Raw genomic sequence first — 72,089 nt, 5'->3', positions numbered from 1 at the left:
TCTAATTGATTGAGATGCACCTGTACTTCTTGTGATTGTATGAAAGCAGGAGGAGCAGGAGGAGCAGGAGGAGGAGGAGCAGCAGCAGGGGCAGCAGAGTCCCACAGCTCCTCAGACTGTCTGGTGATCACCATCATGGAGCTCCCCGGGGACTCTCCCTCCTCAGACTCACTGAGCATGCTCAACATGGTGCGCCTGTACCGGCCACCCAGCCTGGACTCTCTGCCCTGCCACCTGCCAGCTCAGAAGTGTCACGCCTGGACCGCGCGCACCTTCCCTCGTTGCCTCCTGGGGGCGCTATGCTTGGTCAGTGTAATGTGTGTAAAAAGGGATAGTTCGGATGACATTAACACATTAATTGCCAAGAACGAGTATACTCGTTATTGCTCGCCATGCGAATATCGGATCGTTATTTCGTTTATTCGCTATATCTATTCATAATTCATGTCTGCAGCAGACCCTTCAGACCCTGTCTGAGCTGGTCAACACCGCCCTCTACTGCCTTGCGGAGCTATTGCATTCCATTGAAAATGGTCTGGTGTGTTTTCAGAGCCGATCTGAGCCGTGGGGACGGGGTTTAAATACTCAGGCGAGCCAGGCCTTTACAACGATGGCATGGGACACTAACCCCGCCCGCCCGTTCATGTGTAACGCTCGGTAATTTCGGGGACACGATTGCTGTGGATAACTGGAATGGCGATCAGATAATTGGATTCTTTTTTTTGCATTACATCAGAGATAAAACCTCATGTATGCACGCGGAGATATAATGATAATCTAGCGTCGATTTCAGGATGATTAGATAATCAGCCGAAAAATTACAACGTGATGACTGGATTACACTAAAATGCCTTTTTCTCGTCTTTTTCCTGGAATTACTCAGAAGCACCCAAACCACTCTATTCAAAACGGTATGAAACGCAAATGTACGGATGAAAAAACAATCCGTTTTGTACATGTTGACTGGAAGCAACTCACTGACAATCGACGGGTGTATTAGACCCATAGTGTCGCAGTCTAAAACTATATCCATTGAATAAAGACCTGGCACTGAAGGGGGATCAGCGCCCCCTTCTGCTGGCGGTCAATGTGTTAAGCATTAAGAAACACTTGCTGGTAGTATAGTTGAGGCAATGCCATTATATTAGTTATTATCTTATGACCTGATGGATAGCTGATGACACTTATTAATCCAAAAGGAGACTTGACTTGGACTTGTGCCTCAGACTTGGACTTGTGCCTATGGCTGGGCGATATGGCCAAAAACGTTATCACGATAACATTTCATATCGTTCGATATTTTTATTAGTATTAAATTATTTTTTTATTATTATTATTTAAACAACAAATGTTTATTTTTCAGCAATTCTTTGTCATTGCCGCCATCTTTAGTGTTACAGCCCCTCACACTCTAGTTCTCAGGCTGCAGCTGGTTTGAAAGCGAAAAGTACCAAAGAAAGTGACTGTGGCTCCAGGTGAGTTGAACAGTTCTGGCTCTGCTAGTTTCTTTTCTATCTTTTGGCGCTTTTTTGGTGGACAAACCACCGCACATGCAGTGTCTCGCGACTGGAGACTAGATCTGCTAGCACACATAGCCTACTGTGTACAGACGGTTTCAAACTGTATTTAAAAATGTTATTATCGATATTTTTATCATCAATTATTAAAATCGCGATAATTATTATTATCGTTTTATCGCCCAGCCCTACTTGTGCCCCACAGACTTGAGACTTGGACTTATTTGTTAAGGATTTGTAAAACGACCTCAATAGCACGACACAGACAGGTATTTAGCCAAAACAAGGGCATGATTTATTTATATACACAAAAAAGCTGCACTGACCATTTAAGGGTGAAATACACTAGAATCCATGAACACAAAGAAATGCAGCACTGTCCCTTTAAAGGGCGAACACAAAATACACAGGAGATTCTTCTTGAGTCCATGAATGAAAACGAAAGTTCGGAGTCTGGTTTCGTACAGACCTCACCAGAACGCTGCTGACGGGCAACACAGCAAACAGGGGGTCCAAGGGGAACAGAGTGAGAACACGGGCATCCTCCCGTGGAACAATAGAGAGCGATGACGAGGCCTCACCCCAGGAACGAGGTCCACGAAGAGGGGGTAGGGCAGTAGCTGGCACGACGTCTCACCCCAGAGACACGGCGGTAGATGGTAGCAACGGATGGCACAACGTCTCCCAGTGAGAACATAGGAAATCCTCCCGTGGGATTACAGAGAGCGAAGACGATGTCTCGCCAGGAGCGCGGCGGTTGGTGGTAGCAATGTAGAATGGCACGACATCTGGAGTGGGAACATTGGGATCCTCCCGTGGAAGTATATAGAGAGCGAAGACGATGTCCCACTCCAGGAAACGCCGATAGGTGGTAGCGTACAGAACGACCTGGCCATGAGTGGAAGGCAACCAGCAGTACTAGTAGTCTCCCTACGAGCTGATTGCCAACCACTCACAGGTGCGTGAGGTAGAATGTTCGGCACGCCCCCTCGTTGGGCAGCATGCAGTCCTTACCCAGCCCTCACATTATTGTTTCTCAGTAGTAATTCAGTCGTTTTTTCTGTATTTTTCTTGTTTCGTGGTAGTAATTCGGTTGTATTTTCTGTATTTTTCTTCTTTCCTGGTAGTAATTCAGTCAGTATGTTCTGTGTCCAGGTGTACTTCAGCTCGTTGCCGTTGGGGATCTACCTGCTGATGATCCAGCAGCTCTGGTTGGGGGTGGTGTTGGTGAGCCTGGTCCCCTCCACCCTGCTGCTCTGTGTCTTCTACGGCTTCTGTCAGTGCATCTGCCACGAGATCATGGAGGCTCTCGCTGCGCACGGCCACACACTGTCATCATAACCCTAGACTTAACCCACTGACCACAACCCTAACCATAACCACATCATTATCAACACCAACCACAACCCTAACCATAACCATTTACATTTACATTTACATTTAGTCATTTAGCTGACGCTTTTATCCAAAGCGACTTACAAGTTCTGTACGACAAGCCATCAGGAAGGGCACAACTCTATCAGCTGAGTAACAATGTTCATCAAAGTGTTGAGTGCTACAGTGTAGGTTAGTTTATTAGGACAAGTGCATGACAGTATGGTTAGTTAGGGTTAGATAATTTTTTTTTTTTTTTTTTTTTTTTCAGATAATGGTTGAAGAAGTGCGTCTTTAGTCGACGGCGAAAGATTGGACGTGTTTCGGCTGTCCTAACTGGGGTGGGTAGTTCATTCCACCATTGTGGGGCAAGGATTGAGAATAGGCGACTTCTCTTTGATGACCCTCCCGGAGCTTGGATAGGAGTAGGTCTGAGGCGGCCAGTAGATGCAGAGCGTAGGGGTCTTGAGGGTGTGTAGTTAGAGACCATTGACCGGAGGTAGGCGGGAGCGGTTCCCTTTGGAGCCAGTGCAGGTCCCTAAGAAGTGGGGTGACATGGGCCGACTTCGGTAGGTTTGAGATCAACACTAGCCATAACTCTCCTGTTGTTGTCCCTGTCAAGAAGTATTATAGATTCTCTCTGCCCTTTGACATTATCATGTCACAATATCATAGTCTTAACAACACCGTAACATAACATAACATTTCATAAATATAACCTCAATCTTAAATTTGCATAGCTATAACCTTAATTTTAAATTCGCATAGCTATAACCTTCATTTTGAATTCTCATAGCTATAACCTTAATTTTTTATTCTCATAGCTATAACCTTAATCTTAAATTCTCATAGCTATAACTGGGAGGCAGGATGGTCTAGAGGTCAAGAGGCTGATTTGTAAGGTTGCTGGTTCAATCCCTGGCACTGACAGAAGGGTGTATTCAAGTTGTGAGCTGGTGACTGAAGGGTGACTGGTATTAAATCTACTGTGCCCACCATCTCTGCCTAACTGACCTTGAGCAAGGCACTGCACCCCCAAACTGCTCCAGGGATGACGCACTGACCTCTGACCTCTGATGAAATACATGTGTAACTAGGAGAGATATGAGGACTGTGTGTAACTAGGAGAGATATGAGGACTGTGTGTAACTAGGAGATATATGAGGACTGTGTGTAACTAGGAGAGATATGAGGACTGTGTGTAACTAGGAGAGATATGAGGACTGTGTGTAACTAGGAGAGATAGGACAGTGAGGACAGTGTGTCATCTTAAAAATATCTCTTAACCTTAAATTATTATGGTCATACTTTATATATCTGTAACTCTAATCTCAAACCCAAACTGGTCTCTCAGTATCATCTGTTTAATCGTGAAGTATATTTATCTTGTCCTCCCCTTAAAATCTCATAGTGATTGCCAATCATGCCCTATCTTAACCGTAAACCTCAAGCCCTAATCTTATAGTTTCCTAACCTAACTGTAACCCTTATACCCGTATACTAACAGAAGATATGGGGATGTTACATAGTACACAGTCTAAACTCTCTGCCATGATCATGACCAATACGATATCCCAGCCTTAACCGAAACCTTCAATTCTCATGACCGTGCTTCATCATAGCCACAGTCTCTTCTCTCCCTCTCTCCCGTAACACTAACCTGAAACCGTGACCATGGATCAAAGAGACTATCTCAGACTTCCTCATCGCTGTAATATGTTGCATTCAATTCCTTATCGGTCGCTACCGTCGTCCTAACTCCCGTAACTAAGGAACAGGATCCCTCCCCGGCCTGGATGAGATGATCCAGCGACTTGTGACATGCTGTGTCTGAAGAAATACACCCCTCGATGCTGCCCCCTAGTGGCCGGCGGTAAACTCTTCAGTGTCCTTCTGGCTCCTATTGCTTTTCACTTTAATTGACGGCAGTGAACGGGTTAATGTCCACTATTGGAATGAAAAGAGCGGCCGTGTCTGAAACTGTGAAGAAAATAACAATATATGACATTTTACTTTCGTCATCAAACCCATCCTACTCCTCACCACCCCATCCTACCAACGCACACACACACACACACACACACACACACACACACACACACACACACACACAGTCATCAAACCTATCCTACTCCTCACCACCCCATCCTACCAACACACACACACACACACACACACACACACACAGTCATCAAACATATCCTACTCCTCACCACCCCATCCTACCAACACACACACACACACACACACACACACACACACACACACACACACACACACACACACACACACACTTTGAACAGTGTTCACAATGGACACAATGGTTCACAATGGACTTTAAGCGAGACCTGTAAATGATATAAAATCCTAGATGGATGGATATTATCTCTGCAACCCCCCACCCCACCCCCTCCCCCCCCCCCCCACCCCCCTCTCTCTCTCTCTCTCTCTCTCTCTCTCTCTCTCTCTCTCTCTCTCTCTCTCTCTCTGAGAATACCAGCATTACCCTGACCTAGCTCTGCTTAGAGTCCAGGACACCCAGCATTACAAGAGAAGGACTGGACAATGACATCGGCGCTGGGAGGAGAATTCTTTCTCAGAAACTGTTTCCACGTTTAGGAAACTGAAGAAAAGAAGGACATACAGGCGTTGTGATGTTCTAGTCTCTGTGACGGACAGAACTTTAACCTCCTCAGAACCTGACTGACCGGTGCTGTTCTCTGCCCTGTGAGTAGGACGTCACCCTGAGACCATATGAGACAATACGCTGAGAGAGGGTCTGAGACACGATAAGCTCAGTGACTCTCTGCCATGTGAGAGAGGAACCTCAGTGTCTGTGATTATTACTGTGAAGACGTGTCTGTCCAGCTGAGCACACTGTACATTATGACTGGACCGACCAGGGCTGCTCTCAGTTCACCCAACATTAGATAGATAAGATAACTGTATAAGACCCAGGTGGTAGATAAGATAACCTTATAATACCCAGGGGGTAGATAAGATAACTTTATAATACCCATGGGGTATAAGATAACCGTATAATACCCAGGGGTAGATAAGATAACCTTATAATACCCAGGGGTAGATAAGATAACCTTATAACACCCATGGGGTAGATAAGATAACCTTATAATACCAAGGTGGTAGATAGGATAATCTTATAATACCCAGGGGTAGATAAGATAACTTTATAATACTCAGGGGGTAGATAAGATAACTTTATAATACCCGGGTGGGTAGATAAGATAACTTTATAATACCCAGGGGTAGATAAGATAACTTTATAATACCCAGGGGTAGATAAGATAACCTTATAATACCCAGGGGGTAGATAAGATAACTTTATAATACCCAGCGGGTAGATAATATAACTTTATAATACCCAGGGGGTAGATAAGATAACTTTATAATACCCAGGGGTAGATAAGATAACTTTATAATACCCTGCGGGTAGATAAGATAACTTTATAATACCCAGGGGGTAGATAAGATAACCTTACAATACCCAGGGGTAGATAAGATAACTGTATAAGACCCAGGGGGTAGATAAGATAACCTTATAATACCCAGGGGGTAGATAAGATAACTTTATAATACCCAGCGGGTAGATAAGATAACTTTATAATACCCAGGGGGTAGATAAGATAACCTTACAATACCCAGGGGTAGATAAGATAACTGTATAAGACCCAGGGGGGTAGATAAGATAACCTTACAATACCCAGGGGTAGATAAGATAACTTTATAATACCCAGGGGGTAGATAAGATAACCTTATAATACCCAGGGGGTAGATAAGATAACTTTATAATACCCAGGGGGTAGATAAGATAACCTTACAATACCCAGGGGTAGATAAGATAACTTTATAATACCCAGGGGGTAGATAAGATAACCTTACAATACCCAGGGGTAGATAAGATAACTTTATAATACCCAGGGGGTAGATAAGATAACCTTATAATACCCAGGGGGTAGATAAGATAACTTTATAATACCCAGGGGGTAGATAAGATAACTGTATAAGACCCAGGGGGGTAGATAAGATAACTTTATAATACCCAGGGGGTAGATAAGATAACTTTATAATACCCAGGGGGGTAGATAAGATAACTTTATAATACCCAGGGGGTAGATAGTATCTCTATCTACATTACATCTCAAACATTTATGCCATTGAAATAACGGAAGACCCCAGTATCTCACAAGGTAATGCTGCCTGGTAACAAATACAATTTCAGTGGAGATTTGGGCCGATGTTGCTAATGAACTTATTGATCAACAGGATCACAGGAGGGTGGATAGATGGAGACTACTGTGGAATAATGAATGGTGTTTATTCATAGAACTAGGGTATATAGAAAGGGTCTTTCCTAGTTATGACTGTGTCATCCTTGTTTTACAATTTTAGGTCTCGTGGTCAATTTCTTCGGTACATCTGATATTGTTGTTGTGGAAATCAGCATTGTTTCATATGTGGACAGAAACTCTGACAGTTGGAATGTTCATTCACTTAAATGATGCTGTTGCCATTGTAACACATAAACATTTTGAATATCGTGCACCAAACCCAACAGTGATTTCCATGAAAACATTATCAAACATTCCATGACAGCCATCATAGGTGTACCAGACAGAATCCATGGCAGCCATCATAGGTGTACCAGACAGAATCCATGGCAGCCATCATAGGTGTACCAGACAGAATGCCTGAATACTTTAGACAACAAATGTTTGTTTCCGCGTCTCTGATTGGCCAGGTCATGTGACCCCCCAATCGTGGGACCGCAAGTTTCTACACTGGTTAAGCTTAGGCGCTCTTTCGAAGTTGGTTAAGGTTAGAGTTTGTCTTAGAGCATGGCGATAGAACGCCTGCCCTGATTCCAAACTCTAACCTTAACCAACTGCGAAAGAGTCGCCTAAGCTTAACCAGTGATAAACTAGGCGTTAGGTAGTTTGCAGGCTGTTAGACCCGGAAATAGGCGCCGAACTTGCCGTCCCACGATTGGCGCACATGTCACATGACCTGGCCAATCAGAGCACAAAACTCGAACGCGGAAACAAACATTTGTTGTCGAAAGTATTCACGCAGACAGAATCCATGGCAGCCATCATAGTTGTACCAGACAGAATCCATGGCAGCCATCATAGGTGTACCAGACAGAATCCATGGCAGCCATCATAGGTGTACCAGACAGAATCCATGGCAGCCATCATAGGTGTACCAGACAGAATCCATGGCAGCCATCATAGGTGTACCAGACAGAATCCATGGCAGCCATCATAGGTGTACCAGACAGAATCCATGGCAGCCATCATAGGTGTACCAGACAGAATGCCTGAATACTTTAGACAACAAATGTTTGTTTCCGCGTCTCTGATTGGCCAGGTCATGTGACCCCCCAATCGTGGGACCGCAAGTTTCTACACTGGTTAAGCTTAGGCGCTCTTTCGAAGTTGGTTAAGGTTAGAGTTTGTCTTAGAGCATGGCGATAGAACGCCTGCCCTGATTCCAAACTCTAACCTTAACCAACTGCGAAAGAGTCGCCTAAGCTTAACCAGTGATAAACTAGGCGTTAGGTAGTTTGCAGGCTGTTAGACCCGGAAATAGGCGCCGAACTTGCCGTCCCACGATTGGCGCACATGTCACATGACCTGGCCAATCAGAGCACAAAACTCGAACGCGGAAACAAACATTTGTTGTCGAAAGTATTCACGCAGACAGAATCCATGGCAGCCATCATAGTTGTACCAGACAGAATCCATGGCAGCCATCATAGGTGTACCAGACAGAATCCATGGCAGCCATCATAGGTGTACCAGACAGAATCCATGGCAGCCATCATAGGTGTACCAGACAGAATCCATGGCAGCCATCATAGGTGTACCAGACAGAATCCATGGCAGCCATCATAGGTGTACCAGACAGAATCCATGGCAGCCATCATAGGTGTACCAGACAGAATCCATGGCAGCCATCATAGGTGTACCAGACAGAATCCATGGCAGCCATCATAGGTGTACCAGACAGAATCCATGGCAGCCATCATAGGTGTACCAGACAGAATCCATGGCAGCCATCATAGGTGTACCAGACAGAATCCATGGCAGCCATCATAGGTGTACCAGACAGAATCCATGGCAGCCATCATAGGTGTACCAGACAGAATCCATGGCAGCCATCATAGGTGTACCAGACAGAATCCATGGCAGCCATCATAGGTGTACCAGACAGAATCCATGGCAGCCATCATAGGTGTAGAGACAAATGGCCATTACAGAATGGAAATGGAAAGGTTATTCTATCAAATCATACAGGACCAGAGTTTGTCCAGATTGTGCACCATGTTCTCTCTCTTCTCTAGAAACTAGAACCAACACATTATGTTGGCCTAGAAGAGGGGTTTCCAAGCAGGGGTCCATGGGCCCCCCAGGGGTCTTAGAGGTGCCTTCAGGGGGTCTCTATTCAATGACTAGAAGTTAGACCCCAATGAGAGCATGTAAGAATGACTATTCTGACCATCTCCCACAGCAGGCATATAGATGGTTATGTAATGAGGTTGAAACAGGTCCCTGCTGTAAAGTATTCCAGTCCCAGGTGCCTTGTCAGGCCTGACTGTCTGTTTCCCTGTAATTGTTGTATACTGACTGTGTCTGTGGCAATGCAATGGGAAAGGACAAACTGTTACCTACATACTTATCTTAATAAAGACTACATACATATCTTAATAAAGACTCTGCATACATCTTAATAAAGACTATATGTAGAAGGGTGGATTATCCCTACTTTATGAGAGTAGATGTGCACTGTCACCAGGTAGTGGGAACGCAGCAGATCTGGGTCCGGCTGAGTCCCCGACTGTAGTGTAGGGGTATTAGATTTGGGATTTGGCAGAGGGAGCGGATGGGGCCTAGGATTTACTAACCTAGGGGTGATGCGCTGGTCCTTCTTGCCCTCCAGGGCAACTTACAGTAATTCCCCAAACACCCACACTTCCCCTAATACTTCCCACACCCTCCCACACCCAGTGGCAGTAGTGATAGATGATATAATTTCTCCCCAAAGCAGTACTTTTCCTTGTTGACGAACGGAGACCTGTCCAGAACACCTGCCCCAATGATACATAGGACGTGGATTGAAAGGGGTTAAGCAGTAATGCACATTAATCGAAAGGAAGGGGTTAAACAATAATGCACATTAATTGACACAAACACAGTGATCCCATTTGTACGCCTCTCCTTTTATATATGTTGGGCATGCATTCAAAACAACAGCACAATGCATGGCACTTAGATCTTACTTTCTACGATAATGAAACAGGTCCCCGTAAGGGTTAATATACTTTTCAACTACCCGTAGGGAAAGAGAGAGGGTAATGGCGAGCTCCGCGAGCTATTCAATGGGAAAGGTTATTAATATACATACGTGCTGTCTGCACAACTTAACCACACAACACATGTAACCAGAAAATACAGTGGGCCCACAGTTGAAACAAAAAGCCTATCTAAGCCGGCATTACCTAAAACAACAAACGTCGGGGCGCCCCTAGTCACTGTATCTATTGTCTTCACTCTTAGAGGGCATGTTCTCGAAAAGGAGAATGTTCGCTGATAATGTTCCAGCGCTTGGAGCGCTAACAGTACCTGGTTTGAGTGTACCAACCGAGTGCTGGCCTGCTCCCGCAACGAATGTCTGTGACGCGAGATGGCCGTCGAACGGCCCTGTGGTTGTCACCTGTGATAGCAAGGGGCTGACTGGGCTGACGTTAGGCAGGCGAAAGCTGGGCTGGCCTTCGGCTAGGAGAATGCTGGAGGCGGGTGCGGTCCGGCGACGTCTGTTGCGGTGTCCGCTGCGGGGCTGGGAGACGGTGGGGCGACGCGTGAGCTAACTGTGCTACCAGGCCTATACTTGAAGCTAAGCTTTGGGTCAGTGCGACCCCCTAGCCTTTCGCCTATACTTTACTAAACGCAGCTCGTGGAATATCCACAGCACACTCTGGCAGTAGAACATCTTCTTCTTGGTTCAAACGTACCCTAAGCACTATACTGGGAAGCTAAACTGTTGCATACGACGTTACTGCACCGTGGCAGGAGTCGTATTTCACGTGTCTTTAGTATCGGGAGCTCCTGATCCACACGTCTGCTTGCTTCAATGGAAAACTACGAAGAGAAAGTCCCGTGTATCCAGCCCCTCCTTCCTACCAACCTCTTCTTCACCTGTCGTGACCAGCCCAACATCGCACCAGCTCCCCCTGGCGACAGTCCAGTGCCATGTCCCCCTACTGAATGTCAATATTAGGATATGGAGAATCAAGACGGATCAGCGAGTTACACAACGTTATCATGAACACAGTAGAGTACAAGGAATTAGAGTTAGACACATTGAATTATTGTTAGACATATTCAGGTGTCTACATATACATATCTTAATAAAGAATCGACATACATATCTTAATAAAGACTACATACATATCTTTAATACAGACTCTACTTAATAAAGACTACATTACATACATGGCTTAATAAAGACTACATACATGGCTTAATAAAGACTACATACATGGCTTAATAAAGACTACATACATATATGAATAAAGACTCTACATACATGGCTTAATAAAGACTACCATACATACATATATTAATAAAGACTACATACTTATCTTAATAAAGACTACATACATATCTTAATAAAGACTACATACTTATCTTAATAAAGACTACATACATATCTTAATAAAGACTCTAAATACATATCTTAATAAAGAGTACATACATAAATAAAGACTACATACTTATCTTAATAAAGACTTTACATACATATCTTAATAAAGACCAGATTTAATGAGTGTAAAGGAGTGACTGACAGCTAGAGAATGAATAGATGTAATAAGTGTAAAGCAAGGGGTGACTGGCAGCTAGAGAATGAATAGATTTAATAACTGTAAAGGGATGACTGACAGCTATAGAATTAATAGATTGAATGAGCGTAAAGAGGTTATTGTATTTGGTTAGAGGTTATGTAGTTTGGGTAGTGTTAGTCAGAGACGTGGAAGGTCTTTCTTTAAACGGGATTTCTGTTGTATTTTTGGTGCATATTGATGGCGTATTTCACCTGTTCAGTTACAAAAACGAGAGTAAACTAGGCTAACGATTTGACAAGTTTTAACATCAATATTTGTCAAAGAAAAATATTTTATTTACAACATTTAAATTGGCATACATTCAAGTGAACCGAACATTGTAGGAGTTACATAAATCCAGTAGAAGGCGGCAATGCAATAATTATGGATGCCAACCGCCGTTAAACTACAAAAAGAAGAAGGAGGAGGAAGTGGTAGAGCACTAACCCCGAGTAGGGTCCAGCTGCAGAGCCGGAGAATCCTCTCAAGGGGCAAGCCTGTGATTGATTGATTGATTGAAAAGTTTATTAACAGATTGCAGAATGGGTACAGTACAGCTCAATACATACAATTGTTAAGGGGATGCAGACCAGAGAAAGACTTTCGTCTTGTTTACATCAGGGTCCCCCATTTTCAATTCATCATATGACACACATTGTAACTGAGGGGTACAATTCCCTGACTGTATTACTAGATATGATACTTACTACCACTACCTTTGTACTTAATATTCGGCCACCCAGTACACGGCATAAATATATTATCATGAACACTCTCACGTAGATGAAACGGATCCAACACAAATGTACGAATTAGAAACAGGTCTTTATTTCTACACAGCGATGGTGTGTAGAGTAAGCACTTAATCACTTAATTACATTTATGAATTGAAATAGTATGCACTTTTATGGCAAGGAGTATTCGTCGGTATATCAATAGAGAATGTCCAATCTCTGATGGCGCAGGTGGTAAATATACGACCTGGAATAGTTTAGGAATAACAGCAATGATACTTTAATGATTATACTAGATACACTAGAGGGGGTTAATCCGGTCGCTTGTAAGCCGACAGGAGTAGGAGGGGGGGGAGGGTAGAATCCGGCTGCCTCGTCCGGCCAAGGGTATCCCAGGTGAACCCACTGTAGTGCCGTTCAATGCGCCGGCGATCCTTGGACCACAGATGAAAGCAGGTGGACTCTTTGTGGGCCGGCTCTCTCCGGTCCACGGGGGAGAGACGTGAAGCGACCTCGTCTTGCAGAGCGTCTCCTCACCTTGCGTCCTCTCCAGGGGGGGGGGTTCCAACACACGGCAGTGTCTGGGGTCTTTATCCATGGAATAATCAAAGTATCCAAAGCATAATCCGTGCCTGGGAAGGCGGGCTGTCGTCGGTAGAATAATCCGGTATACAGGTCCACTCGCTCGTCGGCTCTGGGGCTCCTCGGGTGCAGCTTCACATAGGGTCAACCACCCTGGGTAAGCAGCCAGTTCTCTGCCCGAAACGATGGGGTACTGACTACGGTAGTATTCTCACCGCACGAAGCACTATACATTAACAGACTATTATTAGCTTAATAGACTACGTCCAACTCGACGATATAGTGCCAAATATGACTATTCAAATATTAATATACACGATGTCTCAATACCGATGGTAGGCGAACTTGGCCTTACTCCCACACGTGGCGTCGCGGGGAGGCTTTACGTCTGTGACTCTATTGGAGGGTAAGAAACTGGACTGAAAAGAAAGTCCTACTTTAGTAGCGCAGTATATATACGCACTATGAACAAATAGTCCCATTAGTGGTGCGGTAGCCAAATTCCTACGCGGAACTAGGACTTGTTCGTACATGTCGAGCGGTACGTTTGAACTGGGTCTGAGGGGTATGGCAGCCTGGCACCAAGGTCTCGACCAATAGTAGAATGGAGACTATTATGGGATGTTCAGTAGGCTAGAATGGATATTCAATGCATATTGTACAAGGAATATACAAGGGATATCAGGGAATATTAGAGAATATACAAATACAATTAAATATATATATATAAATAAATATATATATTCGGTTTAATCTGGCCCTTCACAACAGCCACCCCCTGAATAGGTCCCAGACCTAATCAGTTAAACAGAGACAGATTAATCGCGTTGTCTATTTACACATAAGGGTTTGCTGTAGGGGTCAGTCAACTTCACAAAGTCATAGGGTTGTAGGGTCATGGTCATCATCGATTGTGTCTGGGAGTCGAGGCAGTTCTATGAGCCTTGCCACGGGACGGGTGTAAGTGCGACCCTGGACGAGCACTTCAGCTGCTTGGACCTTGCCGTCGGCACCGGTGATCACTTTGCTTACGCGGCCGGCCGGCCACATAGCTCTGGGCAGTGATTGATCAATAATCATGACGACTGTTCCTTCTGTCAAATTGTCTCTCTCCTTTACCCACTTCTGGCGGGTCTGTAGAGACGGTAGGTAGTGCAGTAGGAAACTGTTCCAAAACTTGTCGGCTAATACTTGGCTGTACCTCCACATTCGTCGGCCGTTCGCTTCTTCAGGCCGGTACATTGTCTGTGGTAATGCAGGATCTAGCCGCCCCATCAGGAGGGTGTTGGGGGTAACTGGGTCGATATCCGCCACATCGCTGGAGACGTAGCCGAGGGGCTTAGAGTTCAATACTATCGGGTATTTAATGTCATCCGGTAGATTGGGGGCTCTGCGTAGGCGACCACCCACTCTGATGAGGGTATGAGCGTCGCTCTCGGGGGCTAGATGAATTAATCTGCTGTCGGATGGGACGGGCTTTCCTCCCTGTAGACAGGCCAATTCATCGGGGAACGAGTCTCTCTGGGCTAGCTGCAGTAGAAGCAATTCTGCTTCCTCGTAGTTAGCTGCTGACATATCAGCGGGGGACTTGCACTCCGGGTGGTACCGCAGGAATGTTCTTTGTTGTGCACTCTCTATGGACGTGCAATCGTCTATGTTAGGGTCGGTGGAGGCTACGGTGCTCAATCCACAGAACACAGACTTCTTAATTTCCACCTCCTCTGGACTTGCTTCCCTCGGGATAGGCATGGGCCACTGTCCTTCCGGGAGTCTTAGGAATGCGGGGCCGTCACTGTAGACATTGCGACGGGTGAGGTCATCCAGGGGCATCCCCCGGGTGATGACGTCAGCTGGGTTCCGTTTTGTATCAACGTAGCGCCACTCTGTTTCTCCGGTTAACTCTTCGGTTAAGTCTTGAATCTCGGTGACTCTGACTCCCACGAAGACTTTGTACTTGCATGAGTCCGATTTGATCCAGGCGAGTACCGTCGTGGAATCTGACCACAGGATTGTTCTAGACACCGGTATGGTGAGCTCACGTTGGATGAGCGTGGCTAGGTGCGCTCCGGCTAGGGCTGCGCAGAGCTCTAGACGTGGGATAGATTGTTGCTTGCGTGGGGCTATTCTCGAGCGGGCGAGGACAAATGCTGTGTAGATCTCTCCCCCCTGGTCTTGGGCCCGCAAGTAGGCTACTGATCCGTATGCGACCTCTGAGGCGTCACTGAAGACGTGTAAGTCCATTTTACATGTCTCTGGCCTCACCGTGGGTGGGAAGTAGCTTCGGCGCATATTAACGCCTGGGAGTGAGTGGAGCTCCATCTCCCACTCTCTCCAGGTGGATGCAAGTTGTGCGGGAATGGGGTCGTCCCAGCCCTGGTCCTTGTCCCACAATGCTCGTACAATCATTTTTGCCCTGGTGGTGTACGGTAGAATACATCCTAGCGGGTCATATTGTCGAGCGAGTGTTGTGTACACACTCCGTCTGGTGGTCGGCGCCGCCGCCGGCCTTCCCTGCTCCGTAGTCAGGGGCTTGTGTCTGTAGTGAAGCGAATCTGTTTTGAATCGCCACACCAATCCCAGGGTCATCTCCTGGGCTTCTCCCAGGATTGTAGCCATCCAGGTCTCGCTGCTGGCTGCCTTGTCCTCGGAGGAGAGGCTGCGCAGTACTTGCGGATCGCTGCTGGCCCACTGCCTGAGATCAAAGCCGCCTTTGATCAATGAGGCGCGGAGTTTAATCAGGAGAGCCTCGGCTTCTTCCTGGGTTGAAAGGCTTTGTAGACAGTTGTCTACGTAGAAGCTGTTCTTTACGCTGTGTCGGACCTCTTCGTCCGCTGCTGGGTCCTCTGCTACATGTTTCTGTAGTGCAAATGTCGCACAGCAGGGGCTGCACGTTGTTCCGAAGGGGAGGACTTCCCATTGGTAGATGGCTGGGTGCTCATCTCCTGGCTTCTCTCTCCATAGGAACCGTAACAGGGGCTTGTCCGCCTCTACTAATCTCACCTGCAGGAACATTCCTTTAATGTCCCCGCTGATGGCCACCTTTTCCTGGCGGAAGCGGAGTAGAACGCCGAGTAGGGAGGGGCCGAGTGTGGGACCGGGCAGTAACTCTTTATTCAGATTTTGGGATCCGATCTGGTAGCTGCAGTTAAATACTATGCGGTCTTTACCGTTGTGATGGACCTTGTGGTGGGGCACGTACCACGATTCAGTGGTCTGGTCAGCCTCTTTAATGTCCATCTTTGTGACGTGTCCCGCTGTGATGAGCTTCTCAATCTCAGCGCGGTATACACTCTCTTGGGCGGGGTTCTTGGCTAAGCGCCGCTCCGTGTTCAGCAGGTACCATTCTGTGGCGTCTGTCTTGGCGTGGAAAGTAGGCATTCCTTCTCGCCGCAGGAGTGGCGTGGCGTATCTCAACACGCCGTTGACCGGGACTCTCTTGGTCCCTGTCTCGAGGAGGTGAATTGCGTAAATGTCATCTTTAGAGCGAATGTCTTTCTTTCCGTTCTTAAAGGGCATTTGTTCCAAGGTCCATAGCCGCTCTACGTGTTGCAGGAGTGCGGTTTCTCCCTCTGTGACTCGGGAGTGGAGGCATCTAGTGGCTGTACTTCGGTTGAGAGATTTGGCGAGCGGGCCTTGGAGAGTCCATCCCAAACGGGTCTCGACTGCTGCAGGGCAGCCTCGGGGTCCGGTATGAACCCGGTCTATCGGGACAATGAGGTCTGCATGGTCGGAGCCTATCAACAGAGCGGCATAGCATTGTCTATGAGCGGGATCGGTAACTTGCGCAGATGTGCATATTTCTCCATCAGCTTGGCGACGGGGTATGTGTACCGCGACAGTCCTATTTCTTGGCTGGTGAAAGCGTCTGCAATCTGGTACCGTCGCTCAGGCTGGCCGCTTGCTGCGATAGAGAATGAGACATTCTCGCCCTTTATCGTCTTCAAATCTCGTCTTATTGTCCGAATTGTCATTTGGGTTTCGCTTCCCCGCAGCCCTAGCTGGGCCGCAGCGGAGGCGAGCAGCAGGGTCTTCTCTGACCCGTCATCGAGGACGGCGTAAGTGTCCAGGACTTTATTCTGGTAGCTTAGTGTCACACGCACTACTTTTAGGAGTACTCGGGCTCCACTGCTGCTGGCGGGATCGATGTACATGACGCTCGCTTTGCGGCTGGATGGTGCAGGGGAAGGGCGCCGTCTGTTACTGTCGTGAAGTATGTCCAGATGGGCTCCATCGCACTTGGTGCACCTTTTCTTTAAGCGGCATTCGGCTGCCATGTGTGAGCGCGCACAGCGAAAACAGCGCTTGTTGGACTTTATCCATTGACCTGCTTCCTCCGCGTTCAGCTTGGGGAAGGAGTCACATTGCGCTAGCCAGTGTTCTTTCTCACAGTAGGGGCACACTATCTTCCACTTCTCCGTTCTGGAGGGGGTACTGTGGCTCCTGCTGCTCGGTACTGACTCCGATTGGTGCATCACAGTCACCGATCTTCTTCCATCATTTAGTCGTCTGGTTCCTTCTCTGGAGCCAGGGGTGCTCCGTCCGAATGTATCTAGCCGTAGGCTGCTGACTTCTCTCGCCAGGAAGTCTGCTAGATCGAGGAGGTTCGGTTCGGGGCCATTCGGGTCTCTGTGGTCCCTCTGCCGCCTAAAGCGCTCCTGACGAGCGGGCGGCAGCTTCTCCAGGATCCTTTCCACATTTGAGTTGGCGTAAAGTTCATGCCTCCCCTTCTCTCTTTGCGCTCCCAACATCCCTACCAGGGACTGCACTCTGATGGACAGGTCGTCCAGTGCTCGATTGTCTATTGCTGGGGGTAAGCGGTCGATGTGTCGGATCTCCTGGATCACGTAATCCCATATGCGCCCATACCTCTGGTCCAATGCTACCAGCGCTGCTGTGTATGGGGTGGTGGAAGTCGCGTAGGCGAGCGCTATATTATGTGCGCGGGGTACCTTTAAGTGCTTCAGTAGGATGGCGTATTTGTGGCGTTCATCCAATACATCCACCAACATGGTCTCCAGCCACATGCGGAGTTCTGTATACTGGGCCCGGTTCTCTTGGGTGAAGTCGGGTACCATAGGCGTGCCAATGTATGACGCTGACTGTGGATACATCGGCGAGCGTTGGGGGAGAGGCCTCCTAGGCGAGTCTCCTCCCGCTCCTTGGTATGGGCTGGTACCGGCAGTGTACCATGGCCCGCTTGTCCAGGTGCTGTTCCTCGGTGCGGGTCGTGCGTCGTGCTCACCCGTGTATAGAGTCGGGGGTCTGTAGCGCAGCTCCGCGGGAGTATAGCCTGGGCTGTACCGGACCTCCTGGTCCGGTAGAGTACTGTGCTGTCTTCGGGCGTGGTTCTCCTCCTCTTCCTCTTCGTCTTCAGTTAGGTCATCCAGTGCTTGTAGTCTCTGGTTTAGCCTCTCCGCAGGATATGCTGCTCCTTCCCGGTTGCTAGGTCTCGCTTGGACCGGTGGGGGGAGGTGGTCTGTGGGGGGTATAGACCTCGTCTGTTGGTCAAGTTCAGGGTTGTTTACTCGGCTAGGGGATGCCGCCCTGGAGGTGTGTCTAGACGAGTTCCTGGAGCCTCTGGCGGAGGGAGAGGGTGTTGTCCGTCTGATCAGCTGTTCTATTAGTTGCGACTGCTGTCTGTCGCGCGCTGCGTCCCGTTGAGCACCGGCTCGTTCTCGGGCCACATTCTCTTCCATCTGAATGCGTCTTATTTCTAGACGTATCTGCTCGTGTTCGCTTCGCTGCTGGATCTGCAGTCGGTCGCGTTCAGCAGCGGCGTTCAGGCTGATGAGGAAGGCCTGCTGTAGGGTCCTCTCTGCCTCTGGAGAAGGCGGTTGTATAGGGGAGCCTTCCCTCGGGGTACTCCTTGCGGAGCCTTGGAGCTCTATCTCCACGGTGCTCTCCCCGTCTTCTTCCGTGCCGAGTTCTCTCTCGGTAGCGTTGTATTCCTCCCGGGACTCATCGGGGACTACTTCTTCAGTACTGGCGGGGTGTGAAGTCATGTCTGGTTCCCACTGGTCCCCACCGTGAACTTGGTCAGTTACATTAGAGCCCGTAGGGGCCTCTATGGTCGGGGTAGTCTGGGCGTTGGGGTTAGACATACTTTTACTTTCTAGTTTTACCGCGTTTACTGTTAGTAGAAGACTAGGTTGTTGACTGACAGCGTAAGCCTCTAAGTACTGAGGGAGCCGTCGTTCGCGCTGCGGGCGTTGGTTAGGAGGATCGTTTCGTGGAGTGTTCATCATAGGCCATTTCAATATTAATAACACTATATTAATATTACACTAATTACCCTCCGGCTCGAAGGACCAATTGTAACTGAGGGGTACAATTCCCTGACTGTATTACTAGATATGATACTTACTACCACTACCTTTGTACTTAATATTCGGCCACCCAGTACACGGCATAAATATATTATCATGAACACTCTCACGTAGATGAAACGGATCCAACACAAATGTACGAATTAGAAACAGGTCTTTATTTCTACACAGCGATGGTGTGTAGAGTAAGCACTTAATCACTTAATTACATTTATGAATTGAAATAGTATGCACTTTTATGGCAAGGAGTATTCGTCGGTATATCAATAGAGAATGTCCAATCTCTGATGGCGCAGGTGGTAAATATACGACCTGGAATAGTTTAGGAATAACAGCAATGATACTTTAATGATTATACTAGATACACTAGAGGGGGTTAATCCGGTCGCTTGTAAGCCGACAGGAGTAGGAGGGGGGGGAGGGTAGAATCCGGCTGCCTCGTCCGGCCAAGGGTATCCCAGGTGAACCCACTGTAGTGCCGTTCAATGCGCCGGTGATCCTTGGACCACAGATGAAAGCAGGTGGACTCTTTGTGGGCCGGCTCTCTCCGGTCCACGGGGGAGAGACGTGAAGCGACCTCGTCTTGCAGAGCGTCTCCTCACCTTGCGTCCTCTCCAGGGGGGGGGGTTCCAACACACGGCAGTGTCGGGGGTCTTTATCCATGGAATAATCAAAGTATCCAAAGCATAATCCGTGCCTGGGAAGGCGGGCTGTCGTCGGTAGAATAATCCGGTATACAGGTCCACTCGCTCGTCGGCTCTGGGGCTCCTCGGGTGCAGCTTCACATAGGGTCAACCACCCTGGGTAAGCAGCCAGTTCTCTGCCCGAAACGATGGGGTACTGACTACGGTAGTATTCTCACCGCACGAAGCACTATACATTAACAGACTATTATTAGCTTAATAGACTACGTCCAACTCGACGATATAGTGCCAAATATGACTATTCAAATATTAATATACACGATGTCTCAATACCGATGGTAGGCGAACTTGGCCTTACTCCCACACGTGGCGTCGCGGGAGGCTTTACGTCTGTGACTCTATTGGAGGGTAAGAAACTGGACTGAAAAGAAAGTCCTACTTTAGTAGCGCAGTATATATACGCACTATGAACAAATAGTCCCATTAGTGGTGCGGTAGCCAAATTCCTACGCGGAACTAGGACTTGTTCGTACATGTCGAGCGGTACGTTTGAACTGGGTCTGAGGGGTATGGCAGCCTGGCACCAAGGTCTCGACCAATAGTAGAATGGAGACTATTATGGGATGTTCAGTAGGCTAGAATGGATATTCAATGCATATTGTACAAGGAATATACAAGGGATATCAGGGAATATTAGAGAATATACAAATACAATTAAATATATATATATATAAATAAATATATATATTCGGTTTAATCTGGCCCTTCACAACACACATGCTTAGAGTTTATCTTTAGAGCAGGGCGATAGACCACCAGCCCTGATTCCAAACTCTAAGCATAACCGACTTCGAAAGAGGGCGGCTTCGAAAGAGGCCCTAAGCACGACCAAGGTACCCAATGTCAAAATACTTCCCAAAGGTCAGTGAATACCACGATCACAACACCAGAGGGAGCTCCACAAATCATGTTAAACCCAGATTCGGCTCAAACAAGGGACTAAACACGTTTCGCAATTATGCCACATCAATGTGGAACGCCCTACCCAAAGCTGTAAAGGAATGTGAATCACTACCCACTTTCAAAAACACTCTCAAAAAACACCTACGGGAGACTGCAATTCAAAACTGGCCCCTGTAAATGTCCTAACGCAACCCCCCCCCAATGTACAGTAAATGACCAAGTATGTTCTTGTCAATATTCCAATGTACAGTTTTGCTTGTTCAGTTGTACAGTGTCCCCCACCCACTCCTCCTACCCAACCCCCCCCCCCCCCCCCCCAACCTCCTCCAATGTACAGTTTCTATGTCAAATGTATATACTCTCTTTTCTGGACTCTTTTCGTATCACAAACAGTACTGTATTTGCAAATCTGGTATGTCATAAATGTATAGATGTAGCAGTACTGTCTATCTGTATGTCATGTATGTCATATATGTTACGATGAATTGAAAATGGGGGACCCTGATGTAAACAAGACGAAAGTATTTCTCTGGTCTGCATCCCCTTAACAATTGTATGTATTGAGCTGTACTGTACTGTACCCATTCTGTAATCTGTTAATAAAGTTTTCAATCAATCAATCAATCAATAACCAGTTCGAAACAAGGCGGACATTAATAAAATGTTCAATCAATCAATCAATCCAATAACACACGCACCTCACAGCTGCTTCTATAGAAAGTAGGTTCGTACTTTATGCCAGACGTACATCAGCGCGCGCCCTCTGTGGCTGCCACAGGCTTGCCCAGTGAGAGGATCATCCGGCGCTGCAGCTGGACCCTATTGGGAACCCCAATATATCTATGACCCCAGTAGCAGCGGACGATTTAGCACGTTGCTCACCCGCCACTGTCACTTCCGGTATATCTCGCTGAAAAGGCCGACCAGGCAAAGCCCAATCGGGATCTTCGCGGGTCAATTTTTTGAGTTTGTTGGCGAAATCCGATCTATATCGGAGCCATCAGAACCGCAACCATGGTAAGATTTTAATAACCTGTGTTTTAACTCATGTTTGTTGAATTCAGTACATCATTTTGTATCACGGCGATTGAAATTTTCTTAAAATCTGCCCACCCGGTGGAACAACGTAAGAGCGACGTACCGCTAACGTTCCTTGTCTGTGGGCCCGTTGTTGAACTCATTCATTCACACGTTTGAACAGCCTGGCTTTACTTTATTTTTTTTATTGTATTTGTATAGCTACTAGTTACTGCAGGCTCGATACATCTACACACAGTTGGTCACGTTGCGCTTTACTTCCTGGTGAGTTAACGTCACAGTGCCCAAGTGCGTCCACCGTTTTATAGGATTCTATCACATTTGCATAACAATAGCGAATATTACGTACCTTGCGCCGTTTTCATTGGAGTTTTTTACAAAACAACGCTGTTTTATTTGTCCTATATATGCGGATATCATTTAAAAACTTAAATTTTACCATTTTAGTTCCCTTTAGACAACAAACATAATGCTAATGATGCACTTTAATTATGATAATTAGGTGGCCATTCACGGTCACTGTACTGAGGTGACGTGAGGGCGCATTCATAGTTTAACGCTCCTGTGTTCAGATCGCATTTTCATCAACTTTTACCGACCTGCTGACCTGTGAACTGTGAAAAAAGGTCTTGGAAAATGGAGTTCTTTTGTTTGAACCTGTTTTCATCCTTTAAAATCAATGCTGCCATCTACTGTCAGCTGGAAGGTAGTGTCGTTTGTCTACCATCTCATCTCAGGAGCAAACAACATCCCCATTTTATTTGTCTAACAAACAAAATATTAATCACAATCACTTGTCACATTAACATTTGTGAGTACATGTGTTTTCAACAAAAATATGACAAATTTAACACAACAGCCAGCACTTCATAAAATTTTATAAACATTATATAAAAAATACAATAAACATAACTTAGAACAATAACTATTTACAGCACACCATACATATTTATAAATTTTTTCATTCGCTCACTCATTCATACACTCATTCATCCAAACACCAGTAACACCAGAAACTAGCATCTTCGTCCTCCTCCTCCTCCCACTGGACACACATGGTGTGGAACCATTTGTGACAGTTGTCACACTGGACCCACGACACCAAACCCTCAGAGTCCACAGGGGGGTTCGCCTTTTTACACCGGCCACACCGCCAGATCCCCAGCTTCTGCCTCTTGGTGGTGTGACCTGCAGTTAAAAAGAAATTTATTATTATGACGCTGCTTGATTACAATATACCAAGGTCCAATAATAAGTAAGGGATAATGTATAGCTACGAGGTCATTGTCGCAAAATAATTGACCGACACGGAGTTTAAAATACCGAGGCGCAGCGCTGAGGTGTTTTAAACGTCAGTGAAGGTCAATTATTTTGCGACAATGATCGAGTAAAGCTATACATTATCCCGCTTATTACATGGCTAACTTACTAACAATATACCTAATTCATCGACAAGACTAGATCAAATGAAGACGCAGTTGTTCTGTGGCTCTGTCAGCCCAAATAAAGTGATTATTATTATCGGCAGCCGGCAGGTCTCTGGTCTGATTGCATGACTGAGTGCAGCTGTGCATATGCTGAGCAGCACTGATACAGTGTTGTAGTGGGCTTGATTGCGAACAGCTGCGCACAGCGGTCATTATTGTCCCACAGCGGTCATTATTGTGTGATAACGGACCTCTGACACGGGCTATTGACCAATCACAAGCAAGCATTTCGGCGAATGTGAAAACGCCATGTAATAAATATGAATAACTATCTATATAGTACTTTTCACACATGGACCACAGTTCAAAATGCCCCACAGCAATTTGTATAAAATCAGCAAATTTTTTACAAAATAAATAACAATTCATAAGTTTGCCCTGACAAACTCAAAAAACAGGCAGGCCAGGACCGTGATGTGTTCCCTGGTTCCCTGGGCCTGCCTGTAGGCGTGCTTCGTCCCACGGGGCACAACGACCTTCCTCCGGTTGGAGTCCATCTGAAACCCCGTCTCGTCACAGTTGTAAATATGACGGGGTTTCTCCCTCAGCCCGTGCTCCTCCATGGTGCTGGTGAGGAGCTTGAAGTATTCTTCTATGGCCCCCCTCTTAGCGCAGGCTGCCCTCCCACGGTCAATGGTGTCCGGGATCCGGATCGTGAGGCGATGGTGTTGCCTCTCCCTAAAATTGATCCACCACCCCTGGCCAAGGGATGTTTTTAGGTTCCCTGGGTGACGGAGGTTATAGATGGCCAGGGCGTGGGCCAGGACCTGCGACCTCGTCAGCGGAAACCCATAACTGGCAGAGTACAAGCAGTACTCCACCAGGGAACTCTCATCTTCAGGGGTCAGATAGGTGCCCCGGCCGATGTTGCAGGCCAGAGACACCTTTCCGCTGAGTCGGTCGATCAGGCTGGACTTAGGGACCTCGAACAACGTGGCTGCCCGCCTCGCACTCCACCTGCCTGCTCTGACCTCTGCAATGGCCTGATCCATGGCCTCCTGGGTCCACAGACGCACCTTCCTCTCCCTCTTCCGCATTTGCCGGATATTAGGCATGCTCTGCAAACACACAAAAATATTTTAAACAAGAAAGTAAAATAATATGAACTTTATTATTATTGTACGACTGACGAGTTTATTTTATTTGATTTATTTAGCACATTATTTAAAAAAAACAGTGCTAGGAGGGAACTTATGTGAGTGATTTATGATGAAATTAAATTAGATTTGAATTGTTTTTTTGAATATGGATAAGGAGGTTGTTGACCTCAATGATGAATTTAGTTTATTGCTATGGTTTGTTGGATATGAGTGAAATTCTGATGAAAAGATGCAGAACAATGGAAGGTATCAAGAACATCTTGCCTTTTGTTAATGAACTTGAATATGAATGAGCATGAAACCAAAATGATTATGCTGAAATATTACCAGACATGCAAACACACACACAACCTTACCTTCACCCAGTTCAGCATGGCAGCCTCACACACACACACACACACACCTCCATTCACCTGTAGAGAAACAAACAAGCACACACAAACCTACCGTGTCTGTTGTCTGACTTTGTCACTGCTTCAGATGTTTTTTTATACAGAGATTGAGAGAGAGAGAGAGAGAGAGAGAGAAAACCAGTTCATTATTTTCCCCGCGAAAATTATTGTTCTCCCTTCGATTATTTTCGCGCAACCTCAGTTCATCACTCGTTCAGACAAACTTAGATCTCTTATTAAGATTACAAATGTACAACACATTTCGTCGGACAAAACACTGGCTATATATGCTAGCAACATAACCAAACAATCTGACTTCATCTTGGGGCGAGTGGGAGTTCGTGTTTAAGGAACAGGAAGCTACTTTTACTTGGAAATCAGCGTCGCCCCGAACACATTCGAACAATTATAACGTTGCAGTGGTACAAACGTTCACATCTAGTAGTCTTTAGATGACTAAATATAGATGAATACTCATGAAATTTGATATATATACTCTAAAATAAGTATGATTTCATATCACCTACCTTTCGACGTGAAAATCTGGTGGGGCTGTGAGGAAAGATCCAGAATGCCGCGCAAGATGGGGCGTGACCGAAGTTGGGTTTGGGCGTTCCCAGATAAAGAGGGTGACCGGGATTGGTTTACGTTCCGTTAGGCTAGTAGCTAGCTAGCGTCCTGCTAACATGAGCGCCATTGTTTGGTGGGTAAACAGTCGTCGAAGGCGCATTGACGATGCTATTGATCAATACAAGTGGTCTGATGCACATTCAACGTGTCCATTTTACTCAAACAAATGCATTCGACGTTGGCACAATGCTAGCTAATAGAACTCCTGGTTAATCCTAGTATAATAGTGGTTGAGAGGCTACCGAGCACAACCTATACCCATTCATTCAAGTCTATGACAAAGATATTCATGTTACACACTTCATTCATTACAACTGATCCAAGTCTATGATAAGATTACACAGATATTCACGTTACACTTCATTCATTACAACTGTGTGATCACCACGGAGCTAGCCTTCCTCACTAGCTTGTTCACTTTGTTGGTGTCCCTCGAGTTGATGTAGCCCCCCCAGCATGCCGCAGCATAGAAGAGGACGTAGGCAGCCCCTTTCGTGACTGCGATGCAAGCCAGGGGCTCTAATACGAATTCCAGCCCCTGGCTTGCATCGCAGTCACGAAAGGGGCTAGAAGAGGACGCTGGCCGCTACAGACGGGTAGAATATGAAGCGATACAAATACCGCGAGCCAGCTAATCATGCCTCAGCTGTGTTAGCTGGTGTATCATCATATGTCCTTTAGACTAACTAGGCTACAGTAGCCGATTTGACCTCTACTTATTGAGTTTCATTGTTACTCTAAACATCAAATGTCTGGTTTTGTTGGTGAAGATAATGTGAACTCTGGTTTAAAACAAGCCAACAGAACCATAACAACCACTGTGATGGCAGAACGACTGAGTCTGTACCGAGCTGGATACTCATCTCCCTGACCTCTTCTGTCTGCCCCCACCTTCCCTCCCTGACCTCTTCTGTCTGTTCCCTCCCTGACCTCTTCTGTCTGTCCCCACCTTCCCTCCCTGACCTCTTCTGTCTGTTCCCTCCCTGACCTCTTCTGTCCCCACCTTCCCTCCCTGACCTCTTCTGTCTGTCCCCACCTTCCCTCCCTGACCTCTTCTGTCCCCACCTTCCCTCCCTGACCTCTTCTGTCCCCACCTTCCCTCCCTGACTTCTTCTGTCCCCACCTTCCCTCCCTGACCTCTTCTGTCCCCACCTTCCCTCCCTGACCTCTTCTGTCCCCACCTTCCCTCCCTGACCTCTTCTGTCCCCACCTTCCCTCCCTGACTTCTTCTGTCCCCACCTTCCCTCCCTGACCTCTTCTGTCCCCACCTTCCCTCCCTGACCTCTTCTGTCCCCACCTTCCCTCCCTGACCTCTTCTGTCCCCACCTTCCCTCCCTGACCTCTTCTGTCCCCACCTTCCCTCCCTGACCTCTTCTGTCCCCACCTTCCCTCCCTGACCTCTTCTGTCCCCACCTTCCCTCCCTGACCTCTTCTGTCCCCACCTTCCCTCCCTGACCTCTTCTGTCCCCACCTTCCCTCCCTGACCTCTTCTGTCCCCACCTTCCCTCCCTGACCTCTTCTGTCCCCACCTTCCCTCCCTGACCTCCTCTGTCCCCACCTTCCCTCCCTGACCTCCTCTGCCCCCCCCCCCCCCCCCCCCCTACAGACGGTGGGCAAGAGCAGCAAGATGCTGCAGCACATCGACTTCAGGATGAAGTGCATCCTGCAGGACGGGAGGATCTTCATCGGAACCTTCAAGGCCTTCGACAAACACATGAACCTCATCCTCTGTGACTGTGACGAGTTCAGGAAGATCAAGTAAGTTTGACCTCAAGTAGATGACCAGCCGTTATTTTCTATTTGTTACCGTGTTTACTTTGTCTCCAAGGTTAGTCAAGTTTTACGGTCTTCTGGGTTAGTGATGTTTTACTGTGTTTGTCTCCAGGCCTAAGAACTCCAAGCAGCCAGAGCGTGAGGAGAAGAGGGTCCTGGGACTGGTGCTGCTCCGAGGAGAGAACCTGGTCTCCATGACGGTGGAGGGACCTCCTCCTAAAGATGTAGGTCTAAAGTAAACTCGACACAGACGTGTCATAAAGACTTGGGTCTAAACTCAACACATAAAGACTTGGGTCTAAACTCAACACATAAAGACGTAGGTCTGACTTTGAAATATTCACTAGATTATTTGTGATCTCTGCACCGTTTGCAAATGGCTTTTCCTCAAACGGAGCTACGTAATGTCGCGTGACTGCATTTGCAGGTGACCGTTCATGCCAAAAGCGAACGGTCTGATGTGACATGTGACTGATTATGTATCTCTGAAGAAAAGCAACATCTTTAAAACGCTCGGGTGCAACTTTGTGCAGTAAACCTGCAGTGTAAGAAGCCTCTGAGGATGTTTGCGGCTCGTATTCCGTTTTATTGACTGTCTATAATTAAGAGACGAGATGACTTCCTCATTATTCAGGAGTGGGGCTCGAGTCACTGCTGATTAAGTAAAGTACCGTAACTGTTTCTCATGATTTACGTGGTGTTGGCAAGTTTTCTCTTGTAAGCAAACTACAACCCTCTGCTCCACAAGCGGAACTCTAAATACACAGAACTATAAGTTATCTTGGATGATGACCCCATGTAGATGAATGTTTTACCTTTTGGTAACCTGGAAGATGTCCTCTCTTGTCTCTCTCTCCAGACTGGTATTGCCAGGGTGCCGCTGGCGGGCGTGGCCGGTGGAGCTGGTGTGGGCCGGGCAGCAGGTAGAGGCGTTCCAGCAGGAGCTCCCATGCCTCAGGCCCCCGCAGGCCTCGCAGGGCCGGTCAGAGGGGTGGGCGGGCCTTCACAACAGGTAACTAGGCCGTCTGTTGAATGGATGCGTGTGTGGTTTGTGAATGGTTGTGTATGTGAATGGTGTGGTTTGTGATTGGCAACTTGTGTATGTAATGTTTGTATTTGTGTCGGGGGGGTTATCCTCCTACAAAGTCTTAACTGATCCTCAAATGTTCTGACCACCTGAAGTATGTGAAATATCCTAAACCAATTTGATGTAAAATATTACGCTTTCCCCAACAATTCTTCCAACTTACTTCCATCATGTATATGGATTCTGAGTTTAGTTACTTTTTATAATAAATGCACAGCCAATAGTCATGCATAAATTATAAAACCATAGACCACAACGAGGTAAAGTTTAAAAACCCATCATATTTGTATTCCTTTGTGCTCTGAGGTGTCTTCAACCTCCAGCATCAGAACTCACAACTCTGTCAATTACTTACTATCTAAACATAGTCCTGTATTATATCACTCTGTATCTACATTGTTACTGTGTATATCTACACCATTAGTGTGTATATCTACATCATTAATAATAAACTTTATTTGTATAGCACCTTTCATACAGAAACTGCAGCTCAAAGTGCTTCACAACAGAAAAATCAGCACATCAAGTGCAGACATATAAAATCATTTTACCACATTAGGATCTAACATCCCAACAGGCCACCTTGTTTATGGTTTGTTCAGTTTTAAATGGACAATAATAAAGAGTAAGATAAAATGGACAGAAAAAAAATTGTAAAATAGTGCAGTGCAATATAATAGTATTGTAGATCGTCAGTGCAATAAAATATTTCTCGATTACTGTTCAACAGTTAAAAGTCGTCTTTACCTTCTCTGTTTGGTATCCACAGTTTAAAACTTGACAGTCTTCCCTCCTGTTTGTTACCCACTTTGACCCTTTGAACCTCCCACTCAGGGCAAACCTCCCTCTCAGGGTGCAGTTCTAGGCCTGGGGCCTACACAGTTTTAAAGCCTTAGCATTAATGTGTATATCTACATGTGCGCTGTGTAATTAATGTGCTCGGTCTTGTGTCTAGGTGATGACCCCCCAGGGCAGAGGAACAGTGGCAGCAGCTGCAGCTGGGGCCAGCATAGCAGGGGCCCCCACCCAGTACCCTCCTGGCAGAGGAGGGCCGCCACCCATGGGCCGAGGAGCCCCGCCTCCTGGTAGGTCTCATCGTCATGACTACGTACCAGAACCGGTGTTATTGGGTGTAATCCTTTAGGTGTGCTACTTAACTATGGTACACCAAGGCTGTGAAGAATGTTTAGGTGGTCTACACTACACGTGTTAAATGATCTCTACATTCTGACAGCCATCACTGATGTGGCGTGTTTGGTCTGTAACATGGTTCTCCCAGTCCGACCCTCTGCAGTAAGCACTTTTTCTGGTATCCCGTTCCCTTTGTATCCAATCGGGAGCGAATACTCCACACAATGGTCTGATAAAAAGTTTTAAGCAAATATGAGCTTGAAACGAGTCAAATAATCTGCCAGAGCAGTACGAAAATCTGGTTTGGCAAGATCTCTTGAAATAAATAAAATCTAGGGCTCTCTCTCCTGATTGGATAAAGTTGAAACGGGATACCAGAACATGCATTTCCTGTTTACTGCAGAGCGGGGGGACTGGGATACCCGCGTGTATACCAAACCAAGCCACATTTCTCTGAGACTCTCTCTGATTGGCACTGACTGACGCTCTCTGATTGGCCACTGACGCGTTTGGCCAATCCGTGACGAGCTCTGTCTTTGCCCATTTCCACGTCAAACAGCCTGCAAACTACCTGGTGTTCTATCGCCATGCTTAAGACAAATTCTAACCATAACCAACTTCGAAGAGTGCCTAAGCTTAACCAGTATAGAAACAGACGTCGGCCAATCGGAGAGCGTCTCCGAGAAATGCGGCTTGGTATTCACGCTGGAGACCCATGTTAAAGACTTCATGTCACTTCTGTTGGAATGTAGAGCTATTTAACTTATTTGAACAAAATACCACTTTCAGCAATTTTTTTTAAATGTAATTCTCAGCAAAGTGTGATGGTAAGCCAGCTGCCATAGCTCTTAGTTTATACACTTAGTTGCCAACATGTGGTTTCGGTGGAGCACACGGGGCAGGGCTTCAGTTGAACACTGATTTGTAAACCGTTTAGATTTTTGGCTGTTACTATTTTTTTTAAATACTATGTAATCTTTTTTTCAGGTATGATGGGCCCGCCCCCTGGCATGCGACCGCCAATGGGCCCTCCAATGGGAATGCCCCCTGGCCGTGGAGCACCAATGGGAATGCCACCTCCTGGCATGAGACCGCCGCCCCCTGGCATGAGAGGTGAGTCTGTTGCTATAGAAACGAGTGTTGTGACCTGGTTTGCGTTGGGGATCGATACTACTACTCTTATCCATACTGCTTAATGGTTCGATACTTTATCGATACTCTTATCGGTTCTTTTTGATTATTTTGCAAGGGGAAAAAACAATTAATTAAGAACAGAATTGGCATTGCTTTATTATTTATAACTTTATAAATAAATATTATTTCTTCAGCAACAGTAACCCTGTGACACTCGTTCACCCTATCCTCTGTCGTCCTTCCTCTAGCAGCGCTGCTAGGGCAGGGGTCGGCAACCTGCGCATGCGGCTCTTTAGTCAGCTGCGGCTCCCTGGCAAAAAAATAATTTAACTTTTCTTTTTTTTTCTTTTTTTGGAGATCGATGTCATACTGTGCCACTGAAATGAAAAAATATTTAGTCAACAAAGGGCTTACCTGTGTGCCTGATATGTGGTGCGAAATTTGCGAACAACGAAAAACTTACTTTTTATTTTATAGATTTTTGCCAAATAAGGGAAGGACTCTAATAGAGCTGCATAGTTCAGGGTTTTATTTCAAAGTAGGTCTACAGATGCCAGTGTTTTTTCTCTTTCTGTGTTTTATTTCAAAGTAGGTCTACACATGGTAGTCTTTTTTCAAAGTAGACAACTTTTTATTTTATAAATGTTCCACAAATAAGGGAAGGACTCAAATATACCTGTATAGTTCAGGGTTTTATTTCAAAGTCGGTCTACAGACACCAGTGTTTTGTCTCCTCTGTTTTATTTAAAAATAGGTCTACACAGCCAGTATTTTTCCCCCATAAGAGTTTGAGGTTTTCCTTTGTTATAACAGGTAAAAACGGCAATAAAAAGTCAAAACAATTCTTTTTGTTGCTTTATAATCCCATTAATGCAACAAACTGCTATAAGTATAAAGTATAATAAATCGCAAATTACTTTGGGTATGCAATTGTCAGGCGTTTTATACTAAATGTGGGATATGCTTGGGGATATATAAAACGTTATACACTGTGTTCTCTTCATTTTAAGGGTAAATAGGTTGTGCGGCTCCCTGAGCATTTTATTTTGTGGGACGGGGGAAAAGTGGTTATTTTGATAGTAAAGGTTGCTGACCCCTGTGCTAGGGTGAAGGGACTTTGGGCTTGGCTGGGACCGGTAGAGGGAGGAGGGGTGGGCTGGGACATGGTGGCTGCAGCCTCAGCCTGACATCTATAAAAAGTTGTCATCTTTCAAATATATTTGTAGCTAAGCAATTATATTTGATTTATTAGCCTATTTGTATTTTAGCCTAGCTAACTCTGTATCTTGGCTTACCTGCAGTGGACGTGGATGCAGATGGAACACTGAGAGCAAAGCAGTCGAAAACGGCGCATTTCTGCAGACTAATGTTATGTTTTGCCAACAGATGTTTTGATACATTTCTCATATTGCCACCCTTACTGGCAAATGTTTTGTTGCACTTGTGGCAACGTGCGTTGTCGGCATCGACTCTCGTAAAGTATACCCATACTTTCTCGTGCAGACAGAGAAAGGAGAGATGGTTCGCAACGTTTAAATTCCTCTGGGAAAAAAAATAATACTAATTTCTTGAGTATCGATGGCAGTACCGATAATGTCGGAGCTTATCAATACTCCTGTTTTTTTCTAATTTAGTACCGGGTCCCGTTTAGAATCGGGGTCCGGGGGGCATCCCTAGCTGTAGAGCTCTCTTGGACCCGCGGCACCCGGTTTCCTTGGCGATTCCCTGAGGAATCCTCCTGTCTGTCTCTGGTTGCTGATGACTTTTCACAATAATGGACGTGTTGTGGGAAATGGGTTTGTTTTTGATAGTTTGACTGATGTTCTTCATGGTGGTGGATCTACAGGATGTCCTTGTGGAAGAGTTACTCTTCTGATGCACTTTGTGTTCATATGATGTAGTTACTCAGCACAGTGCTGCCTGACTGGCTACTAGTGTGTGTGTGTGTGTGTGTGTGTGTGTGTGTGTGTGTGTGTACACACACACTTACTGACACGGGATGTGTATTGGATTACATTAGGGGACACTAGAAACGGACTGAAATGCAACGGCTAACTCCAGTTTTGAACACATTACAGTTTAAACTAAACGTTTAAAATCGGCTTTCAATTATGGTTAGATTTTTGAAACAAGTGACATAGTGGCTGATCTGAACTGGTTCTGTTATGTTTTTCAGGACCACCCCCACCCGGCATGAGGCCTCCCAGACCCTGAAGGAGCTGCTCCTCTCGCTCCTCTCCTCCCCCTCCGCCCTTCACACCTCCCTCTCTGGGGTGCTGTATAGTTTGGATTTTGTATTTTGTTTTTTGTTTTTTTTTAATAAAAGTGTCTGCTGGACAAATTGTTTTAAGGTTGATTGACTGTCTGCGTTCCATAGTAACCTGTTTGTATTAAGTAAGTTTGCTTTTCAGTCAAAATTATCTTTGTACATTCAGTTGAATAAATCCTCTGAAGTTTCTGTTGTTGTACTGTGTTTTACTGATTCTGGTCTGCGTGTGTGTATCTAGATTGTTGTCATGCAAATGTATAACTAGATGCAAAATACTCTACTGTGCCTATATTACTACCTACTGCAAGAGTGTAAAGTTGGACACCGTAGGTAGAACAATACCACTTGCTCATAGCTTCTTGAGTTGTACCCTGCTAACTTGGTTGTATAGAACTTGTAAGTCTCTTTGCATAAAAGCATCAGCTAAATGTAAATACTACATTCATCCATGGTTTGAACTAAATTATTAAGGTGAGTCTTTGATTTGGATATTAAAAAATTATAATTTCAGTGAATACATTGAGCTGTTTTACTATGGGAAAGGTTTTGAACATTTTGGGAAATGCACTTTGCCATCTTTCTAAGTCGGTTTTGGTGTTGGAACTTGTATTTCTTCACTTTTGTCGGAGCTAGCTGCTACCTACTGCTTCCAGTCCTTGTGCTAAGCTAGGCTAGCTTGTTAAAGGGTTCTATGACTATGCTTGCACCTCATGGTATAAGGCCCTAAAAACAAGGCTACAAACAAAACAAACTGGTCATACTACTGCTTGGCCTTACTCCTAAAACCCACCTTACCCCTGCCCACTTTGACAAATCTCTAGGATGGCTTAGAGTAGACGACCGAGTATGCAACTTGCAATGGGCCTGGTCTACAAGATACACTACACCACAAAGATACCCATGTACCTGTCGAAATACTTCCTAATGGTCTGAAGTCCACGACCACAACACCAGAGCGAGTTCCACAAATCACGTTCAAAACGGATTCGGCTCAAACAAGGGACTAAACATAATGTGGAATGCCCTACCCACAGTCGTAAAGGAATGTGAATCCCTGCCCTCCTTCAAAACCGCTCAAACGGCACCTATGGGTGGCTGTGATTAGAAACTGGGCCCATGTAAATGTAAAGGGAAAAAATACTCCAATCTACAGTTTCTTCCCCTTTGGATCTATATATTTCTTTATGATCTCTTTTTCTTACGCAGTACTGTATATTTGTATGTCTTGATGTTTTTCTGGTCTTCATCCTCTTAGCAGTCGTTAGTATTGAGCTATAATAATAATAATACATTTAATTTATAACGCACCCTACATTCCTGAGAGTCTCGGAGTGCTACAGAGTTACGACGAGATGACTTGTCGTACAGAACTTGTAAGTCGCTTTGGATAAAAGCGTCAGCTAAATGACTAAATGTAAATGTTAAAAATAATAGAATACAAATGGATATATAAGAAAGAAGAACACATAGCAGAACAACATGAATAAGACATAAAAACTAATAAAAGGCCTTTCTAAAAAGGTAGGTCTTGAGTCCACGTTTAAAAGTATTAACAGTTTGTGGTGCTCTCAGGTGGTTGGGCAGAGCAGAAGGCTTGATCGCCCATGGTGTGCAGCTTAGTCCTGGGGGCTTTGAGGAGGTAGGCTGTGCCGGAGCGGAGGGAGAGTGAGGAGGACTGGGGGGTGAGGAGTTCCTTGAGGTAGGCAGGGGCACCACCGTGTACACACTGGTGAGTGAGGAGGGAGACCTTGTACTCGATCCTGTGTTCCACTGGGAGCCAGTGAAGTGATCTGAGGGTGTGGGTGATGTGGTCATATTTGCGCACCCTCATCACCCATCCTAGCAGCGCTATTCTGGATGGTCTGCAGTTTTTGAATGCTTTTACTAGGGATCCCGATGAGTGCATTGCAATAGTCCAGCCTGGAGGAGACGAAGGCATGGACAAGTTTCTCAGAATCTGCCGGAGTGAGTGAGGAGCGGAGTTTTGAGATGTTCCTGAGGTGAAAGAAAGAGGTCTTGCAGATGTATTTGATGTGAGTCTCGAATGAGAGGTGGGGGTCCATTTTCACGCCCAAGTTAGTGACATGGGTGGAGAGAGGAATGTCCTGGCTGGAGAAGGAGATGGTGGATGACCGGACCTGGAGTGGGGTACCAACCAGCATGGCTTCCGTTTTGGAGCTGTTGACCTGTAATAATAATAATAATAATGGATTGGATTTATATAGCGCTCTTCTCTGACTGACTGTTGCTCTGACTCAGAGCGCTTCACAGAGTCCATTATTCGTTCATACACAGTCATACCAGTGGTGGTAAGCTACAATTGCAGCCAGAGCTGCCCTGAGGCAGACTCACGGAAGCGTGGCGAATAATCAACGCTTACGGCCCCTCCGACCACCACCAACATTCATTCACATGCATACACATTCATACGAGGCAAGTAGGTTAAGTGTCTTGCCCAAGGACACAACGGCAATGGGATGGACATGGGCTTGAGCGGGATTCGAACCACCAACCCTTCGATCATTGGACGCCCCGCTCTACCCCTGAGCCACGCCGAAACCTGTGGTTCATCCACGCCTTTTAGTCTCCTCCAGGCAAGCAGTCAGTGTGGGGGGTGGAGCTGTACTGTATTGTACCCATTCTGCAATCTGTTAATAACGTTTTCAATCAATCAATCAGGTAGAGACTGGTGAATGAAGTTGGGTTCAGGTAGAGACTGGTGTCGAATGAAGGTGGGTTCAGGTAGAGGGAGACTGGTGCGTCACATGAATGCCTGCATATATATATATATATATATATATATATATATATATATATATATATATATATATACATGAAGCTCAACAGGACTGTTTTATTCATCCATATTTGCTCCCTCCTTCATGCTTCTCAAAAATGATTATATACTGAATAAACAACAGCATAGTGAATGAAAGCCAATATCAATTTCACCAGCATAATTCTATTTAATTAATTCTCCATATAGGGCAAATGACAACCAATGTGCATGATTAGATTAAAGATGATTAGAGAACTAAAGTATATGACCAGCTCATTAATCTGTAACAAACATGTATGTCCAGCTTATTAATATCTGTAACAGACGCACGTTTGGATGACAGCTCGTTTTGGTCAATGCACACAATGTTACCTTGCAATGCAATGCAAACTAAACAAAATAAAAACATTTGAGTCATTTAGCTGTGCCACATTCTCATATCGCCTATGACGTTTCACCGCCGGGCCGCTAGAGGGCGGTCACACACATCCGCCAGATGTACCCACTTCCGTCAACACACACGTGTGTTCTTCTCTGTGGAGAGACACGAGCAGCCAGTCAGTCAGGAAGGGAAGGTTCGACCTGTTGTTGTAACATCATCTGTTTAATAGTTCTCTCAGCATCATGCTGACCGATCTGGACCTGGTCGGAACCATCCAGGACCATGACGCCGAGGTCCCAGAGGAGGTCGAGTCCGAATCTGATGATGGAGATGTAAGTCTGTGCATGTGAACTAACGTTGTGATGATGGTGATGATGGTGTAAGTGTGTTCGTGTGAACTTGCTCCACAGTTCTGCTCACTTTGAATACCGGTAGACTCAAAATACTGGAGGTTGTGTCAAGTTCCATTATCTGTGGCGCCCACAATAACTGCTGATGTACCCTTGAGCAAGGCACTTGATTGATTGATTGATTGATTGATTGATTGATTGATTGAAAAGTTTATTAACAGATTGCAGAATGGGTACAGTACAGCTCAATACATACAATTGTTAAGGGGATGCAGACCAGAGAAAGACTTTCGTCTTGTTTACATCAGGGTCCCCCATTTTCAATTCATCATAACATATATGACATACATGACATACAGATAGACAGTACTGCTACATCTATACATTTATGACATATCAGATTTGCAAATACAGTACTGTTTGTGATACAAAAAGTGTCCAGAAAAAGAGTGTATATACATTTGACATAGAAACTGTACATTGGAGGAGTGGGTGGGTGGGGTGGGGTGGGGTGGGTGGGTGAGGGCTGTACATTGGAGGGGGGACACACACTGTACTCTGTACATTGGAATACTGACAAAGCCATACTTGGTAATTTACTGTACAACTGGGTTAAGACATTTGTAGGGGCCAGTTTCGAATTGCAGTCTCCCGTAGGTGTTCTTTGAGAGTGTTTTTGAAAGTGGGTAGTGATTCACATTCCTTTACAGCTTTGGGTAGGGCGTTCCACATTGATGTGGCATAATTGCGAAACGTGTTTAGTCCCTTGTTTGAGCCGAATCTGGGTTTAACATGATTTGTGGAGCTCCCTCTGGTGTTGTGGTCGTGGTATTCACTGACCTTTGGGAAGTATTTTGACATGTACATGGGTACCTTGGTCGCGTAGTGTATCTTGTAGACCAGGCCCATTGCAAGTTGCTGTACTCTGTCGTTTACTCTAAGCCATCCTAGGTTGTCAAAGTGGCCGGGGTGAGGTGGGTTCTAGGAGTCAGGTCAAGTAGTAGTCTGACTAGCTTGTTTTGAGATGTTTGTAATTAGTTTTTTAGTGCCTTTGAGGTGCTTTGGTACCATGAGATGCAAGCATAGTCGTAGTACCCTTGAATGAGTGCTCCTGCCAGAGTCTTCAGGGTATTCTTGTTTACCAGAGAGGAGATCCGGTACAAGAATCGAGTTCATTGGTTGACTTTTTTTTTTATTACATTGGATGCCATTTTGTCACAGGAAAGATTTGCCTCTAAGATGGAACCTAGGTAGGTAATTTCATCTTTCCTTGTGACAATATTGTCACCCACTGTAACCGAGAAGCCGTCGGCCTTGCTGAGTTTGTTATTTGAACCGAAGAGTATGGACTCTGTTTTGCCCATGTGTAATGATAGTTTGTTGTCGGCGAGCCATATGTCTGAGATTCCAATCGCTCAAGGGGCATTCGATAGGACTGTATTTGTCCCTATAGGAGGGCAATGTGTCTTGGAAATAAAGGCTGCCACATAAAACATACTTACAATTCTACTAGTGCAGTAACAGACATAAAGTGTATTCTGATCAACACAGTCCCTCCTTATGTCCTACCAAGTTATTATATATTAGCCAGAGAGGGTATCTGTTGTGTATTCCTTTTTGTTGTTGTTGCTTGTTTGTGTATTTTGTACTAATTGTATCAATCAACTGCTTGAAAAGCCTTGTTGTAGGGTCATCATCATAACCTTTAACCCTGTGGGGTGTCCCGGTCTCTCATACATACTGTAGTCTACTCTCTACACACTCTTTAACGAGTACAGTCTTGCTATATATATATATACTGTACGTTCCTATTCTATGTGCAAATAAACTAAAAACACTAAACCCTTGCTCTGGCTTCAGGACCAACCCATCGTCCTCAACAAGAAGAAGAAGGCGTTGCAGCAGGGAAGAGGAGCGGGAGACTTCAGCACAGACTTTGAGTTTGGAGAGAGAGACGGCTTGTACAGCGCAGACTGGGCCATGGCCGACGTGATGCTGCAAGTCAAGAAGAGGGTGAGACGACTCCCACCGCTGACCGTGATACATTATTCTACTGCTCACAGTGATCCATTATTCTGACAGTGATCCATTATTCTACTGCTGATAGTGATCCATTATTCTACCGCTGACAGTGATCCATTATTCTACTGCTGACAGTGATCCATTATTCTACCGCTGACAGTGATCCATTATTCTACCGCTGATAGTGATCCATTATTCTACCGCTGACAGTGATCCATTATTCTACCGCTGACAGTGATCCATTATTCTACTGCTGATAGTGATCCATTATTCTACTGCTGATAGTGATCCATTATTCTACTGCTGATAGTGATCCATTATTCTACTGCTGATAGTGATCCATTATTCTACCGCTGACAGTGATCCATTATTCTACCGCTGACAGTGATCCATTATTCTACTGCTGACAGTGATCCATTATTCTACCGCTGACAGTGATCCATTATTCTACTGCTGATAGTGATCCATTATTCTACTGCTGACAGTGATCCATTATTCTACTGCTGACAGTGATCCATTATTCTACTGCTGACAGTGATCCATTATTCTACTGCTGACAGTGATCCATTATTCTACTGCTGATACTATAGTAATCCATTATTCTTTATTTTTGTATGTTTTTGTGTATCATCTTCTTCTTGTTTTGTCCACCAACAAGGACCATGATGTTGTAAACAAGTGTTTAAGTAGCTTTTACATGTTATCCTCCAGGATGTACTAATGTTTGTACTTTTACCCAATACAATCAATCAATCAATCAACCCAACCATAACTCTGTGTCCTGTTCTACAGAAAGCTCCCACCACTCTGGATGAGAAGATAGAGAAGATCAGGAAGAAACGCAAAACTGAGGTGAGAGACTTATCATTAACCCTCTAAAGCCAAGTGTCGTGCCCACGCAACACTAGACATGTTCTGCAAACATGACATATCTTTGTATCTGAATCAGGAGATTCTCTTCTCTCCATGCACTCCCTGCGTGTAACGGAGGATAGAGAGAGGCGCTTGTCCCTGGTTTAATAATAAAATGGCAAAAAGACAAAGCGGTATAATGTTCAACAAGCATTGTAACTTTGTTGAGGATGATCCAGATAATATAAATGAAAAGGACTCTGAGCCTGAATGCTGGGACAGTGATGATGACAATCATAGTGAAGGGTTTTATGCGTTTGATGCTATGGTTTGAAGTGGTCTGACAACTATACATTTATTGTGCAGCTTGAATGAAAATCACCTGTTGATTCATGTGTGTAACAAAGGCTATTTGGATAAGATGCAGAGAGGGACATTGATAGGAGTCCAACAGAATAGGTGGAGAGCTATATGATGGAGGGGCCTTTTTGTGTGTGTGGAGGGGGGAGGGTAAATTGCAGGGACATATTGGTCCAAATATGAAGGCAACACTAAAATTGATGTACATTTCACATTGTCTGCTAAAAAACACCCAGAACAATATCCAAATAAATGGCTGTCACTCACTGAGGAAAATGTGTATTTGCACCACATTTCACATGGAGGTGCAAAACACCTAAATAGAACTTTCCATGTTGAAAAAAACAAGAATCCCCTGGTAAACTATGGAGTTACGTTATTCAACAAAACACAAGGTTTCTTTCACTGGGCGTTTTTTTGTTGTTAAATATTGTATGCTCACACAAAGGTAATGTATGATGGTGACTTTACATGGCACCAGAAATAAAGGGTAGGTTCTCCTGAATCATAAAAGGTATGATTATAGAGTATTAATGTATTAATCAGTATTAATCTGCAGTTATGAACAGGGGTGGGCAATATGACGATCTGAGACCATCTACGATTACAATTATTTTAGTTGCAGGTTGCAGCTAAACGTCAAATCCTGGCAGGAATCCATTTCTCATTGGAATAGGCCTAAAAACTCACTGATCATTAGAACTTACAACTCACTGATCTTTAGAACTTAAAACTCACTGATCTTTAGAACTTAAAACTCCCTGATCTTTAGAACTTAAAACTCACTGATGATCTTTAGAACTTAAACTCATGAAACACTTGGTACATTTCTGGAAAATGATTACTGTACAGATTTGGGAGGAATGTTCCTTTAATGAGTTGTGTGTTGCTTGGTGGTTTCAGGAGAAGACCGGCGTGCCAGACAACACGTCGTCAGAGAAACAAACTGAAGAAGAGGAGGAAGATGAGGAAGAGGAGGATACTGGTGAAGATATGAAACCAGACATTGTAGAAGCTGACAGTGACGATGAGGCTGGTGGTGATGATGATGATGACGATGAAGATGAGTTCGACTCCGGAGATGAAGCGGTTCTCACCAAAGCAGGTTGGTTCACCAGAGGTTCTAGAGGTTCTCTCTAAAGCACTAGTGGACATCTTGAACAGTGTATTAATGTGATGACATCACTAGAGGACAGTGTATTAATGTAATGACATCACTAGAGGACAGTGTATTAATGTAATGACATCACTAGAGGACAGTGTATTAATGTAATGACATCACTAGAGGACAGTGTATTAATGTGATGACATCACTAGAGGACAGTGTATTAATGTAATGACATCACTAGAGGACAGTGTATTAATGTAATGACATCACTAGAGGACAGTGTATTAATGTAATGACATCACTAGAGGACAGTGTATCAATGTAATGACATCACTAGAGGACAGTGTATTAATGTAATGACATCACTAGAGGACAGTATGTATTAATGTAATGACATCACTAGAGGACAGTGTATTAATGTAATGACATCACTAGAGGACAGTGTATTAATGTAATGACATCACTAGAGGACAGTGTATTAATGTAATGACATCACTAGAGGACAGTGTATTAATGTAATGACATCACTAGAGGACAGTGTATTAATGTAATGACATCACTAGAGGACAGTGTATTAATGTAATGACATCACTAGAGGACAGTGTATTAATGTTATGACATCACTAGAGGACAGTGTATTAATGTAATGACATCACTAGAGGACAGTGTATTAATGTAATGACATCACTAGAGGACAGTGTATTAATGTAATGACATCACTAGAGGACAGTGTATTAATGTAATGACATCACTAGAGGACAGTGCATTAATGTAATGACATCACTAGAGGACAGTGTATTAATGTAATGACATCACTAGAGGACAGTGTATTAATGTAATGACATCACTAGAGAACAGTGTATTAATGTAATGACATCACTAGAGGACAGTGTATTAATGTAATGACATCACTAGAGGACAGTGTATTAATGTAATGACATCACTAGAGGACAGTGTATTAATGTAATGACATCACTAGAGGACAGTGTATTAATGTAATGACATCACTAGAGGACAGTGTATTAATGTAATGACATCACTAGAGGACAGTGTATTAATGTAATGACATCACTAGAGGACAGTGTATTAATGTAATGACATCACTAGAGGACAGTGTATTAATGTAATGACATCACTAGAGGACAGTGTATTAATGTAATGACATCACTAGAGGACAGTGTATTAATGTAATGACATCACTAGAGGACAGTGTATTAATGTAATGACATCACTAGAGGACAGTGTATTAATGTAATGACATCACTAGAGGACAGTGTATTAATGTAATGACATCACTAGAGGACAGTGTATTAATGTAATGACATTACTAGAGGACAGTGTATTAATGTAATGACATCACTAGAGGACAGTGTATTAATGTAATGACATCACTAGAGGACAGTGTATTAATGTAATGACATCACTAGAGGACAGTGTATTAATGTAATGACATCACTAGAGGACAGTGTATTAATGTAATGACATCACTAGAGGACAGTGTATTAATGTAATGACATTACTAGAGGACAGTGTATTAATGTAATGACATCACTAGAGGACATCTTGAACAGATGGGTGATAATGATGACATGTCTCCTGACAGACATTCTGAGAGACAAAGAGAAACGAGGGAAGAAGAAGAAGGAGGTGAGGAAGACTCTTCTATTGATTTATTATTGATATCATTGATATCATTTATATTATTGATATAATGATATTATTGATACAATTGAGTGATATAATTGATATTGATATAATTTATATTATTGATATTAGCAATATAATTTATATAATTCTTATTATTTCTATAAATTATATTATTGCTATAATTTATATTGTTGATATAATTTATATTATTGACCTCCCAAACAGCCACCATAAGCATGTGTTTCTGACGTCGGACTTGAGACCAATATTGTTTCAAGTTAGTTTAAGCTGCAGTATTGAGATTAAATTAGTTAGTTTAAGCTGCAGTATTGAGATTAAATTAGTTCGTTTAAGCTGCAGTATTGAGATTAAATGAGGATTTCAAATGCAGGTTAAGAATACAACTGCATTAGAAATGTGTAAACAGCATCTTCTAAGCTTCAGGTAAAGTCATAATTGACATCTGGGTTGAATGAAAGATTCCTCTCCAGTAGTAATGTGACATCAGCTGGGCTGTCCGTGTAAAACACACCCAGCTGTGCTTCATGAAATCTATTCATTTGAATTATGTTGAAAATAACGAGCAGAACTCTCCCTGCTCCTCCAGGCTCCAGACTCCTTCTTTGAAGACGCGTCAAACTACGATGACAAGCTGATGTTCCATGACATGAACCTCTCCAGACCCATTCTGAAGGTACTAGATCTAACCAGACCCATTCTAATGGTACTAGATCAAACTAGACCCATTCTGAAGGTACTAGATCTAACCAGACCCATTCTGAAGGTACTAGATCTAACCAGACCCATTCTGAAGGTACTAGATCTACTTCCTGATCTTCACTCGACTAGATCTAAATGTCTGTGGTGTCTTCCTAATGGAGACTGTTTCCATCACCAGGCCATCACAGTGATGGGGTTCAAAGAGCCGACTCCCATCCAGAAGGCCTGTATTCCTGTTGGGCTGCTGGGCAAAGACATCTGTGCCTGCGCTGCTACTGGCACTGGTAACACACACACACACACGCACACACGCGCGCGCACACACACACACACACATGCACACAAACACATATTACAACATCATGATGAATGTAGCAATGATTATTTTCATACTGATAAATACATCTCTTCTCTCCTCTTCTCGTTTTCTCTTCTCTCTTCTCCTCTCCTTCCTCATCTCGTCTCTTCTTCCTCTATTCTCCTCCACTCGTTCCTCCTCTCCGCACTCCTCCTCTCTCCTCTCCTCTCCTCTCCTCTCCTCTCCTCTCCTCTCCTCTCTCCCCTCCTCTCCTCTCCTCTCCTCTCTCCCCTCCTCTCCTCTCTCCTCTCCTCTCATCTCCCCTCCTCCTCTCCTCTCTCCTCTCTCCTCTCTCCTCTCCTCTCCTCTAGGTAAGACAGCAGCGTTTATGCTTCCAGTGTTGGAGCGGTTGATCTATAAGCCCAAGGAGACCCAGGTGACCCGGGTGTTGATCCTGGTTCCCACCAGAGAGCTGGGGATCCAGGTTCATGCTGTGGCCCGTCAGCTGGCCCAGTTCACCGATGTCTCCTGCTGCCTGGCCGTGGGTAAGAGACACCCCCCCCCCCCCCCCTCTCTGTCTCTCTCTCTCTCTCTCTCTCTCTCTCTCACTCTCACTCTCACTCACTCATTCACACACACATCTGGTCAGCTTTTCTAGAGGAATGTTTTTTCTATTGTTGAACTATGCTGATCTGGGACTGGTTGGATGAAAGAGCCTGTTAGAGACTGGCTGAGTGTGACTGGTTCTGTAGTGTACACCATCAGGTACAGTGGTTCTGGTTCTGTAGTGTACACCATCAGGTACAGTGGGACTGGTTCTGTAGTGTACACCATCAGGTACAGTGGGACTGGTTCTGTACACCATCAGGTACAGTGGGACTGGTTCTGTAGTGTACACCATCAGGTACAGTGGGACTGGTTCTGTAGTGTACACCATCAGGTACAGTGGGACTGGTTCTGTAGTGTACACACCATCGGGTACAGTGGGACTGGTTCTGTAGTCTACACACCATCGGGTACAGTGGGACTGGTTCTGTAGTGTACACCATCAGGTACAGTGGGACTGGTTCTGTAGTGTACACACCATCGGGTACAGTGGGACTGGTTCTGTAGTCTACACACCATCGGGTACAGTGGGACTGGTTCTGTAGTGTACACCATCAGGTACAGTGGGACTGGTTCTGTAGTGTACACCATCAGGTACAGTGGGACTGGTTCTGTAGTGTACACCATCAGGTACAGTGGGACTGGTTCTGTAGTGTACACACACCATCAGGTACAGTGGGACTGGTTCTGTAGTGTACACACCATCAGGTACAGTGGGACTGGTTCTGGTTCTGTAGTGTACACCATCCGGTACAGGATTAAAGAGCTGCAGTCCCTTAGGGTGCTTTCACATATAGTTTGTGGACTCGGTGCGGTTCTGGTGGTGAAGTTGCAACATTGTTGCATTCATCATTTGGTTCGTCTGCATTCACATAGCAATTTTTCAAGCGCACCAAACTATCTGAACAATGTCACGCGATCGAAAAGGACGCTCGTCTATTGGACACAATGGAGAGTGGAAATCCCTCCCCTTCAGGAAGTGAAATGCGCGTCAACACAAACTGCGTGAAGCGTGATAGTAGCATAGGCGTGGCATTGATCCATCGTTCGATTATAATTCCCATTACCGCCATCCTCTCACTAAACAACTTGTACACCTCGTTGTTTTTGTGAGTGCCCACAAGCAGCTGTTTTATTTGGTCTTCTGCCCATATGTCGATTAGGGTATAGATAGATAGATAGATAGATAGATAGATAGATAGATAGATAGATAGATAGATAGATAGATGGATAGATAGATGCAGTGTGCTTGTTTTGCAGTGAATGCCGCACCGCGGTAATAATAATAATATACCCAAGATGGTTTTATCAGGTGACTTCCTACGTTTGGTCCGCGTTTGGTCTGATGAAGCGAACCGAGACCTATGTTTTTGGTCGGACCAGAGTTCGACGCGCATTCACACAAACCCAAAAAAGCGGACTATCGAATTCTGGTCCGATAGTCCGGACCAAACAGCTCTAGTGTGAAAGCGACCTTAGATTCACCATTGGACTAATCAAGTCGAAGTCAAATGTATTTATTTGCACATTTCATACATTTCATACACTGAGGCAAATCCAAAGTGCTGTACACAAAAAAAGAATATATATAAAAAGGAATGATTCTCTGGAATTAAACAAATATATATAAAAGGAACACAGAAGGATACAGACGGTTTAAAAGCGGTACATTCTCACAAATAGATTTTCAGTGCATTAAAATAAACAAAATAAAATAAAAAAGTGCAGTAGAGTGCAAAAAAAGAGTGCAGTGGTTTAGCAGCAGCAGTTAAAAGAAGAAACAAACACAAGGGTTTTTTAGCCTATTCTTAGTTGGGGCAGATCTAAGATCTTCTGGCATTTTATTCCAGCCATGTGGCAAGTGGTGCAATGGTGATTTCATAAGGGGTGGCACTGTGTTTTAATGACGCCACGCGCGGGTGCTCGCGAATAAAGACGACGCCTAATTGCCTCTAGGAATGGAATGTAGCACTTCATTCACAGGTTTTGTGTTGAACGGTCCAACTGTAGTATTTGAACACACCTGACGACCTGAGCTATTGTTGTTATGCAAAGTAGCCAGGTGGGTATACTTGGCGCAGAGTCGAGTGGAACGCATTCTTGTGTGCGTGCGCGTGCTCCTGCTCAAAGAGGCGGAATGGCGTGCAACCCCGTCCTATGACCACTCCATCACTGCATGTGGCCTAGCACCAGGATGCAGCTTCACTATGTTTTGTTTTGGTCCTAGGAACAGTTAGCAGACCCTGATGATCTAATGTGTGTGTGTGTGTGTTTCTGTCTGTGTGTGTGTGTGTCTGTGTGTGTGTGTGTCTAGGGGGTCTGGACCTGAAGTCCCAGGAGGCGGCTCTGAGAGCTGGACCAGATGTTCTGATCGCCACGCCGGGACGCCTGATCGACCACCTGCACAACACGCCCTCCTTCGAGCTCAGTCAGATAGAGATCCTCATCCTGGACGAGGCTGACAGGTAGAGGCTTTAACCCCTGACCCCTGACCTCCTCCCAACACATTCATATAGAATCCTTATTCTAGAATGACCAGCTGGTTGGCTGGATGACTGAGTGACCGGCTGGCTTGATGATTACTGTAATATTATTGGTAGTTTCCTTCAGGATGAGTGCTGTAATGTTATTGATCGTTTCCATGGTGAGTGCTGTAATGTTATTGATAGTTTCCATGGTGAGTGCTGTAATGTTATTGATAGTTTCCATGGTGAGTGCTGTAATGTTATTGATAGTTTCCATGGTGAGTGCTGTAATGTTATTGATAGTTTCCATGGTGAGTGCTGTAATGTTATTGATAGTTTCCATGATGAATATTGTAATATTATTGATAGTTTCCTTCAGGATGAGTGCTGTAATGTTATTGATAGTTTCCATGATGAGTGCTGTAATGTTATTGATGGTTTCCATGATGAGTGCTGTAATATTATTGTAGTAGTTTATTATTGTAGTAGTTTCCATAATGAGTGCTGTAATATTATTGATAGTTTCCATGATGAGTGCTGTAATATTATTGGTAGTTTCCATGATGAGTGCTGTAATATTATTGGTAGTTTCCGTGATGAGTACTGTAATATTATTGGTAGTTTCCATAATGAGTGCTGTAATATTATTGGTAGTTTCCATGATGAGTGCTGTAATATTATTGATAGTTTCCATGATGAGTGCTGTAATATTATTGATAGTTTCCATGATGAGTACTGTAATATTATTGATAGTTTCCATGATGAGTACTGTAATATTATTGATAGTTTCCATGATGAGTACTGTAATATTATTGGTAGTTTCCATGATGAATACTGTAATATTATTGATAGTTTCCATGATGAGTGCTGTAATATTATTGATAGTTTCCATGATGAATATTGTAATATTATTGATAGTTTCCTTCAGGATGAGTGCTGTAATGTTATTGATAGTTTCCATGATGAGTGCTGTAATGTTATTGATGGTTTCCATGATGAGTGCTGTAATATTATTGTAGTAGTTTATTATTGTAGTAGTTTCCATAATGAGTGCTGTAATATTATTGATAGTTTCCATGATGAGTGCTGTAATATTATTGGTAGTTTCCATGATGAGTGCTGTAATATTATTGGTAGTTTCCGTGATGAGTACTGTAATATTATTGGTAGTTTCCATAATGAGTGCTGTAATATTATTGGTAGTTTCCATGATGAGTGCTGTAATATTATTGATAGTTTCCATGATGAGTGCTGTAATATTATTGATAGTTTCCATGATGAGTACTGTAATATTATTGATAGTTTCCATGATGAGTACTGTAATATTATTGATAGTTTCCATGATGAGTACTGTAATATTATTGGTAGTTTCCATGATGAATACTGTAATATTATTGATAGTTTCCATGATGAGTGCTGTAATATTATTGATAGTTTCCATGATGAATATTGTAATATTATTGATAGTTTCCTTCAGGATGAGTGCTGTAATGTTATTGATAGTTTCCATGATGAGTGCTGTAATGTTATTGATGGTTTCCATGATGAGTGCTGTAATATTATTGTAGTAGTTTATTATTGTAGTAGTTTCCATAATGAGTGCTGTAATATTATTGATAGTTTCCATGATGAGTGCTGTAATATTATTGGTAGTTTCCATGATGAGTGCTGTAATATTATTGGTAGTTTCCGTGATGAGTGCTGTAATATTATTGGTAGTTTCCATGATGAGTGCTGTAATATTATTGGTAGTTTCCATGATGAATACTGTAATATTATTGATAGTTTCCATGATGAGTGCTGTAATATTATTGATAGTTTCCATGATGAGTGCTGTAATATTATTGGTAGTTTCCAAGATGAGTACTGTAATATTATTGGTAGTTTCCATGGTGAGTGCTGTAATATTATTGATAGTTTGAGCATTGTGCTGTTATTGATTCATTCCAGGATGTTGGACGAGTACTTTGAGGAGCAGATGAAGGAGATCATCAGGATGTGTTCCTACCAGAGACAGACCATGCTGTTCTCTGCTACCATGAATGAAGAGGTAGCGCACACACACACACACACACACACACACACACACACACACACACACACACACACACACACACACACACACACACGAGCATGCATGCTCACACACACACATGCACAGATAAACACACACACGCACGCGCACACGCGCAACACACATACACAATATGTTTGTCTTCCACAATGGTCACCATGTCAGATTAGGTTATGGCGGGGGGCAGTGCCCGTTTATCCCCGACAGGTCACCGTGTGCCGTCTTGCCACGACGTTCTCCAGGGATCGGGGAGGAGGAGGGGTTTGGTTCTGGACGTCTCATTTTGAGAGAACACGTCGCAGGAATTGTGACACTAGACACTAGATTAACTGTATAAACCCTTGTATATCTTCCTGTATATTTACATTTGACATTCTATTGTAGATTTTACTGTATATCTTTGGACTGTATATTTTAGAATGTATACATATTTTAGAATGTATATATTTGACTGTATTCTTATTTTAGATTTTCGACTACCTAAATGTTTATTGCGAGCGATCTGTGGTGCTGAATTTCCCTCTGGATTAATTATAAAGTACTTCTATTCTATCTATTCTATATCTGTACTGTAAGACGGTTCTGTGTGTTGTGTTTCTAGGTGAAGGACCTGGCCACCGTGTCTCTGGAGAAGCCCGTCAGGATATTTGTCAACAGCAACACAGACGTGGCTCCGTACCTTCGGCAGGAGTTCATCAGGATACGACCCAACAGAGAAGGAGACCGAGAGGCTGTTGTAGCCGGTAACTAACTACTCCTCCTCCCTCTCCTGCCTGTCTCCCTCTCTCTTCTCCTGCCTGTCTCCCTCTCTCTTCTCCTGCCTGTCTCCCTCTCTCTTCTCCTGCCTGTCTCCCTCTCTCTTCTCCTGCCTGTCTCCCTCTCTCTCCTCCTGCCTGTCTCCCTCTCTCTTCTCCTGCCTGTCTCCCTCTCTCCTTTCCTGCCTGTCCCTCTCTCTTCTCCTCTCCTCTTTTCTCCTCTCCTCCCCTCTCCTCTCCTCTCCTCTCCTCTCCTCTCCTCTCCTCTCCTCTCCTCTTCTCTTCTCTTCTCTTCTCTTCTCTTCTCTTCTCTTCTCTCCACTCCTCTCCTGCCTGTCTCTCCTCTCCTCTCCTCTCCTCTCCTCTCCTCTCCTCTCCTCTCCTCTCCTCTCCTCTCCTCTCCTCTCCTCTCCTGCCTGTCCCTGTCTCCTCTCCTCTCCTGCCTGTCCCTCTCTCCTCTGCTCTCCTCTCCTGCCTGTCCCTCTCTCCTCTGCTCTCCTCTCCTCCCATCTCCTCTCCTCTTCTCTCCTCTCCTCTCCTCTCCTCTCCTCTCCTCTCCTCTTCTCTTCTCTTCTCTTCTCTTCTCTTCTCTTCTCTTCTCTTCTCTTCTCTTCTCTTCTCTTCTCTTCTCTTCTCTCCTCTCTTCTCTTCTCTTCTCTCCCCTCCTCTCTTCTCTTCTCTTCTCCTCTCTGCTCTCCTCTCCTCCCCTTCTCACGGTCTCTTCTCTTCTCTCCGGCTGTATTAACTGGTCCTTCCTCCTCTTCCTCTCTGCAGCTCTGTTGACCAGGACGTTTCAGGACCATGTGATGTTGTTCATCCAGACGAAGAAGCAGGCCCACCGCATGCACATCCTGCTGGGCCTCATGGGCCTGAAGGTCGGGGAGCTGCATGGAAACCTGAGCCAGACACAGCGCATTGAGAGTCTCAGGTACAGACTATATACCGGTATACTAGAGTCTCAGGTATAGACTATATACACTAGAACAGACACAACGCCTGGAGAGTCTCCGGTACAGACTACACATAACTAGAACAGACGCCTCTACAAAACAGCCGAGAGTCAAACAAGCTGCAAACAGTTGTGTCTCACTTAGTAAAACAACGTCACGCTACTTTCAACCTTTTCTCTCCTCCTCCTCCTCTCCCTCTAAATGTAAATGTCCTCCCTCTCCCTCCTCCTCCTCTTCCTCTCCCTCCTCCTCCCTCTCCCTCCTCCTCTTCCTCTCCCTCCTCCTCTCTCTCCTCCTCCGCTCCCTCCTCTCCCTCCTCCTCCTCCTCTCCCTCCTCTTCCTCTCCCTCCTCCTCCCCCTCCTCTCTCTCCTCCTCTCCCTCCTCCTCCTCCTCCTCCTCCTCTTCCTCTCCCTCCTCCCCCTCCTCTCCCTCCTCCTCCTCTCCCTCCTCCTCCTCTTCCTCTCCCTCCTCCCCCTCCTCTCTCCTCCTCTCTCCTCCTCTCCCTCCTCCTCCTCCTCTCCCTCCTCCTCCCCCTCCTCTCTCCTCCTCTCCCTCCTCCTCCTCCTCCTCTCCCTCCTCCTCCTCCTCCTCTTCCTCTCCCTCCTCTCTCCTCCTCTCTCCTCCTCTCCCTCCTCCTCCTCCTCTCCCTCCTCCTCCTCTCCCTCCTCCTCCTCTTCCTCTCCCTCCTCTCTCCTCCTCTCTCCTCCTCCTCCTCTCCCTCCTCTCCCTCCTCCTCTCCTCCTCTCTCCTCCTCTCCCTCCTCCTCCTCCTCTCCCTCCTCCTCCAGGCGCTTTAAGGACGAACAGATCGACATCTTGGTGGCGACAGACGTCGCAGCCAGAGGCCTGGACATTGACGGGGTCAAAACGGTGAGACAGCTCGGTGTTTAAAGGGTTAATTAAGGCGGTGCCTCCCGGCTGCTTCTCTGATTGACAGACACTCTGGTAGCCGATTTCTTTCCGACTTTCGCTTGCATTAGACTCCTCTATATCTATCCACTCGTTTATAGTTAAGGGTTACGTTAAATCAAACGTGACGTCCGCGGAGTAGGTCATCTTGACAGTTTGATGAATGGCAGTTGAAACTTTCTACAACATTCTAAAGCCAGCACAGTGGTATATTCATGGTGATTTAACCGTGAGTGTATCATGAACCTACCTGTCGGACCTACCTGTTGTATAAATATATATATATATAGGCCTCTACTATGACGAGGTCAGTACCAGTGATTGAACCAGCAACCCTCTCTCTCTCTCTCTCTCTAGGTCATTAACTTCACCATGCCCAACACGGTGAAGCATTACGTCCACAGGGTGGGTCGTACGGCTCGGGCGGGGAAGTCTGGTCGCTCCGTGTCTCTGGTGGGAGAGATGGAGAGGAAGATGCTGAAAGACATCGTCAAGCAAGCCAAGAACTCTGTGAAGGCCCGGGTCCTGCCACAAGGTAGACAGACAGACAGACAGACAGACAGACAGACAGACAGACAGACAGACAGACAGACAACATACTTGTGCTAAAAAAAAGAAGCTAAAAAGCAAAGTCACAAGATACACAAACATACAGACATTACAGGTTATACCTAACTCTCTCTCTCTCGCTCTCGCTGTCTCTGTCTCTCTCTCTGTCTCTCTCTCTCTGTCTCTCTCTCTCTGTCTCTCTCTTTGTCTCTGTCTCTCTCTCTCTCTCTCTCTCTCTCTCTGTCTTCTCTGTCTCTCTCTCTCTCTCTCTCTGTCTCTCTGTCTGTCTCTCTCCTCTCCCTCTCTCTCTCTCTCTCTCTCTCTCTCTCTCTCTCTCTCTCTCTCTCTCTCTCTCCCTGTCTCTCTCTCTCCCTCCCCCTCTCTCCCCCCCAGAGGTGGTTCTGAAGTTCAGGGATCACATAACTCGCCTAGAGAAGGATATCTACGCCGTGATGCGTTTAGAGAGAGAGGAGAGACAGATGGCGTACTCCGAGTCACAGGTAACCTTTACAAACACCTTTAGACAAACGGACACATTGGTCATTGGACAAATTGGTCAATTACATATATATTTGTAGCAACGGAGTTTCATTTTCAAATTTATAGACATTAGTATTGTTAGTCTTCAGAATTTTCTATATTTCAATAGAATTTTTTTTTACACACATTTCCACTGATTCAAGGAAGTTGTATTAATAGTTTAAAAGTTACATAATATGTCCTTTAAATAAACACACAGCACTCTGAAATAAACCCACTGTTTGGAAACTGGACTAATAGTACTTTTATTAGGCTGCGGTAGGTCACAGATATCATATAGAACACATCTGACCTGTTTCCTCTCTGTGTCTCTGTGTCTCTGTGTCTCTGTGTCTGTGTCTCCGTGTCTCTTGTGTCTCTGTGTCTCTGTGTCTCTGTGTCTCCGTGTCTCTTGTGTCTCTGTGTCTCTGTGTCTCTGTGTCTCCGTGTCTCTGTGTCTCTGTGTCTCTGTGTCTCTTGTGTCTCTGTGTCTCTGTGTCTCTTGTGTCTCTTGTGTCTCTGTGTCTCTGTGTCTCTTGTGTCTCTTGTGTCTCTGTGTCTCTGTGTCTCTTGTGTCTCTGTGTCTCTTGTGTCTCTGTGTCTCTGTGTCTCTTGTGTCTCTTGTGTCTCTGTGTCTCTGTGTCTCTTGTGTCTCTGTGTCTCTGTGTCTCTGTGTCTCTGTGTCTCCGTGTCTCTGTGTCTCTTGTGTCTCTTGTGTCTCTGTGTCTCTCCGTGTCCCTGTGTCTCTTGTGTCTCTGTGTCTCTTGTGTCTCCGTGTCTCTGTGTCTCTCCGTCTCTCTGTGTCTCTCTGTGTCTCTGTGTCTCTCTGTGTCTCTGTGTCTCTGTGTCTCTGTGTCTCTGTGTCTCTGTGTCTCTGTGTCTCTGTGTCTCTGTGTCTCTGTGTCTCTGTGTCTCTGTGTCTCCGTGTCTCCGTGTCTCTGTGTCTCTGTCCACCAGATCAGTGTAGCTCAGAAGCGTCTGACTGAGCCAGAGGAGACTGCTCCTCTCTCTAGAACCTGGTTCCAGACCAGCGATGAGAGGAAGAAGGACCGCAGTGAGTTTACTATACTATATATTATACTATACTATAGAACACTAGACTATATATTATACTATAGAACAATATACTATATTATATATTATACTATAGAACACTAGACTATATACTATACTATAGAACAATATACTATATTATATATTATACTATACTATAGAACAATATACTATACTATACTATAGAACAATATACTATATTATATATTATACTATACTATAGAACACTAGACTATATATTATACTATAGAACAATATACTATATTATATATTATACTATACTATAGAACACTAGACTATATATTATATTATAGAACAATATACTATATTATATATTATACTATACTATAGAACACTAGACTATATATTATACTATAGAACAATATACTATATTATATATTATACTATACTATAGAACAATATACTATATTATATATTATACTATACTATAGAACAATATACTATATTATATATTATACTATACTATAGAACAATATACTATACTATACTATACTATAGAACAATATATAGTATATTGTTCTATAGTATAATGTATAGTATATTGAATATACTATATATTACACTAATAGAACACTATACTATAGAACAATATACTATACTATATATTATACTATACAACAATATACTATACTGTTTTCGCGGTGCGTCATCAAACCGGAAGTCGGCCATTTGGGAGATACTGAACGTATCCAACACAACCGAACTAGCAACTGTTCCTGGTCATTGTTGCTCAAAATTGTCAATTATTGCAGTGTTTTTGGCTGTACTATATCGGTCGGACCGGGAAAGGCATTTGGAGTACTTCAGATTGCCAAAAGCTATTACAAATCAGGGAGAAGACCGCAAAAAAGGAGGCGAACACCCCCTCTCCTCTCCTCTGTCCCCTCCCATCTGAACGAACTACCAAAGTACCGAATCGATGAGCATTTCGATCCAAAAATGGGTACTAGTAGACTATTAGAAGAAAAAAAATTAAAATGTAAAGATCAGTTGATCTAGTAACGTTATTGAATCACCTACCTTGGCTTTCACTGTGTGTATACAAGACATGTCATCGATGAGCAGGTACTGTGCCTCGCTCACCCATCCACACACCATCTGGTTGTAGGCATCCAAACCTTTGTAAGATTTAATGTCATCTGTGTATGGGCTTGGTGAAGAAACGAGGTGGTTCACTATGTCAGGATGGGCAACAGAAGGCAGAATTGTCGGGTCGTAACTCCAAGATGAAGGAGCCACAGCTTGTATGGATCTTCACCACCTATTAGTCTGAGTTTATCAGAACATCGCGCCCTTTCCTGCCGACTAAGTCCTTCTCTGTAGGTTCTAGCAGCTTCCACGCGCTTTCCTGAACTTTTCTGTGGTTTAGACATCTTAAAATCCTAAAAAGGCAACTTAAATCAAACATTCAGCGTGCAATCCATTCTGATGTTTAAATCTCAGTATCTCCTCTATGGCTGCGCATCCGGGTTACTGACCAAACCGTGACGTCGGTGCAAACACTCTATACAACAATATACTATACTACGTGCTATACTATACAACAATGCCATATACTATATTCTAGGGTTGCCACGGTGATGTGAAATTTCCCATAACTAATAAACTCATGACAACACCTGACATTTTACAAAAATGACGCTCAATATCTGTAGAGCGCTTACTTTAAGTTACGCGGCTACATTGATACGCAGTGTCTGTCCGTCTACATCTGTCAGACAGAGTTGATCGCCGAAAATGAACTAAATGGGTTTTTATTAGGGATGCTCGATATTGGCTTTTTTACCGATACCGATATACCGATATTGTCCAACTCTTAATTTCCGATACCGATATCAACCGATATATGCAGGGTTCCCCCCCCCCCCCCAAAAATGGAATAATTTCAGGTAATTAACATTACATATCTCTTGTTGTGGAATTAACACAACATTATGCATACTTTTGACAATAAATAAAATCAGAATTTGTTCTTACTTGCTTGCCTGGGTAAATAAAGGTTATAGAAATGTAATTTTTTAAATTTTTAAATTTTTTTTGAAAACCGATACCGATATTTTCCGATATCACATTTTAATGCCGATATCGGCCGATAATATCGGACATCCCTAGTTTTTATTTCTCGGTGGAGCCTGAATACAGACACCGGTATCACAGACTACTGCGGCAAGCCTAATATAACTATACTATACAACAATAAACGATACTATACAACTATATACTCTATATTATATATATATATATACTGTACTGTACAACTGTATTCTATACTAAACAACTATACAACAATACTATATACTCCCCCCTCTCTCTCTCTCTCTCTCTCTCTCTCCCTCTCCCTCTCTCTCTCTCTCTCTCCCTCTCTCTCTCTCCCTCTCGCTCTCTCTCTCTCTCTCTCTCTTTCTCTCTCTCTCTCTCTCCCTCTCTCTTTCTCTCTCTCTCTTTCTCTCTCTCTCAATTAAATTCAATTCAATTCAAATGGGCTTTATTGACATGGGAAACATACGTTTACATTGCCAAAGCCAAACAAAACAAAACAATCAAACATAAAGCAAAATAAATCAGTACATTACAGACGGAATTTCTTGTACAGTCTTTATGGTGGTTGCATTCCGCTGGATGTCCTTTTCTTGTCACAGCAGCTCACAAATCTTGCTGCTGTGTTTGCACATTCTTGTATTTCTCCCAGTAGGTATGGGAGTTTTGAGTTATTGTCCATGTTTTCAAAGTCTCTTTGGGTGTTTGCAATTTGTGGGAAGTATATGTCTCTGATGTCTTGGTATAGGGGGCAGGTTGTTAAGAAGTGGAGCTCGGTTTCCACCTCTTCTTGTGTGCAGTGGGTGCATAGTCTGTCTTCTCTTGGGAGCCAGGTCTGCCTATGGCGGCCTTTCTCAATGGCTAGGCTGTGCTCGCTGAGTCTGTACCTAGTCAAGGATCTTCTTAGTTTTGGGTCAGTCACGGTGCTCAGGTATTCTGCCACTGTGTACGCTCTGTTTAGGGCCAAATAGCATTTCAATTTGCTCTGGTTTTGGGTTGTTTCTTTCCAATGTGTCAGATAGTTTTCTTTTTGTTTTCTTATAATTTGATTTAGTCCAGTGTGGTTACTGTCTGGTGGTTCTGCTTGTGTTTGTGAGCAGAGTCCCAGAACCATCTGGCTGAGTGGGCATCTATCGAGGGTCTCTCTGTGGGTGAGGGCTATGTTGTGGAGTGTGTCTGGGTCGCTTTCTTTTAGGTGGTTGTGGAATTTGAATGCTCTTTTTTGAATTTTTATGATTAGTGGGTATCTTCCTAGTTCTGCTCTGCATGCATTATTTGGCGTTTTCCGTTGGGTGCGGAGAATGGATTTGCAAAATTCTGCATGCAGAGTCTCAATTGGGTGTTTGTCCCATTTGGTGAAGTCTTGGTTTGCAAGTGGGCCCCAGACTTCACAACCATATAGGGAAATCGGTTCTATGACGGAGTCTAATATTTTGAGCCATATTTTGACTGGAATGTCTAATATGATGTTCCTTTTTATGGCATAAAAAGCCCTTCTTGCTTTGTCTCTCAGGTCGTTCACAGCTTGATTGAAGTTCCCTGTAGCACTGATGTTTAGGCCGAGATATGTGTAGTTTTTTGTGTGTTCTAGGGAAATTGTGTCTAGGAGGAATTTGTGTTTTTGTTGTTGTAGGCTGGGCCTTTTTTGGAATATCATAATTTTAGTTTTGTTTAGGTTTACTGTCAGTGCCCATGTCTGGGAGAATTTGTGCAGAAGGTCAAGGTGCTGTTGTAGCCCTTCTTTTGTTGGGGACAGCAGCACCAGGTCATCTGTAAACAGTAGGCATTTGACTTCTGTGTTTGCTAGGGGGATGCCAGGTGCTGCAGTTTGTTCCAATGTTTTTGCCAGTTCATTTATGTATATATTGAAAAGGGTTGGACTCAAACTGCACCCCTGTCTAACCCCACGGCATCTGTGTGTTTTCCCTCAATCCTCACAGCACATGTGTTGTTGGTGTACATTGACTTTATGAGGTCGTAGGTTTTCCCTCCAATGCCACTATCTAACAGTTTGTACAGCAGACCCTCGTGCCAAATTGAGTCAAATGCTTTTTGGAAGTCAACGAAACAGGAGTATACTTTGCTTTTATTTTTATTTATTTGGTTGTCGATTAGGGTGCTGAGGGTGAGAATGTGGTCTGTTGTACGGTGATTTGGTAGGAAGCCAATCTGTGATTTGCTCAAGGTATTGTTGTTTGTGAGGAAATGTGTGAGTCTGTGGTTAATGATCATACAGAGGATTTTTCCAAGGTTGCTGTTGACACAGATCCCACGGTAATTGTTTGGGTCATATTTGTCTCCCTTTTTGTGGAGCGGTGTTATGAGTCCTTGGTTCCAGATATTGGGGAAGATCCCGGAGCTAAGGACAATGTTAAGGAGTTTTAGTATAGCCAATTGGAATTTGGAGTCTGTGAATATGATCATTTCATTTAGGATACCATCCGCTCCGCAGGCCTTCTTGATTTTAAGTGATTTTATTTTGTCCTGTAGTTCTTGTAGTGTAATTGGGGAGTCTAGCGGGTTCTGGTAGTCTTTTATGGTTGACTCCAGGCTTTGTAGTTTGTCTTGTATGTGTTTTTGCTGTTCATTTTTTTGTATTGGGCTAAAGAGATTGGAGAAGTGGTTTACCCATACATCTCCATTTTGGATGGGTAGCTCCTCGTGGTGTTGTTTGTTTATTTTGTTCCAGTTTTCCCAGAAGTTGTTTGTTTTTATAGATTCCTCTATATCTTGTAGCTGGTTTCTAACATGTTGGTCTCTTTTTTTTCTGACTGTGTTTTTGTAATGTTTCAGTGTTTCACTGTATTGGAGACGTGTGTTCTGGTTGTCTGGGTCTCTGTGTTTTTGGTTTGATAGGTTCCTTAATATCTTCCTGAGATTTTTACAATCATTATCATACCATTTGTCATGCGTATTTTTATTTCTATTTTTCCTCGCTTTCCTATTTGAGGCCTTTAGGTTGGATAAGGAAGCTGTAAGGTCAAATATGTTATTGATGTTTTCTACCGCCCCGTTTACACTTTTGCTGTTGTGTTGGAAGTTTTTTTCTAGGAATTGGTCTAATTTGGATTGGACTTTTTGTAGCTTGATAGCGGATTGGAATGCTTCCATACTACTTTCTTTCCATTTGTAGTGTTTTTTAATAGTGTGTAGTTTGTTTGGTTTTGGTATTTCCTGGTTGTGTGTTGATCTATTCAGGTAGATAGTGGTTTTGCTGTGGTCTGACAGGGGTCTCTCTCTCTCTCTCTCTCTCTCCTCTCTCTCCCCCCCCCTCTCTCTCTCCCTCTCTCTCTCTCTCTCTCTCTCTCTCTCTCTCCCCCCCTCCCTCTCTCTCTCTCTCTCTCTCTCTAGTGACTAAGGCTCTGCAGGACTTTGATCTGGCCCTGAGAGGGAAGAAGAAGAGGGAGCAGTTTTTGAAGGAGAGAAAGAAGAAGGAGCTGACGGTCGGACATCTTCTCTTCCTCCGGTGTCGCTCAGATTCACATCATTTTCACCGTCTTTCTATGCGAAACAAGTGGTTTCCTCCGATTTTTTACCATCCTCTCTATCTCTCTCTCTGTCCCTCTCTGTCTATCTCTGTCTCTCTCTCTCTCGGTCTCTCTCTCTCTTTCCGTCTGTCTCACTCTCTCTCTCTCTCTGTCCCTATCTGTCTATCTCTGTCTATCTCTCGCTTTGTCCCTCTCTGTCTATATCTGTCTGTCTCGCTCGCTCTCTCTCTCTCTATCTCTCTCTCTGTCTATCTCTGTCTCTCTCACTCTGTCTCTATCTATCTATCTATCTCTCTCTATATCTCTCTCTCTCTCTCTCTCTGTGTATGTGTGTCTCTGTCTCTCTCCCTCTCTCTGTGTCCTGTGTGTGTGTCTCTCTCTCTCTCTATCTCTCTCTCTCTCTCTCTCTCTCTCTCTCTCCCTCTCTCTCAGGGTGAGGACAGAGCTCAGTTTGAGCAGCTCAAATCTCAGATGTACGCAGAGAGAGCAGCCAAGAGAGAGAGGCGACCCAAGAAAGCCAGAGCCATGCCTGAGGAGGAACCAGAGAAAGGTCCGATCAACCGTACTGGACATGAAGTATCATGAAATAGTATAGTTGATACAATACCATTCGCTTAACTCACTGTGTCCCGTGGCCAGAGTTCTGATTCGGTTCTGAGTGAACCAGGGAGACGGCCAGCCACCAAGGTCACAAGACAAGTTTAGTTTAGTTTTTATTTATTTGTTAGAGAGGGACAACGTACAACGTACATTTTTATAAAATAGAATGTAAATATACCCAATTGTAGCCAACAGGCTAGTTTACATTGGCAGTCCCCCTGCCAGAAAGAATGGGCTAGTACCTAGTACAAAACAGATTAAAACACAAGTACAAACACATTAGCAATAACATACATAATTCAACCCTTTCACAGTTCATCCCCACATAGTATACACGTCAGTGTTCACATCTCTTGATTATCTTATCAACCAATTCCTAAGATTATACTTTAAGGCGTTGAATGAAATGTACTCTCCAATGTTCCGCGGGATTTTATTCCACTCAGACGCTGAACACAGCAAAGTGTTCATCCACCAGAACCGGCAGGCAGACGTTTTAACTATTATTATTTAAATTGTTTTTATTTTTATTTTATTTTAAGGTTCAACAACATTATATACATACATACATATACATGACTACATATAACCACACAATACCTAAAATAAATGAAAAGGAAAGTACTAAAAGTAGACAAAAAGAGAAAAAGAAAAGTAATAATAAAAGAAAATTGCATCGTTCTTATGCAGGTTGTCACTTGCCATACAGAAATTGCCTATCTAATAAATCACCGTCTTATGCCTAAGCATCCTCAGCCGGGCATTTTAGATTAAAATAATCAAAAAATGGCTGCCAAACTTGGGAAGAAATTCTGAGTAGAGCCCCTGGTGGAGTATTTAAGTCTCTCAAGTTTTAGGCGTGCCATCACATCTTCGACCCAGCGTCGATGTGATGGAGGAATGGCTAACTTCCAGTTAAGCAAAATAAGGCGTCTAGCCAAAGAGGAGAAGGCCACGGCATCTGATTGAGCGACAGATACCCTAATCTCGCCAGGGAGCACTCCAAAGACTGCAACCACGTTTTAACTATGTATTGCAGGAACTAGTGTGATGTAAGCACTGCGTTCCAACATGAATCAAGCATAGGAAATGCCCTCAGAGCCATACCTGAGGTCAAGCCTTGATAACCATTAAACCAGATCACATCTCCAGATTTTACATCTCGATGACATCATACGTTTGCATATTAGTTCTTTGGTTTTTTGACCTGAAGTGAAAGTTGTTCATGTTGATGAATATTAATGTACACTGCCATCAGAATGACTCTGTCTTTAATGATGTTCCCCTTTCTGTCTGTCTGTCTGCAGCCAAGGCTGCTAAAGTGGGGAAGAAGTCTGTGTTTGACAAGGAACTGACCAACACCAGCAAGAAGGCGCTGAAGCAGTACAGAGCAGGGTGAGAAGACATCTTACCACTCGATCCATCCACCATTCAATATAAACCACTCGATTCATCCACCATTCAATATAAACCACTCGATCCATCCACCATTCAATATAAACCACTCTATTCCATCCACCATTCAATATAAACCACGCTATTCCATCCACCGTTCAATATAAACCACGCTATTCCATCCACCGTTCAATATAAACCACGCTATTCCATCCACCAATTTGTGTCCTTCAGTTATTGGTGTAAAGTTGTGGAATTCTCTCCATAGCGAGCTTAAGGGATGTAACAGTGTTTATCAATTCAAAAAAATTTATAAAAAAGAAATATTTAGTCAGTATGAAAATCAAAATGTGATCTGAATAGTGAGATCTTTTCTTTTTTTTCTCTTCTCTTTCTTTTCTTCTTTATTCTTTATCATTATTATTATTATTTAAATTTTTCTTGTTTAACTGTGGATTGTGTTTCTTTTATAATGGTATTATGATTATTTTTGTAAATAAGGTTGTACGCCGACCATTAAGAAAATACATGTTAGTTTAGGAATAAGGGGCAGGTAACTATAAGATTTCTTCTTCTTCCTGCTCCTTTTGTCCATGGAATGACTATTTATGATTTTTTTTAATGAAGAAACTATGATTGTATTATTCCATGTGGCAAATAAAAACTCTGAACTGAACTGAACAATATAAACCACGCTATTCCATCCACCGTTCAATATAAACCACGCTATTCCATCCACCATTCAATATAAACCACGCTATTCCATCCACCATTCAATATAAACCACGCTATTCCATCCATGATTCAATATAAACCACGCTATTCCATCCATGATTCATGCTATTCCACCCAAAATATATACTCGGAGCTAGGCTCGCCCCGTCCTGGTGTGAATACAGGATATGACCGTGTCTGTTTATATTCCAGGCCTTCCTTTGAGGATAAGAAGAGACTGGGCCTCCAGACAAAGAAAGGAGGCGGTGCCGGTGGCGGTCGCTTTAAGTCCAAATCCAAGTAGGTTATTTTCGTTTGTCCTGTTTGTTATCTCATTTAGTATTTGTATTAATTAGTATTGTATTAAATAGGGATGCGGTGTGTGTTGTTATCGCTCCCTGGTTGAATGAAACGCCATGCTTTTACTGCGAGTGATGCAAAATGGCTGAAGCTCGTTTGTGTGTTTCAGGTTCAAGAGGAAGTGAGGTCGTCACATTCTGCCACTCCAGGATGACACCACCACAGCCACCTGTCCACAATGACACGACTCATATTATAATAATCTGTAATGCTGTCAAACGGCGACCTCTGGGCAAAAGAGCCCAGCTTGGTGCTGCACTCTTGGTTTTGGTCTGACGTGTGGGTGGAGTGGGGAGGAGAGGAGAGGAGAGGGAGGGGTTGCTGCTGCCGGCCACACCTCTGTCTCTACCAAGAGAGGTCCGGAGACACACACACTATAATAGTATAGTATACACCAGAGCCAAGATGGGCTCTCTTACCTGGACGGCGCTGTTTGACGGCCTTACAGATTCTACCTTTTTAAAGGCCCAGTCCGGAATCCAGTTGTGATCGAAGTGTACAACATGGACTGTCTGTGTCTGAAACTGACTGACAGTCAGATCTACAGACTGAACACTGTTCTGTGGAATGTTTCACCATCCGTATTGTTTGTAAACATTGGAATAAAATACCTCCATCTTTTGACCTACTGTGGGTTAAAGTTACTACTTTGGTTCTACTGTTCCAGAAGGTGCATCTTTAAAGACTCGTGAATATCATGGATTGGAGCTTTAAAAGGTGATATTCATATATATATATATAAGATATGTTCTTATTATTTTTGTGTAAAGCTTGTTGAATTATTGTACCAGTATTTGTCCGGCAGATAAATAAAGTTGAGAATGATTGGACACCGGACCATTGAATGACTGGTTTATCTACCTGTTATCCACAGAGCTTCAATATGACCTACTTTTTGATGATTGACTTTGCCCAAATAAATTTGTAATTTTTCTTCCTCAGTAGATTCTCCTTGACTTTCACATAGACTACAAAGCAATGCGTTTGCCAACCAGACCCACGCACGCACCAACAGCTGTAGGAGCAAGACAACACAGCTTTGGAGCACTTCTAGAGTGGCAACGTAACACATAGTAACATGATGATTTCACATGACCTGTTTTGTGAGCTAATGTGGATTTTGGGGAAAGAATAGCCCAACACATCAGATCCATGGAACACTACACAAGCTAGCTCTCCCATCAGGCCTTCCCTGAATAATACTACACAAGCTAGCTCTCCATTGAATCTGAATACTACACAAGCTAGTTCTCTATCAGGTCTGAATACTACACAAGCTAGTTCTCTATCAGGTCTGAATACTACACAAGCTAGTTCTCTATCAGGTCTGAATACTACACAAGCTAGTTCTCCATCAGGTCTGAATACTACACAAGCTAGTTCTCTATCAGGTCTGAATACTACACAAACTAGCTCCATTGAGTGGACACTGCAAGCTAGCTCTTTATCTTACAGAACTTACTGGTAGTATCTTATAAAACATACAGTTATATACAGAGTACTTGAAGGTAAAATGTCTCAAACAGGACACTTAAAATGCCCACATGTACATATATTCTGTCCAGATTTATCTGATATCTGTTCTTTTAGACATGCTCTGTATTTATTTAGTGATAGTATGGTGTTATGTGCTGAAGTACACAAAGAATCCACCAGAGGGCGCCTCTGTCTTAATTCTTCAGCCTTCAGATGAAATCATTGGGGTTGGGCCCAACGTCTCCACCATCATTATCCCAAGTCTGTCTCTTCCAACTGGATACAGAGACAATCAGTGATGGTTTCAGCAGGATGATGGTGTGTGTGTGTGTTTTAAATTGCCGTAAAATAGTTATTTTTATACTATATCATTTACTATATCATTTTCATTGATGTCTGGTTTGTCCTGGATGCGTGTATGCCTTCTACAACAGAACTGCGTTTCCGCGGTCGAGTTTTGCGCTCTGATTGGCCAGGTCATGTGACGTGCGCCAATCGTGGGACAGCAAGTTCTGCGCCTATTTCCGGGTCTAACAGCCTGCAAACTACCTGGCGTTCTATCGCCATGCTCTAAGACAAACTCTAACCTTAACCAACTTCGAAAGAGCGCCTAAGCTTAACCAGTGTAGAAACTTGCGGTCCCACGATTGGGCGTACATGTCACATGACCAGAAATGACCTGGCCAATCAGAGACGCGGAAACACAGTTCTGTTGTAGAAGGCATTCAGGCGTCCTGCGGTCCTGCGTCTTCTGAGGTGTGACATGGACACCAGAAAGGCACTTAGTGGCTCCAAACACCGACCAAGGAGAATGAATTCCATCTGCCTTAGTGTTGGTTGGTCTATAAATAACCCGCAGTACGTTTTTCTTTCATCATTCTGGCCAAGGAACATGGCAGACCGTGAGGTCATGCCGGCTGAATGTCAGAGTGGGAACACTGGAATAGTTGGCATTCCCGCTAGTTTATTGTCCTGCTTTTTATTGACTTTTAATGGTTTTCAACATAATACCTACAATAGGAGCTGGAGGGAACGTGAGCTGGATTTACTGGCTGGTGCTGGCAGGCCTATTCTTTTTAACCATTAGCTCACTTTGAGTCTATTGAGTAAAAAAATAAAGTATATATATTTGTATTATTTATTTATATATATATATAAAGATTGGGACTCCTGGCTCCAAAACAATGCCATGTGTGTCTCTTGAATGGGTTTTTACTACATGCTAATGTTAACTCATTGACTGCCACGCTGTTTTCCCATCTTTACTCTGGCGCCAGCGTTATTTTGACCATTTTCACGATGTTTGCTGACCCATCGTATATTCTATAATATTATAGCTATGGAGACAATAGTATGGCTCATTTGACAGGCACTATTTATAGTACAATAGGGACGAAACTGCTTCACTGTGTTCCAGTGTTAATTAGTTTGTCTCATCATTGCTTCACTATGTTCCAGTGTTAATTAGTTTGTCTCATCACTGCTTCACTATGTTTCAGTGTTAATTAGTTTGTCTCACTGGTGAAGCAGCATCACCACTGTTACTACACTCCAGTGCGTATTATGGTAAACCAGGGTAAGATGCCAGGCTGGTGCTTCTAATGTAGCCTTTAAAACCTGCCTGATGCATCTACTGATACCTAGATACAACCTGCCCGGTGCATAGCCTTTATAACCTGTCTGGTTACATCTTATTGCATCTACTAACACACGTCAGACAGAGCGGAAGTCATTATACTGAACTTTATTTGAACACAAAGACCAAAGATCTCAGTCGATGAAAATGAAGAGAGTTTTACACGCAGAAACCCTTCAGGGCAACAAGTTCAACTTCTGATCATAAAAGGAAGGATTGTCCTTTATAGAAATACCACTGAAATTACACCTAAACAACCAGTCATCTACACCTAAACAACCAGTCATCTCCATGTAAGCACAGCTATAGTAATAGTAGGCATATTCTCCTCACTGCTGTTTTAAAACAAACAACACTATATATTAACTGTATTCACTATATTAATTCCATACATCATCTACACACATACATCTGAATCATAAGTACCGTTGGCTACAGTCTCAGAATAGATTTGTATGAATGAGTCTTGAGTAGTGAGTATTCAGTTTAGATTGAAAGCAAAACAATAAACCTCAAGATGAAACACTGGCTTGGTCAGTCGTCCCTCCCTACGAACACAATTGGCAGTGTTAGCGAGTGGGAAGCCAGTGGGGTATGTGTCCTGGTCATTTTAAACTGCGACTCCTACTGGTCGGTCGGGGCGCCTGTTCAGCAGGGAGGGGATCTGGGGGGAAATAGCGTGAACCTTCACACACGTTACGTTCCCCCAGTGAAACTCCACCGTTATGTGCGCAACGACCAGGAAGGGAATTAGCATAACGACTCAATTGTGATGGGTAAAAAAATAATAATAATTAAAAAAAATAGATAAAACATAACATGAAGGCAATATAAACATCTGTCGGAACTAGGCAAAATCTGCATATGGCTCGCCGACAACAAACTATCATTACACATGGGCAAAACAGAGTCCATTCTCTTCGGTTCAAATAACAAACTCAGCAAGACCGGCTTCTCGGTTACAGTGGGTGACAATATTATCACAAGGAAAGATGAAATTACCTACCTGGGTTCCATCCTAGAGGCTAATCTTTCCTGTGACAAAATGGCATCCAATGTAATAAAAAAAGTCAACCAACGAACGCGATTCTTGTACCGGATCTCCTCTCTGGTAAACAAGAATACCCTGAAGACGGTACCCTATCCCCCCCCCTCACAGTGAGCTGTGGTGTTCCACAAGGAAGCATACTAGGACCGCTACTGTTCCTAATTTATGCAAATGACATGTCGTCAGCTTGTGACTGCAACTTGTTCCTGTTTGCGGACGACTCAGCCCTGCTGGTCTCTGACAAGAACAAGTTACAGGTTGAAAAAACCCTCAGCTCGGAACTAGGCAGAATCTGCATATGGCTCGCTGATAACAAACTATCATTACACATGGGCAAAACAGAGTCCATTCTCTTCGGTTCAAATAACAAACTCAGCAAGACCGACGGCTTCTCAGTTACAGTGGGTGACAATATTGTCACAAGGAAAGATGAAATTACCTACCTGGGTTCCATCCTAGAGGCTAATCTCTCCTGTGACAAAATGGCATCCAATGTAATAAAAAAAGTCAACCAACGAACTCGATTCTTGTACCGGATCTCCTCTCTGGTAAACAAGAATACCCTGAAGACTCTGGCAGGAGCACTCATTCAGGGGTACTACGACTATGCTTGCACCTCATGGTACCAAAGCACCTCAAAGGCGCTAAAAACAAAATTACAAACATCTCAAAACAAACTGGTCAGACTACTGCTTGACCTTACTCCTAGAACCCACCTCACCCCTGCCCACTTTGACAACCTAGGATGGCTTAGAGTAGATGACAGAGTACAGCAACTTGCAATGGGCCTGGTCTACAAGATACACTACACGACCAAGGTACCCATGTACATGGCAAAATACTTCCCAAAGGTCAGTGAATACCACGATCACAACACCAGAGGGAGCTCCACAAATCATGTTAAACCCAGATTCGGCTCAAATAAGGGACTAAACACGTTTCGCAATTATGCCACATCAATGTGGAACGCCCTACCCAAAGCTGTAAAGGAATGTGGATCACTACCCACTTTCAAAACCTCTCTCAAGAGACACCTACGGGAGACTGCAATTCAACACTGGCCCCTGTAAATATCCTAACCCAACCCCCTCCAATGTACAGTCATTTACCTAGTATGGTTTTGTCAATAGTCCAATGTACAATTTTGTTTGTTTGTACAGAGTCTCCCCCCCCTCAATGTACAGTTTGCTTGCTTATACAGTGTGCCCCCCCCCCCCCCCCCAACCACCTCCAATGTAAATTACCCAGTATGGTTGTCAATATCCCAGTGTACCCAACCCCCCCCACCCAACCTCCTCCAATGTACAGTTTCTACGTCAAATGTATATACTCCCTTTTCTTGACTCCTTCTGTATCACAAACAGTACTGTATTTGCAAATCTGGTATGTCATAAATGTATAGATGTAGCAGTACTGACTATCTGTATGTCATGTATGTCATATATGTCCTGATGAATTGAAAATGGGGGACCCTGGTGGAAACAAGACGAAAGTCTTTCTCTGGTCTGCATCCCCTTAACAATTGTGTGTATTGAGCTGTACTGTATTGTACCCATTCTGCAATCTGTTAATAAAGTTTTCAATCAATCAATCAATCAAGACTCTAGCAGGAGCACTCATTCAAGGGTACTACGACTATGCTTGCACCTCATGGTACCAAAGCACCTCAAAGGCACTAAAAAACAAATTACAAACATCTCAAAACAAGCTAGTCAGACTACTACTTGACCTGACTCCTAGAACCCACCTCACCCCTGCCCACTTTGACAACCTAGGATGGCTTAGAGTAGACGACAGAGTACAGCAACTTGCAATGGGCCTGGTCTACAAGATACACTACGCGACCAAGGTACATGTCAAAATACTTCCCAAAGGTCAGTGAATACCACGATCACAACACCAGAGGGAGCTCCACAAATCATGTAAAACCCAGATTCGGCTCAAACAAGGGACTAAACACGTTTCGCAATTATGCCACATCAATGTGGAACGCCCTGCCTAAAGCTGTAAAGGAATGTGAATCACTACCCACCTTCAAAAACACTCTCAAAAAACACCTACGTGAGACTGCAATTCGAAACTGGCCCCTACAAATGTCCTAACCTAGTTGTACAGTAAATGACCAAGTAAGGCTTTGTCAATATTCCAATGTACAGTGTAAAATGTGTGTGTGTCCCCTTCCCAACCCCCCCCCCCCCCCCCACCTCCAATGTACAGCCCTCACCCAACCCACCCAACCCCACCCCACCCAACCAACCTCCTCCAATGTACAGTTTCTATGCCAAATGTATATACACTCCTTTTCTGGACACTTTTGTATCACAAACAGTACTGTATTTGCAAATCTGATATGTCATAAATGTATAGATGTAGCAGTACTGTCTATCTGTATGTCATGTATGTCATATATGTTATGATGAATTGAAAATGGGGGACCCTGATGTAAACAAGACGAAAGTCTTTCTCTGGTCTGCATCCCCTTAACAATTGTATGTATTGAGCTGTACTGTACTGTACCCATTCTGCAATCTGTTAATACACTTTTCAATCAATCAATCAATCATGTCTGTCCACTGAGAAAAGGTTTGAATAAAACAGGTCATATCAGTTTATGAGAAGAGAAGAGAACACTGATATGTGATGGAGAGAAGGCAACATGAATATGGAAAATACAAGAGAAAGCATTGATGTCAAATGTCTGAAGACGAGAGAGTAGATGAAATAGAATATCGATATATAAAAAAGACAATAATATTATGATACTGATATGTGCTATAAAATATTTGTAGAAGAAGGGAATACACTTGTTTCAGAGGGAATTGAAGGAAATAACACCCTTACTTAAAATGTATGAAGGTTTATAGAGGATAAAAGATTATTAATATGTAATAAATGTGTAAAACGTCTCATTCCAGCTGACAATCAGGTGTCCAGTTCTAATGGCTTTTTACAAAGAGCTTTTTCTTCTGCTGGTTCAGATTTTCAGATAGTTGTGATTTTTGAAACCCGAGCCCTGTTTCCTATATATACTGTACCTACCAATGATGCTGTTGATCATGTTGCCTTGTAATGACTGTTACTCGAGAACTACTAGGAATGTCTGATCTGACTCCCACCTAAATGGACAATGTATAACGTATGACGTATATCATGCCATACGTGCCTTATGCATACTGCACCTGTGTATACTGCATACTTACCTACTCATAGTATATATTTAGATTATAGTGTCTATTGTAACTATATTTATTGTAATGTAAATATAACTGATAGGGCATACAGACAGACCCTCATCTGCACCTTGATTTACAGTTAATTATATTGTATACACTGCTTATTTAAATGTTTCTACTGTACTATGTTACAGCATGTTGTCTTGTAATGAATGTTACAACATGTTGTCTTGTAATGAATGTTACAACATGTTGTCTTGTAATGAATGTTACAGCATGTTGTCTTGTAATGAATGTTACAACATGTTGTCTTGTAATGAATGTTACAACATGTTGTCTTGTAATGAATGTTACAACATGTTGTCTTGTAATGAATGTTACAACATGTTGCCTTGTAATGAATGTTATAACATGTTGTCTTGTAATGAATGTTACAACATGTTGTCTTGTAATGAATGTTACAACATGTTGTCTTGTAATGAATGTTACAACATGTTGTCTTGTAATGAATGTTACAACATGTTGTCTTGTAATGAATGTTACAACATGTTGTCTTGTAATGAATGTTACAACATGTTGTCTTGTAATGAATGTTATAACATGTTGTCTTATAATGAATGTTATAACATGTTGTCTTGTAATGAATGTTACAACATGTTGTCTTGTAATGAATGTTACAGCATGTTGTCTTATAATGAATGTTACAACATGTTGTCTTGTAATGAATATTATAACATGTTACTTTGTAATGAATGTTATAACATGTTGTCTTATAACAAGTCCATGTTATCATGAAGTGCTGACCTTGATGTGCTTGGTGGGATGTTTATCTGATAGGTCAGAATGACATCATCTTTATCATCTTATTTATTGCTTCATCATTCATTCCCATCAAGCACACACTGACATGTACTATGTATTAAATCAAATAAAGCATTTCTTATCTAGAACCAAGAACCAAGTATGATCACACTGGAAAACACTGAGTAGTGATGCCGGTTTGAAATTACCGGCAGCCATTTATTCTACCAGTTACGCAGTCAGATAACCAACACCAGGGCTTAAAAAGACATACATGTTACATTTATAATGATAATTTTTTAGGCCTTAAAGGGATATTTCACTTTAGTAGAACATGTCAAGTTTCATCAGTCTTGCCTCTATCTAAAGTAATCTACAGTAAGCTAGTGACCACTGTCGTCTGCTGTCAACACCACCATTCCTCCCAGCTGCCTCCTCATTCACGTCCATTCATTTTGAGGACCGTTTGAATATTAGACTTCTGAACTATAAGCAAACTATACAGGACTATTATTCTGTGTAATATAATCTTCTATGTCAAACATTTTCTGTGTGTACTTCTGTGTGTTCTTTTAGCTAATGTTGCAATTGTCCAATCATCAGTAAAGGAACTTTCTCACTTGAGGTGTCGTTTTACAAACTGTAAAATGTTCACAGAATGTTTAGAATATTTCTTCCATCAAGGCAGCAGGGTAACCATGGTAACCACTCCCCAAACATTCCACGCAGGACAAAAATACATACAACAACATGACCAGATCTTGCTTTTATTTTTCAAAGGTAATAAATCTGTAAAGAGACACAATCAAATGCCAAGACAAACACGGTACCTGTGACTCAGAATGGCCTGTTTTATTGAAATATGCACAGCAGTAGTTTGTTTATACTTCAGAAGGGTGATATTTAGACTTGGTCCCCAAAATGAATGGAAGTGAATGAGGAGCCTGACACCTGGGAGGAATGGTGGTGTTGACAGCAGACAACAGGGACAGCAGTGGTCTTTAGCTCACCAGTAGATGACTTTAGATAGAGGTAAGACTGCTGAAACTTTAAAAAGTTATTGATTCTGATAGGTCTTAAAATGTATTGGATTAGGAAGTTACTTCCATGTTGCGATAACTTCTCTGTATCTCATTTAAATGTGTTTGGGGGGAAACGTCCAGGCTGCAAAATCTGTTCCCTCAACTATTCGTATGGAATTACGTCTTTCATAGTAATTTCCCTTCATACTTTTTGCCAGTGTGGCTATGCAATAGTTATTTATAATGCCTATTCAAAGTGGTATTAAGAGTCTCTTAACCTGTTAGAACCTGCAGGAACCCTGTACTGTACATCATTAAAATGTACTTTGGCAGCTATGAAGTAAAGATACTATAAACACAGGTTTCTCAGAGCATAATGGAGCAGGTCAACCATCACCTGAGGAACCTCAGGACATACATCACAGTATGTGATCAGATTACAGCATCATCACTCAACAGAAAGCTTTCCAAATGACCCCTTTCTCCTCTCCTCTCCCCCACTCTCCTCTTCTCTCCTCCACTCTCCTCCACTCTCCTCTCCTCTCCTCCACTCTCCTCTTCTCTCCTCCACTCTCCTCTCCTCTCCTCCACTCTCCTCTCCTCCACGTATTTCCTCCCCTCTCCTCTCCTCTCATCTGTGATCCATTTCTACAGTATATCTAAACTACCACTTATACTGAGCTCCGTAAATGGACAATAGAGTGTATTTGTGTGTCTGCACAACTGTGTGTTTGTGTGTCTGTTTGTGTGTGTGTGTGTGTGTGTGTGTGTGTGTGTGTGTGTGTGTGTGTGTGTGTGTGTGTTAGTGGACACAGCCGCAGGTCTTGTCCAGGGTCT

At 43.8% G+C, this 72,089-nt stretch overlaps 5 protein-coding genes across 5 annotated transcripts in view; 3 read left to right on the top strand and 2 right to left on the bottom strand.

The window, feature by feature from the left end:
* The window catches only part of LOC311229786 (E3 ubiquitin-protein ligase RNF182), a gene marked incomplete at both ends in the record, with an annotated part of 11,903 nt that extends 9,045 nt beyond the window's left edge, over positions 1-2,858 (top strand). The window contains 2 exons of the mRNA XM_084315860.1: positions 68-306; positions 2,673-2,858. Coding sequence (XP_084171986.1) covers positions 68-306; positions 2,673-2,858 — 425 coding nt within the window. The remainder of the gene's footprint in view (positions 1-67; positions 307-2,672) is intronic.
* Positions 2,859-21,902: 19,044 nt separating this feature from the next.
* On the top strand, positions 21,903-33,272 carry snrpb (small nuclear ribonucleoprotein polypeptides B and B1). The gene is made up of 7 exons (XM_084317213.1): positions 21,903-22,059; positions 27,296-27,447; positions 27,575-27,686; positions 28,322-28,474; positions 29,505-29,634; positions 30,668-30,793; positions 32,991-33,272. Exons 1-7 carry the CDS (start codon positions 22,057-22,059, stop codon positions 33,026-33,028), a joined length of 714 nt encoding a protein of 237 aa, XP_084173339.1. The 5' UTR covers positions 21,903-22,056; the 3' UTR covers positions 33,029-33,272.
* LOC311230686 (uncharacterized protein) lies at positions 23,933-25,604 on the bottom strand (the record flags this gene model as incomplete). The annotated part of the gene is made up of 3 exons (XM_084317047.1): positions 25,587-25,604; positions 25,024-25,080; positions 23,933-24,625 (listed from the first exon to the last, which is right to left on the bottom strand). Exons 2-3 carry the CDS (start codon positions 25,039-25,041, stop codon positions 23,933-23,935), a joined length of 711 nt encoding a protein of 236 aa, XP_084173173.1. The 5' UTR covers positions 25,042-25,080; positions 25,587-25,604.
* Positions 33,273-36,408: 3,136 nt separating the features above from the next.
* On the top strand, positions 36,409-63,003 carry ddx27 (DEAD (Asp-Glu-Ala-Asp) box polypeptide 27). The gene is made up of 21 exons (XM_084316797.1): positions 36,409-36,576; positions 38,455-38,607; positions 39,409-39,468; positions 40,732-40,933; positions 42,540-42,583; positions 43,191-43,277; positions 43,482-43,587; positions 43,973-44,146; positions 46,522-46,672; positions 48,623-48,722; positions 49,348-49,489; positions 50,276-50,429; positions 51,240-51,321; positions 51,718-51,895; positions 52,303-52,409; positions 53,386-53,482; positions 58,891-58,982; positions 59,460-59,577; positions 60,935-61,022; positions 61,950-62,036; positions 62,206-63,003. The coding sequence occupies exons 1-21, from the start codon at positions 36,487-36,489 to the stop codon at positions 62,219-62,221; spliced, it is 2,328 nt and encodes a 775-aa protein (XP_084172923.1). The 5' UTR covers positions 36,409-36,486; the 3' UTR covers positions 62,222-63,003.
* Positions 63,004-70,981: 7,978 nt separating this feature from the next.
* The window catches only part of LOC311231209 (testin-like), a gene marked incomplete at its 5' end in the record, with an annotated part of 6,512 nt that continues 5,404 nt past the window's right edge, over positions 70,982-72,089 (bottom strand). Inside the window, one exon of the mRNA XM_084317750.1 lies at positions 70,982-72,089. This exon is cut by the window's right edge and continues 82 nt beyond it. Within this exon, the coding sequence (XP_084173876.1) occupies positions 72,055-72,089 (35 nt within the window). The 3' untranslated portion in view covers positions 70,982-72,054.

Source organism: Notolepis coatsorum, assembly GCF_963971535.1.
Source record: "Notolepis coatsorum genome assembly, chromosome: 6".
Lineage (NCBI taxonomy): Eukaryota > Metazoa > Chordata > Actinopteri > Aulopiformes > Paralepididae > Notolepis > Notolepis coatsorum.
This window is presented reverse-complemented; position numbering and strand designations above follow the sequence as displayed.

Coding starts and splice junctions, on each gene's coding strand:
- snrpb (XM_084317213.1), top strand. Junction 27,448..27,574: donor GACGAGTTCAGGAAGATCAA/GTAAGTTTGACC, acceptor GTTTGTCTCCAG/GCCTAAGAACTCCAAGCAGC. Junction 27,687..28,321: donor AGGGACCTCCTCCTAAAGAT/GTAGGTCTAAAG, acceptor CTCTCTCTCCAG/ACTGGTATTGCCAGGGTGCC.
- ddx27 (XM_084316797.1), top strand. CDS start 36,487: ATGCTGACCGATCTGGACCTGGTCGGAACCATCCAGGACCATGACGCC. Junction 38,608..39,408: donor TGCTGCAAGTCAAGAAGAGG/GTGAGACGACTC, acceptor CCTGTTCTACAG/AAAGCTCCCACCACTCTGGA. Junction 59,578..60,934: donor TGAGGAGGAACCAGAGAAAG/GTCCGATCAACC, acceptor GTCTGTCTGCAG/CCAAGGCTGCTAAAGTGGGG.